This window comes from Hippocampus bargibanti, linkage group LG14 (assembly GCF_051943395.1).
Source record: "Hippocampus bargibanti isolate YZ-2025 linkage group LG14, ASM5194339v1, whole genome shotgun sequence".
Lineage (NCBI taxonomy): Eukaryota > Metazoa > Chordata > Actinopteri > Syngnathiformes > Syngnathidae > Hippocampus > Hippocampus bargibanti.
Genome location: NC_142747.1, coordinates 10,643,523 through 10,714,560, shown reverse-complemented (window position 1 = coordinate 10,714,560; position 71,038 = coordinate 10,643,523). Strand labels below are relative to the sequence as shown.

General features: G+C 41.0%; 5 protein-coding genes across 10 annotated transcripts in view; 3 read left to right on the top strand and 2 right to left on the bottom strand.

Annotated features, from left to right (window-relative positions):
• The window catches only part of LOC148888267 (HHIP-like protein 1), a 23,066-nt gene extending 812 nt beyond the window's left edge, over positions 1-22,254 (top strand). Inside the window, exons 2-15 of the mRNA XM_089013848.1 lie at positions 1-109; positions 7,036-7,300; positions 9,078-9,357; positions 10,202-10,327; positions 10,423-10,566; positions 12,332-12,444; positions 13,013-13,153; positions 13,379-13,453; positions 14,339-14,465; positions 14,574-14,719; positions 14,840-14,921; positions 16,113-16,195; positions 16,921-17,157; positions 18,467-22,254. The exon at positions 1-109 is cut by the window's left edge and continues 167 nt beyond it. Of these exons, the coding sequence (XP_088869974.1) occupies positions 1-109; positions 7,036-7,300; positions 9,078-9,357; positions 10,202-10,327; positions 10,423-10,566; positions 12,332-12,444; positions 13,013-13,153; positions 13,379-13,453; positions 14,339-14,465; positions 14,574-14,719; positions 14,840-14,921; positions 16,113-16,195; positions 16,921-17,157; positions 18,467-19,242 (2,704 nt within the window). The 3' untranslated portion in view covers positions 19,243-22,254. The remainder of the gene's footprint in view (positions 110-7,035; positions 7,301-9,077; positions 9,358-10,201; positions 10,328-10,422; positions 10,567-12,331; positions 12,445-13,012; positions 13,154-13,378; positions 13,454-14,338; positions 14,466-14,573; positions 14,720-14,839; positions 14,922-16,112; positions 16,196-16,920; positions 17,158-18,466) is intronic.
• A 5,245-nt stretch (positions 22,255-27,499) lies between these two features.
• On the top strand, positions 27,500-36,899 carry LOC148888266 (protein TUNAR-like). 4 transcript variants are annotated; one of them, XM_089014512.1, is made up of 3 exons: positions 27,500-27,819; positions 28,289-28,920; positions 35,940-36,899. In XM_089014512.1, exon 3 carries the CDS (start codon positions 35,971-35,973, stop codon positions 36,136-36,138), a length of 168 nt encoding a protein of 55 aa, XP_088870638.1. In that variant the 5' UTR covers positions 27,500-27,819; positions 28,289-28,920; positions 35,940-35,970; the 3' UTR covers positions 36,139-36,899. The 4 variants fall into 4 exon arrangements, with proteins under 4 accessions (XP_088870638.1, XP_088870636.1, XP_088870637.1 ...); XM_089014511.1 differs by having other exon boundaries at positions 27,536-27,819; positions 28,289-30,143; XM_089014510.1 differs by lacking the exon at positions 28,289-28,920 and having other exon boundaries at positions 27,506-27,819.
• A 7,068-nt stretch (positions 36,900-43,967) lies between these two features.
• bloc1s3 (biogenesis of lysosomal organelles complex 1 subunit 3) lies at positions 43,968-45,899 on the bottom strand. Its single transcript, XM_089013827.1, has 5 exons — positions 45,859-45,899; positions 45,594-45,716; positions 45,327-45,513; positions 45,057-45,157; positions 43,968-44,529 (listed from the first exon to the last, which is right to left on the bottom strand). Exons 2-5 carry the CDS (start codon positions 45,705-45,707, stop codon positions 44,344-44,346), a joined length of 588 nt encoding a protein of 195 aa, XP_088869953.1. The 5' UTR covers positions 45,708-45,716; positions 45,859-45,899; the 3' UTR covers positions 43,968-44,343.
• Positions 45,900-45,985: 86 nt separating this feature from the next.
• On the top strand, positions 45,986-47,772 carry trappc6bl (trafficking protein particle complex subunit 6B, like). Of its 2 annotated transcripts, none has more exons than XM_089014280.1 (7): positions 45,986-46,101; positions 46,520-46,624; positions 46,719-46,786; positions 46,867-46,984; positions 47,064-47,147; positions 47,252-47,345; positions 47,472-47,772. In XM_089014280.1, exons 2-7 carry the CDS (start codon positions 46,529-46,531, stop codon positions 47,501-47,503), a joined length of 492 nt encoding a protein of 163 aa, XP_088870406.1. In that variant the 5' UTR covers positions 45,986-46,101; positions 46,520-46,528; the 3' UTR covers positions 47,504-47,772. The 2 variants fall into 2 exon arrangements, with proteins under 2 accessions (XP_088870406.1, XP_088870405.1); XM_089014279.1 differs by lacking the exon at positions 45,986-46,101 and adding an exon at positions 46,226-46,258.
• Positions 47,773-54,718: 6,946 nt separating this feature from the next.
• On the bottom strand, positions 54,719-58,154 carry LOC148888263 (mRNA decay activator protein ZFP36L2-A). 2 transcript variants are annotated; one of them, XM_089013624.1, is made up of 2 exons: positions 57,780-58,154; positions 54,719-56,920 (listed from the first exon to the last, which is right to left on the bottom strand). In XM_089013624.1, the coding sequence occupies exons 1-2, from the start codon at positions 57,858-57,860 to the stop codon at positions 55,748-55,750; spliced, it is 1,254 nt and encodes a 417-aa protein (XP_088869750.1). In that variant the 5' UTR covers positions 57,861-58,154; the 3' UTR covers positions 54,719-55,747. The 2 variants fall into 2 exon arrangements, with proteins under 2 accessions (XP_088869750.1, XP_088869749.1); XM_089013623.1 differs by having other exon boundaries at positions 54,719-56,923; positions 57,780-58,152.
• Between the last annotated feature and the right edge of the window lie 12,884 nt (positions 58,155-71,038).

Below are 71,038 nucleotides of genomic sequence, written 5' to 3'. Positions count from 1 at the left end.
TGACGAAAAGGATCATCAGCTGTCAGTGAAGTTTTACGCCATCATGGAACATTTTGATCATTCTGGTTACGTCACGTGTGGAAAGTACATACGCAGCATTCTCTGCCAGGTGAGCGTTTGGGTTATATTGTGATCGCTGATTATCAAATAGATGATAGTGATTTGATCAATTAGCCTTATTATATAAGAAAATAAGACACAATGAGCATGTAATAGTACCGTATTTTCTGGTGTATGAGGTGCGCCCAAAAACCTTCATTTTCTTCAAAAGATGTCCCTGTGCCGTACATGTGAAGTAATATTGAGCCACAACAGTTCTTGCAACTACTGTCAGCAGTCACCAACTCCATTTCCCCCTTGTAGAAGTAGTGGGTAACCCCAGCCTAGATTGTAGTGCATAATAATGTGGGTGTGCGAGACCTCAACTTACGAACTTAATTGGTTCCCAGACAGAGTGTGTAAGGCGAATTGTGTGTATCTCAAAAAATAATTCCCATAGGAAACCATTAAAATGGGAATAATCCGATCCCGGGTTTCCATAAAATATACTTTTCAACTAAAACTTAAAACTACACACAACATACCTTATTCTATGTATAATAAATGTGCTATTCTATTGTAATGAAATAAATACACTGCATTGTATCATAAAGTCACTTTATTTACATTTGTGATGGTCATTTATGGCTTGATGGAATGGCGTTGGAGGTCGAAGGTCAAAGAGAATTGCTGTTTGGAAAGAGAGGCGCATTACATGACGACTGTAATTAAAGAAATAAACTGTGCTGTAAAATAAAGTTTTATTTACCTTTTTGATGGTCGTTGATGGCTTATGGAAGGAGAGTCACCTTCTATAAGGACTGTTGGTAACTTAACCTCTGGTGCTGTTCGGTCGTGTGCTTCCGCCGACGATCACTCCGCCAGCCGTGGTGGGTGTGTATTATGAAAATAGTTCTTATTATAAGGTTTAATTTTCATAAATTTGACGTTTGTAAGACAAAAAGTTTGTAAGTTGAGGTGTTTGTAAGTTGAGGTCTCACTATATTTCGAAAACTGTTATATATTTATATATTATATTTGGAATTTTTGTTTCATTCATTGAATATGCGTCTTATACTCTGGTATGCCTTATACATGGAAAAAGTTTGCCTTATACTCCGGTGCGCCTTATACACCGGAAAATACAGTAGTGAAAAAAAGCTTACTCTTCCGTCCTTTTGCTATGTTGTACTCATTATGGTCGTTTGTGAGATGGTGCCATCACAGAGAATTTTGAGCCAAAATTGGGGTACAGCCTGAACTGCTCAGCAGTCAACCATTGATGACAACCAAAAAACATTCATACCCATTAGCAATTTAGTGTTTATTGTGTTTTACGGAAACTAATTTACTGTGTGATGAATTTAAATATTTTGACCAAATTGATATCGCTCTTCATGCTCCTAAATAATGTTGGATGATTGACAAAAAAAAGTATGACACCAAGGCCTTATTAACTCATTCACTGACAGACGATATGCAAAAATGTGTCCACTGCAGTGCTAGGGTTTTTGTCATTTTCACCCAAATTGCAGAACCTACAGAACATTGAGTTTTAGGACTAAATAAACATTCAATGCACATAAGAAACCTTCAGGTATTTCAGGTATTAAGTTTGACCCCTTCCCGGATACAATTCTTTTGATGAGGGGACTCCACTGAGAGTCCTTGATCCAAGGGATGCTGTGGTAGCATCCTGGCACTGATATCAGTACACAATAAGAGATTAATCCCCCCCACCCCCCTGGGGCACCCAACTCCTCTTCACAAACTTCATAGATCAAACAAACACCTACACTGTCTGCAGTGACGTGCAGTCAGTGGAGGCAGGTGAGGCAGTGCCTCACCTGTCATCATGGAAAGCTGTCATGGAAATATCAAATGAAAGAATAAATTAAACAGTTAGATGTATTTAGTGATTTGTACTTTAAAGTTCTTGTCCATTTAACTTCACCGTTTTAAGATTTTTTTCAAAATCGCTGAATTTACCGTTCAAATACTAAGTAGAGACGAGCGGTGACATCATTGATGACATCAGTGCCTCACCAGCCATGAACCTCACCGCACGTCACTGACTGTCGGTAAGTAAAGCATCTCCTTTAAATAACAAACCTTAGATTCTCTTTTTTCATCAGGAAAAAAGAGTCAATTCCTAAATTATATGGGTCTGGAATAATATGAGGTGTAAGTGGGGGCGGCTGTATAAAAGGCAAATCCTGCCCCCTCGTGGATGGGAAAAACATTGCCAGAGGTCTGACCAGCGCTTTACCAGTCCCAGTAAGAAAAAAAAATCGGGAATGGAGATCTATGTCATACTTTAAATTCCCGAATACATTTGGGAATTGCAGTGAATGAGTTAAACTGCTAGAAATATAAATATCAAACAGACGCAAAGCAAAACTAACCTATGTGCCATCTTTCAAAGGAGCTAAAGAGTGTTGCATGTAACTTTTTACTGTCGCATGAAAGAAACCGTGACATACACGCTCAGCGCTGCATCAAATATTTGTCAGAATTACGCTGGTCTAAAACTTTGGAGTGTGTTCATTTTCATTAGAGGACTGAATGGCCACATCAACGTACACATTACTTTAACTTGAGAGGCAGCAGACGTGGTTTGAATGAGTAGCAATTAAAGCTATTTTCAAAACAATGACTCACACTGCAGCAGTCTGCTGTGCAATTTCCTCGCCATCCTAATAAACAGCTGTCCATTCCGCCCGGGCGATATTTTGGGCTCTTTTCTGGGCCGAATGGCCCATCAAAGTGTTTGCGCTCAAACTCCCACGACTCTCTTCCTGGCACAGCGAGACAAAACTCGTCCCGCCTGCCGATTGCATAATTGAATCCTGGTTGTGCAACTCCGAACTGTAACTATGTAAGTGTGAAATAAAAGCCATCGAGATCACGTTAAGACTGGCCCGTAAACCTTCTCCAGAACTTGACGTACAAAACAAAAAGTCCAGTGTCAAGACAATGACGAATTAAGTACCGTATTTTCCGGTGTATAAGCCGCACCCAAAAGCCTCGATTTTCTTCAAAAGATGACCCAGCGCCTTATATGTCGGTGTGCCTTATATGTGAAGTAATATTGAGCCACAACAGGTCTCACAACTACTGTGAGCAACCACCGACTCCATTTTCTCCTGTAGAAGAAGTAGTGCGTTACCTCAGCCTCTAATTTAGCGCCTTATAATGCGGAGTGCCTTATATTTAGAAAACCTGTATATACATATATATAATATATATGTATTTATATATTATTATTGGAAAACTTGAGTCATTTATTGAAGGTACACCTTATTATCTGGTGTACCATATACAGTACATGGAAAAAGTTTGAAAATACACCATTCATTGGGGGGGGGGGGGGGTGCCTTATATATGGAAAAAGTTTGAAAATACACCACATAATGGGAGTGCGCCTTATACTCTGGTGCTCGTTATACACCGGAAAATATGGTACAGGTTTTGAACATGATGGTAATTACATGTCCACTATGCTTTTGGAGTGACTTCCCAGTTGTTTGTTTTTCTTTCCGCATTTGTTACTTATTGAAAGAGACCCCCACTGAGTTCAAGTTTGACCCCTTCCCGGATACAATTCTTTTGATGAGGGGACTCCACTGAGAGTCCTTGATCCAAGGGACGCTGTGGGAGCATCCTGGCACTGATATCAGTACACAGTAAGAGATTAATCCCCCCCATCTCCCTGGGGCACCCAACTCCTCTTCACAAACTTCATAGATCAAACAAACATCCACATCCTCTTCAGACCAGGGCACAGGATATTTGAATTTCCTCCATGAGGGATAAAGAAATCAAAGAAAATATTTTTAATTGGGAAAAACAGAACTAGAAGCTTTTGGTTGTCGCGGGATCTCTGTGGGTGTGTGTTTGTATGTTTAAAAGCACCAAACCTGCAATCTGAATGATGGTTTCATTCACTTAGCATAGAAGAGTGGCTGCATGTACTCTCATTTTTAATTTGGAATCTTCGACCATGAGTCAACGGTACACATTGACATGTCATCACGTCGCGGTCAAGCTGCCGCTTCACACACGCCTGACCAACATCTGACAACAGTTCCGGAGTGACTCAAGCACACAGACTTTTTCTTTAACACACAAAAATATGAGAACAGTTATGTTGATATAGCTTCCATAGAAATAAGAATTTTAACTCATTCACTGCCATTTATGAATTTATGTGCTAATTGAAAATATGACAGAGTGCTATTCCCGAATTAGTTTGGGTTTAGTTTTTTCTTGCTGGGGTGCCAATTAAGCGCTGGCTAGACCTCCGCCAATGTTTTTTCTATTCCACAAGGGTGCAGTGTTTCCTTTTTCCATGTTAGCGCTTCAGCTGTTGTTAAAGCGCTATATAAACCCATATTGAATTGTATTTTGGACCCACATTTGTTTGGTTTTAGGTTTTTCTTGAGGGCCGATAAATCGCTAGTCAGACCTCTGGCAATGTCACGGTTTGCAAGGTGGTGATGGCGGTTGTGGATCCCAAAAAGCAGGCAGGAGACAGCAGCAGGTTGTATTTTAGAAATTTTATTCAAGTACAGTCAACAGGAACCAAATCTCAAACATCAAAATCAAAATCAAAATGGAACTGTATAGTGCCACTTAGCAGTTTTTTTGACGACGATACTAGTGCAGCGTGTTCTACCGGAAACAAATTCATTGTGTGTTCTACATACTTGACAATAAAGATGATTCTGATTCTGATTCTGATTCATCTGAACAGAAAAATACAAAGTATCAAAGAAAACCCAAGAGTAAAAGTCTGCCAAGATGAAGCAAACTTGACAAGCAAACACTTTCAATGCATACAATGCAATGACCCGGCAGCGAATGGTCGAGCCGGGAGTCCTTTTAACTGACACTGATTGGAACGACCAACACCTGTGCAGCTGTAGGCAGAGCCGACAGCGCTATCGGTTGGTCGCCAACCAGAACGGTGGCAGTTTTTCCCTCCCACGAGGGCAGCATTTGCCTTTTGTACAGCCGCATTGGTCTTTTGTACAGACACCACCATTTCAAGCTCATATAACTCCCAACATATAGAATTTAGGAAATAATACGTTTTTTATAAAAGAAGAGAGTTTAAAGTTTCTTACACTGCATTGAATGTTTATGTAGTCCGAAAACTTAATATTCTGTGGGTCCTGGAATTCGAGTGACAATGACAAAAACCCTAGCACTGGAGTGGACACATTTTTGCACGTCTGGCAGTGAATGAGTTAAAGTTTCATTCCCCCTTCCATGGGGTTGCTTCACCTCACAGTGGTTTGAGGTTTGTAATCAAAGTACCTGTATATGTATTTATTTGGAGTATGATGGTTGTGTCGCTTGTCTATTTCTTGCTTCTGTGTTTTATTCAGCATTGCTTATAGGTTGACGCAGTTTCAGTGAACGTGACTGAGTCTCAAACAGTCCTCCTCTTATTCCATTTTTTGTCTCCTGTGAGATCAAAAAGTTCCCTTCAAATCTCCAAATATAAACAATATTTATAAATATGGCCCAAACAAATCTTTGATGTGTCATGCTCAAAATGCCCAAAACACACCCCAGAAAAATGGGGTGGATGGGTGGATTGGGTGGGCAGGCGGACGGACAGACTGACGGACATTTCAACCTACTCATTAATGATTTCATTTCTTCACACAAAAGTATAACCGAGGAAGGAAATACACCCAGATGACATAGTCTTGATTTCCCATGATCTAATAAATATGATGATGCACTTTATTTTGTCATCAATCAAAAATAACAACCGTGAAATATGTTCCTTTTCTTGTCAGAGAGGCAAGTCCAGTTTTATAGCCACAAATAAACACACTACGGTTTGGATTTTGTGTCTTTGCGTGCATTTAGTTCAACATTTTGGGTGTGGTTGAGAGAGTGGTTTTGACTTAATAACCGGCTGAACCTTGTCTCGGATCCATTTATATAACATGCTACACGTACACAAACGCGCGCACACACACACACACACACACACACACACACACACACACACACACACACACACACACACACACACACACACACACGCACACGCACACGCACACGCACACACACGCACACGCACGCACACGCACGCACACACACACACACACACGCACACAAACACGAGCTGTTTAACCCAAGACTTGGCTGGACGTTGGTGAGGCAGCTGCAGGGAAATAAACACACACATCGTCTATTTATGGATATTACGTTACTAACCTTCACCTCGAAGATCAACTACGGTATATTGTTGGATGCACTCATGACTGGAGCGCTTATTTGTGAATTCTGAACAATAGCATCCAGATTGCCAAATCAGCGCAATGATCTATTTTTCTTCCCTTGAGATGACGAAGGAAATTATCTCTGACCACACAAAGGCACAAAAATGTTACTGATGCTTTGTTTTTCAACACATTTTTTTGTCCTCGCTCAGAAAAATATCCCAAAATCAACATTTAGGTATTTCTCGTAGCCGTAGCTGTTTGCGGTGTACTGTTTGCATGATTTAATATAAATAGCATAATAAAGTAGGTCATTCATCCATTGTTTTGGCATGAGGCCAAATTCTCTGATGCAAGATGATGACATCATGGCGTGAGCTGAAAAGTGGGCTGCTGAAAATACGTTATCCCCATTGGTGAATTTCTCACAGAATGATGTGTTTTGAAATCTAGTTGATTCATCGAAGTAAATTGAAAGCACTGAAACATGCTCAATACCAGAACTTTTACTTTTACTCCTGTGAGTGCAAAACATCTACAAGCAAGATTTCCAAATTTCAGGATTCCCAGGTTCTTTTGTCTCGTGCAATAATTTTATCATCCGAAAAGATTTTTTCACGTATTGGTAAATGTATTTTGTAATTGTTAGGGGATGAGGGGACTCCACTGAGAGTCCTTGATCCAAGGGACGCTGTGGTAGCATCCTGGCACTGACAGTATAGCTGATACAAATATGTCTAACCCCATACAGGAATGTTCCCCCTATGCCGCCCACCTGTATGATGCAGAGGATGCAAACACACCCATGCGCATTTTGCCCGGACTGTGCGGCAACTATTGCAGCGACTACTGGAACCAGTGCAGATACACATTGAGTCTCCTCCTGGAGGACCAGGGGAGCCCGGGACAGTATGCAAATCTGACCGCCAAACTAGAGGAAAATCAAAGGCTCTTCTGTGAATTTCTAGAACTAAAGGACAAACAGTACTGCTATCCTAATGTTTTGACAAATGCAGGTATGTCCACACAAACACAAGCGCCGTTCCAATCCGACACGTATGAAATGTGGAAACTCAATGACATTTTGGCAGAATAACAATCTTGTCACATCCCTGTAAAGCAATGTGTCCAAAGGCCGGCGCAAAAGGCCGCCAAATGCGGCCTGTGGTCAATTTTCATCCGGCCCGCAGCCTCTGTCATAAAATCAATAACGTCTGGCCTGCAGGTAGATTCAATACATTAGGCAGTAGCGCTGTTAGCGGCGTGTGCAAAGTGCTGCCATCTTGAGGCTCTATTAGGAAGAGCAAATTAGTACATGAGTACTAAATAAGCCCCCCAATTTTCCAAAATGGCGATTTTCTCATTAAAAAAAATAAAAAATCAACAAAATAACAATTACTTCTGTTCAACTTTTACAAAAAAAGTTTGTGTTAAAAAAATGTAACTTATTCACTGCCAGACGATGGGCAAAAATGTGTCCACTTGCAGGTTTTATCATTGTCACTTGAATTCCAAGACTCACAGAATACTGTATTCAGTTTTGGGACTACATAAACATTCAATACAGCGTTAGAAACCTTAGACTCTCTCCTTTCATCAGTAAAAAAGAGTTAATTCCTAAATGATATGGGTCTGGATCTAATTTCTGTTGTATGGAAAATATGTCCGCCAAGGATGGGCCACCTACATTTTTAACTCACCAAATAAGGACCCCTTTGCAAAACATTTGGACACCCTTGCTGTAATATCATTTTAAAAAACAGTCATATTGTCAAAATGCCTCATCATACGTGGCAACAATCACCCTCCAAAGCAAAAGTGTTTGGATAATATACCTACAAATATGTTTGTTCCAGTGACGTGCGGTGAGGTTCATGGCTGGTGAGGCACTGACGTCATCACAGTCAGATTTACAAACATGAACTCTACAAAGTAGCTTATTCACCATTTGATTGGCAACAGTTACCGTGTTTTGTTTAAAATATCATGTCAGCATTCTTTATATAAACTGTAGCATAGAAAAAAGAATTACCTTTACTTATAAATGAAGTCCATGTGCCGCTCCTTCTGAAGAAAGGCATCAATAACTGAAAGTTATTGATGCAACAGTTTTAAAAGTCTCTCTATTTCTTTCAATTTAGATATGTAATCCTCCATTTTGAAAATAAGGCCAAGCAACAGGAAAAAATGACTGGATGGTTGCACTTGCTAACTGTTTACTGTAGCTTGCTCTCACTAATTCTATTATTCTGCAGCCAAGGAGGCGCAAGAAAAATCTGTAATCACCAGCGCCTCCTGTCATGAGGCAGGAGAACTGTGTGCCTCACAAATGCACACAGTTTTTATTAAAATAATAATAATAAACACTGTAGGACAGTGTTTACAATGTAAAGTGACTCGACGTTATATACACCAGCTAAACTGTAGAAATTTAGTTAATATACTAAAAGTGTGTGAACACTTTAATAGTGATATGCAGAGGGAGAGCAATGCGGTCTCACTGCAGAGCAAGCCAGCACAGTTAGCATAGTGATTGCGCAATCCATGGTGAGGCTCAGCCGGCTGGTGCCTCCCCACTCGTCTCTACTCAGTATTTGAATGGTAAATGTAAAAATTCAGCGATTTTGAAAAAAAAAAAATCAACAACGGTGAAGTTAAATGGAAAAGAACTTTAAAGTAGAAATCACTAAATAAATATAACTGTTTAATGTATTTTTTTCATTTGCCTCGCCTGACTGCACATCACTGATTTGTTCACAATGTTAGCTTGATGCTTCTCTTGCCCATCTGCAGAACTAAATGCTAATCTAGGTTCTGTTCGAGAGGACGCCGAGGGCTGTCTGGAGATATGCTTGGAGGAAGTTGCAAACGGGCTCCGCAACCCCGTGGCTATGATCCACGCAGATGACGGAACACATCGTTTCTTCGTGGCTGAGCAGCTGGGCTACGTGTGGGTCTATCTGCCTAACGGCTCCAGGATCGATCGACCGTTCCTCAACCTCACTCGGGCTGTCTTGACATCACCTTGGGCAGGAGATGAGAGAGGATTCTTGTGCATAGCCCTGCATCCAAAGTTAGTTCACAAATGCACTTCTCTATCTAAGGAGGTGTTCACACGGAAACAAATTCCTGACAGATTTTCAACTTTCTGCCAAAAATTATGTGCCTGTTTTTGTGTCCATTCATCAAAAAGGCCTTTTGTATGAAGTCAACAGGCTTTGACTTTGGTCATTGGGGCCCGAATGGCCAAATCACTAGTCCCAAGTTGTTCAATATCTTTGACATTGCTGTCTTCTACGTCATATGAATCCTGCTAAAATGAGTTCTCGCATAGAATTGTCCCAAAATGTGTAGATAAAATCCAAGCTGTTATGGGGTAGGTTTCGTTAACTCATTCACTGCCAAATAATGTGCAAAAATGTGTCCATTCCAGTGACAGGGTTTTTCTCATTTTCACTCAAATTGCAAGACCTACAGAATATTGAGTTTTAGGACTACACAAACATTCAATACAGCGTAAGAAGCCTTAGACTCTCTTCTTTGATCGTAAAAAAAATTGTTAATTCCTAAATTTGATGGGTCTGGAATCATATGAGCTTCAAATTGGGGCGGCTGTACAAAAGGCAAATGTGGCTGTACAAAAGGTAAATGCTGCCCTTATGAGAGGAAAAATATTGTAAGAGGTCTGACCAGCGCTTTATCAGCATCCCCCTGCAAGAAAAACCAAACCCCGAAAAAATTCGGGAATGGCGTTTGACATCATGCTTTTCAATGCCCGAATAAATTCAGGAATGGCAGTGATTGAGTTAATTTTGTCAATTATGCAGTTACGCACAAATCAATTTTCAACTGAAAAATGTCTCCATTCGAAAAACAAAATCCTCCAGTGTTTAATTCCGTATCCTTCTTACCTATAGGTTCACCACCGTTAGAAAAGCTTATGTTTACTACTCGGTGTCCGTCAAGAAGCAGGAGAAGATACGAATCAGCGAGTTCACACTGTCATCACATGATGACAACCAACTTGACCATAACTCAGAGAGGTGACGGGGAAGGTCTTACATCATTTCGGGCAAGATTTCTATCTGTACAATTAGGAATCAACCTCATGTTCTTGTTTTTGTGCCCAAAAATGTAGAACCATCCTGGAACTGGTAGAACCAGCATCCAATCATAATGGGGGGCAGCTTTTGTTTGGCCATGACGGATATTTATACATCTTCATTGGAGATGGCGGTCGAGCCGGGGACCCCTTTGGAAAATTTGGCAACTCGCAGAACAAGTCAGTATTACACGTGTATAAAATTGTATCTGAATTAGTAATTACATACTATCGATGAGAAGGTTTCTTCAGCCATCATCTGTACTTTTTAAAGGTGTCGGACGTTTCGCCTCCTATCCAAGAGGCTTCGTCAGCGAACTAAAGTCTGACTGGTCGTATCGGCCCTATTTATATATCCCTAATGGAAGGGGACAGAGCGCTAAAAACAGAAGTCACTGACCAATACTTACTTTTTGACTCTAACCACCCTTTACAACACAAACTAGGAGTTATCAGAACCCTCCAGCATAGGGCTAAACTAATACCAACTAGCGTTGAAGGTAGAGAAAAGGAGTCAAAACATATCAGGAGAGCACTCACTAACTGTGGTTACCCTCAGTGGTCATTCAACAAATGTCAGAAATAAAGAATAGGGAATGAAACCAAAAATTCTCAAGATACAAAAAGGAGAGGAATAGCAGTACCTTACATTGCAGGAGTTTCTGAAAAATTACAGAGTCCTTTGGCAACACAAAATTCCTACTTATTTCAAACCGATAAACACGTTAAGGAAAAAATTAGTGCATCCAAAAGATAGGCTCCCAAATGAAAAACAAAGTAATGTAGTTTATTCAATACATTGTAAGAATGAAAATTGTAAAGAGCAGTACATTGGGGAGACTCAACAAATTATCAAAAAAAGACTTTATCAACATCGCAGGGATAATACGAGTGGGCCTCAATCGGCAGTACATTTGCACCTAAAAGCTAGCAATCACTCATTTGATGACAATGGGGAAAAGAACATAGATGGTTTGAAAGGGGGGTAAAAGAAGCGATTCTCATAAAACAACTAAATCCTTCATTAAACCGGTCTGGTGGGGTGAGGTTCAATTTGGATTGTTCATACAATAGGCAACACAGGTTAGGCAACATTCGTAATGCTGATGAGGTGATACTGGTTGGAGTGGGGCAAATAGGCCAGTCGTTAGTCAGGAATGTAGGAACAATCAGTGGGGCCACAGGGAGTGGTCCTCTGCTCCCCCCAACCTGAGCCGCCATGTCTGGACATTAGGGATATATAAATAGGGCCAATACGACCAGTTAGACTTTAGTTAGCTGACGAAGCCTCTTGGATAGGAGGCGAAATGTCCGACACCTTTAAAAAGTACAGATGACGGCTGAAGAAACCTTCTCAGCGATGGACCACTCCTGTACGACTGAGAGCTTACACAGACGTAATTACATACTATATATCAAATCACCTGTGCTACAAATCTCTGTCTGATGAAGCCCTTTTTGTGGTTCAGTGATTGCAACCTGAAGCCACCTCTCCAGAGAGCTACAGTTTAGCTGACTGAGTGGTTGTGTTGACATGTAGTTTAACTCTGTGGGGAATGAAAGAGGGTACACTTTGCCAAATCTAATATTGACACTACACATTGCGGGCTGCCACACTTTGGAATTTGGAAGGTTGTGAGGATGGGGAGTTGAGAGAGAGAGAGAGAGAGAGAGAGAGAGAGAGAGAGAGAGAGAGAGAGAGAGAGAGAGAGAGAGAGAGAGAGAGAGAGAGAGAGAGAGAGAGAGAAAAGGCTTTTAGAAGTGGTTGCTGGAGTGCATAGTAATTTGAAATTTGAGAATTCAATATGAGAGATGTTTCCAGTTTTACTGGGTCGTTTGTTGCCCGGTGGTTCGATCCAGGAATATGCTTTGTTCAGTATAAAAATGTCGTGAAGACTGCATCTTCTATGTTCTTTTAGCTCTTAGTCACACTCTGCTTTCATAGGTCGACCCTCCTTGGCAAGGTGCTACGTATTGATGTTAACAACAATGACGATGGCGCACCATATAGCATCCCTTCGGACAACCCGTTCCTGGGAGAGAAGGGGAGCCTCCCAGGTACATACGTGGCACTTCTGTCGTCATGCCATTTTGTGAATTAACTCATTCACTGCCAGTCACAAATTTATTCGAGAATTGAAAATATGACATCGAGTACCATTCTCGAATTTGTTCAGGTTTAGTTTTTTCATACCTGGGTGCCGATAAAGCGCTGGTCATGGCCTTTGGCAATGTTTTCTGTTTTCCACAAGGGTAGCATTTCCCTTTTTCTATGTTAGCGCTTTGTTCCAGCTTTAGCTGTTGTTAAAGTACTATATAAACCAATATTGCATTGTATTTTGGACAGCTGCCCTCATTTCAAGCTCATATAACTCCAGATCAATGTAATTTAGGAATTACCTCTTTTTTTCTGATGAAAGAAGAGAGTCTAAGGTTTCTAACCCTGTATTAATGTTTATGTAGTCCTAAAACTAAATATTTTGTGGGTCCTGGAATTCAAGTGACAATGACCAAATGCCTGGCACTGGAGTGGACACATTTTTGCACATCTGGCAGTGAATGGGTTAATTGATTTGACAATGTCTAGGTTTTCATTTATACTGTAAATGTAAATATCCCCATGCAGAGATTTATGCATATGGTGTGCGCAACATGTGGCGTTGCTCTACTGACCGCGGAGACCCGAAGACGGGCTTTGGCCGAGGCAGGTTGTTTTGTGGCGATGTTGGCCAAAACAAATATGAAGAAATCGACCTCATTCTCAAAGGTACATTGAAGTGATTATTCCCATTATGATCCAAAGTACTGCTCTTTGTTAGAAAGCTGTTCTCAATCAAGAACAATGGGCTTTTTTTCAATCTAGCAATACTGATCCGCTTTTATGAGGGATTCTTTTCGTGCTCCCCAAGTTATCTTCTTCACACTCCTTCACCACAGGGGTGTCAAACCTAACAAATGTTATTTGCTAACAATGCCATCCATGTGTTTTAAGGAGGCAATTACGGATGGAGAGCAAAAGAAGGTTTCAACTGCTACGATCGCAAACTCTGTCGTAACTCATCGCTGGGTGAGGAAATTGTATTTCACTTTTTTATGCAATGCAAAAATGCACCACAAACCGCTGGGAAGTTTTCCATTGCACGGTGTAAAAGATCTTCATGTTACCATGCTTGCTGCATGTGCCAGTTACATGCAAGGTTATTCCATTCTATACCTTTACAATGCAAGAAAAGAAAATCAATAAATACAGTAAAGTCTTGTTATATCGATATCGGATATATCGATAGTCCCGGTTATATCGATACTATTTCTATGCACGCACAGAGAAAATTACATGCAAACAGGGTCGGATATATCGATAGTCCCGGTTATATCGATATTTTTTCGGACTCCCTTGAATATCGATATAACGAGACTTTACTGTACTTACGAATGATCTTCCCGAATGTTTTCACATTGCAGTATCTCAACCGAATCTGTAGGATTCTGTTTATTTAAAATTCCAAACTGTGTTCCTGCCCTTGTGTGGGTTTCGTCTTCCATTTCAAAAATACCCGTTTTAGATTAAATAAATAATCTAAATTGTCCTTGGGTGACAATCTGAGTATGCTTGGTTTATCTAATTGTCCTTGGGTGACAATCTAAGTATGCTAGGTTTATGTGCCGTGCTAATAAATAGCGACCAATCCTGAGTGTACTCTGCTTCTCACTCAAAATCAGCCACTGAAGTTATATACTGTACATACAAAAACAATAACAGCAACCGGTATAGAAAATAGCTATCTAGCTAAACTATATTTAATAATCAAACAATCTAAAATGTTAACAAGGTCCAAAATTAAATATGACTATCAATCACAAGCAATTATTTCTCTCTTTTTGTGTCAATAAAACAATCTGGTAGCTATTCAAAGACTATTGTCTAAAGACACTTGTGTTTTATGTTACACAGATGACATCTTGCCTATTTTTGCCTACCCTCATAAATTGGGCAAATCAGTGACGGGTGGTTACATCTACAGAGGTTGCCAGATGCCCAACCTGAATGGACTTTACATCTTTGGAGACTTCATGAGTGGGTGCGCACTTCTTCCATGCTTTCATCTCAATATTTCTCTGCAGGCTTTGGATTAAAGCCATTTGAATACGTGTGCATTACTGAACAAAATATGTCAATTGCTTGCCAGGCGCCTGATGTCCTTGAAGGAGGACGTAATAACAGGTGAATGGCAGTACAATGAAATTTGTATGGGAAGAGACCAAACCTGCAGATTTCCGAAACTCATCAACAGCTACTATAAATACATCATTTCATTTGCAGAAGATGAGGCGGGTAAGGAATGAAAAAATGATTTCATAACGCGTTGGACACAAAGAGTAAATACATTTTAGTGCTGACTGTATTTTTGTATTTATGATTTTTTTTTCTTTTCACCCTTTTCTGTCCGTAAAGGTGAATTGTACTTTCTTGCCACCGGTGCCCCAAGTGCAACAGCCAGAGCAGGAATTATCTATAAAATAGTGGATCCCTCCAAGTGAGCACTTTCACACACCTTTCATTGCACTTTCAGGCATTGCGGAATGTATTTGTTGCTGTTGTGTGTCTCAGTAAAACATCATCTGTGAGTCTGTTCGGACCACATTTGGTGCATATTACGACAACTCCTTGTTTGGGGTATCATAATAAAACGCCTGCTGTTTATCGGTATCAGTATGTACTTATAACGAGAAATTAATCTCAACAAAACAATAAAATATGCGCTTTTGTGAGCTCAAGTGACAGTTTCAATCACTTCTTCTTCTTTTCCTTTCGGCTTTTCCCTTCAGGGGTCGCCACAGCGAATCAATGTCCTCCATCTATCCCGGTTTTGTGCATCCTCTTCTCTCACACCAGCTACCTTCATGTCCTGTTTGACCACATCCATAAACCTCCTCTTCGGTCTTCCTCTTGGTCTCCTGCCTGGCAGTTCAAGGCTCAGCATCCTTCTCCCAATATAGTCACTCTCTCTCCTCTGGACATGTCCAAACCATCTCAGTCTGGCCTCTCTGACTTTCTCTGCAAAGCCTCTAACATGAGTTGTCCCTCTAACGTACTCATTCCTGATCCTATCCAACCTGGTCACTCCCAAAGAAAACCTCAACATATTCAACTCTGCTACCTCTAGCTCTGCTTCCTGTCTTTTCTTCAGTGGCACTGTCTCCAGTCCAATCATCATGGCTGGTCTAACCACGGTTTTATACACTTTTCCTTTCATCCTAGCTGAAACCCTTCTATCACACATCACACCTGACATTTTTCTCCAGCCGCTCCAGCCTGCCTGGACATGCTTCTTCACCTCTTTTCCACACTCTCCATTGCTCTGGACAGTTGACCCCAAGTACTTAAAATCCTCCACCTTCTTTATCTATTCTCCCTGTAGCATCACTCTTGCACTTGGATCCCTCTCATTCACACACATATATTCCGTCTTGCTGCGACTGATCTTCATTCCTCTCCTTTCCAGGGCATATCTCCACATCTCTAGTTTCTCCGCCACATGTTCCGCGTTCTCACTACAGATCACAATGTTATCTGCAAACATCATGGTCCAAGGAGATTCTTGTCTAACATCATCTGTCAGGCTGTCCATCAGTGACAGTTTCAATCACACTGATTCTAATAAAATCAAAAAACACACTGGATGTTCGAAATAATATAAATAATAATTTTCTTTATCTTATATTAGGCGAGCAGCTCCGGGTAGATGTGCCATCAAGCCCTCCCCAATCAAGATCAAGGGAAAACTTTTTCACTTCAATCCTAAAGAAGGTAAACTAAATTTGGATTGGATTGGATTTGCCTTTATCAGTCTCACAGTGGAGAAATTTACAACATTCACATATGCCCTGCGTATCAGCTCCTTCGTTGCATTTTTGTGTTTTAACTGACCTGTTTTGTCTATAATTCATGGTTTTCACAGAGCGGTACCCTTTGATTTAATTGAGTTCTGTACCAATAGGGGACCAGTATTAGATTCAGGTTTAATAAGAAACATCCTGTTTTTTAAATAACCATTGAGTTTGGTGTCGGTTTCTGTGGAAGGCAAAATTCAGCACTTTGTCATCCATTGATTAGTTAATTGATACTGGAATTGTCTAGCCTTTTAAATGTTCACATATCATTAATTTAACATGCATAGTCAATGCTGTAAGGTCATGTCAGCACTTTTGCTGCATATCTTTTCTTTATTTCAAAATAAAATGATACTATATGGCCTTTTGCTGATATGGTATGACGTTACATCTTTAGAACTTGATTCAGCTAGCGCTATATAGCGTCACCTTTTCACAAACCAAACAGGTTTTTTCTGGCATTAACGCATTTGCATTGCGACTTGCTCAACGGAAATCTACTGCACATCAAAGTGGAAACTCATCGAAAGAACTTTATCAGCAAAGTTGCGCACGCATCAGTCCATCAAAGTACAAAAGTGTCTTGTATTTCCCAGTTGATAACTGTGTCATTTACCCTTTTATTGCTTTTCTTTTCGGCAGAATTTGTCATCGATAAGAAATCGACAACCACACCTGCGCCCACGACAACCACAAGGAAAATGCCGCCTACTGGCAAAACGATAAGAAAAACAACAATACTGTCAGCGAGGACAAGAAAAGCCTCACCCCCACCCCCAACAGCTGGACCTACGAGAAAAAAACAGACACCTTCACCAAGAATAAGAACAACGCCATCGACGATGGCCCGCACCAGCTTGATCAAAGCTACACCCACCGGTAGGCGTGCTGGTACATCAGCCAACCAAAATGAGTCCTTTGTTAGGACCAACGTTCAATCCATCAGTCGATCCGTGCACATCAGGGTCACACTGGGAATTTTCTTCTGCACCACTCTAAGTTTACTTTACATTTTGAGATAGGATTAGCTTTGCAATTTCAACCCGCGATCTGTTTTGCTGACAAGTTATTGAAAGAAAAAAAGAAATCTGAGAAGCCCATTATAGAAAATTATTCAAAATGCAAATGATGAATTCATATGAAGCGTTTGGGATTTTTTTTCTCACAAGTAATTTTCTTTTGATGATATATTTAGGGGAATTTATAATTGTATTTATTGGATGATTTAAAATACACAAGACTCAAATCTGAGACTATCATACGCATAGTTCATGGTTCATATTTTACAGAATCTGACAGAAGCTGCAGCAAAGAGTGTACTTTACAAGCCTGCTTGATTTCATCTTACCCTGACAAGGGTTGTGGTGATGCAATAAGCCCATCCCAACAACCACAGTCAATCACAGGCAACCAATAGACAGACAAAAACTGTACACTCACAATCACACAACGATGGACGATTTAGAACGTTCAGTCAACCTGCCATGTATGATTTTGGAATTCGAGAGGAAACTCAAACACCCGGAAGATAAAACAAGGCAAGCACAGGAAAATCATGCAAACTCCACACAGAAAGGCCAGTTAAAATCTTTAAAATAAAGTTAATCACTTTTAATTGTCCAAAACTTACCACCCCAATCACAGACATGTAATTGCAAGACCAATAAAGGCTAATCCAATCCAATTCTGTTAAAGAGCCGATATTAATTATATTTTTATCGGTCAATATTCTCAGCAGGAATGAGTCAGTTATGAGTATTCAGGTAAACAATTGCTATTCTACTGCATTGTTTTCCAGTGTTGTCATTTTCAAGTCAGGTGATCTTGTGGATGTACTGCAGAGGTACTGTCGGTTTTCTTGTCTTCCAATTCAGTTGCAATTGTAAAAGCGTCTTAATAGTGTGCTGGTACACAAGTCTCAAGTACGCTGTATACATTGTGCTTTTTTTTGTTCATGTTGAAATTTGCACTATTTTAAATTAAACCAGTTTGACCGGCATTATTTATTTGGAATAAATATTTCTGCATCAGCTTCCGTTTGGACAATGATCCTTGTGTGTCTCTGTGTTGACGTATTTTCTTGGGCTATGCTACTTTGTGTTGCCTCGCTGAGGTGCAACAGTAATCACGTGTGTCTTTCTAAACTACCAAGATTAAAATAAAGAGGGTGACTCTGTCTCTCCCTCAGGTTATCGCTTGGCTGTCGACACTGCAGCCTCCTTTCGGACTCAAACCCCTACCGCCAGTTTGACAAGGAGACACATGAGACCCCCACCACTCCGCCCTACTCCCGCTTCCCGACTATTAACCTTCCCACCTCCACCACCTCCACCACCTCCACCTACTCCTCCTCAGTCGAAAAAGCAAACCTACAAGGCTGTGACAACCGCACGTTATCCTCATCATCCAAGGAGGTGGACAACCCCGCGGCCATCATATCGGATCCCTAAGCCCACATTTAATAAGCCTCAGAGACCCGTGTTCAATCCCGCTCCAACAAAAACGCAGCAGGGGAAGCTTGGGTTAGGAGACAGGACGGACAACACAGAGGGCGATGAAGGTAACCAGGTGAATAAGAGGCCCAGGGAAGGTGGCAGAGGGTACAGTTACAAAAGAGTTAGAGGTGGCAGAAGGACGCGTGTTGGCTCTGTTCGTCTGGTAAGTGTAGATGGTCTATCGGACAGAGGCCGAGTTGAGATCTTTATCCGTGGCGAGTGGGGGACAGTGTGCGATGACCTTTTCAGCAGTAAGGCAGGTACGGTCGTGTGTCGACAACTCGGCTTCAGGACAGCACTGACAATTTTGAAAAGGGGCGTCCTGGGCCAGGCGGATCGCAGCGTCAGGATCTACTTGGATGACGTGGAATGTGAGGGCGATGAGAGGACGCTGCTGGAGTGCAAGCGATCCAGAGTTGGGAAGCACAACTGTTCACACGCAGAGGATGTGGGGGTGATCTGTGGTTAGCCTGAATACAGAGATTGTTGAGCGGGGAAAGAAAAGCACTGTAGACATACTGTACCACGGCGATTCAAAACTACTTCGGAGCAACCAGATGAATAGTATTATATTTGTTGTCAAAACCAATCCACATTCTTGAAAGAGTCTTTAAAAATAGTCTTTAGAAATAGTTGCATACTCAATAGCACATTTTGAAAAATGGCCAGACATATCCCAGGAGGACTTATTTGACTCAATCCACCTCTGAATACCACCACTAATAGATCACAAGTAGAGACACAGTCCTAGTCTGCTTATACTCACAAGAGTCACAGGTCAGGTTGGAGCTTATCTAGTAGTAGCCGAGGGACACCCTGAACTGTTGCTAGCCAAATACATGGCACACACAGAAAAACAACAATTTAGTCATCATTTACACTCACAATCACGCATGGGGACAATTTAGAGTAAGTAAGTAACTCATTTTTTGCCGTGGGCCACATTGGAGTGACGGTTTCCTCTCGGGGCCGTTATGAAGTTGGGGAAGCCCTTAGAATGTTTCATCCCCTCCACATATAGAGCGCACAAATAATCAATTCATTCACTGCCAGATGATGTGCAAAAATGTGTCCACTCTAGTGCCAGGGTTTTAGTCATTTTTACTTAAATTGCAGGACCCACAGAATATTGAGTTTCAGGACTACATAAACATTCAATACAGCGTTAGAAACCTTGGACTCTCTTCTTTCATCAGAAACAAAAGTTAATTCCTAAATTATATGGGTCTGGAGGTATCTGAGCTTCAAATGGGATCAGCTGTACAAAATACAATACAATACAGTCATACGTACAGTATGTATTGATTTATATAGCGCTTTAGCAACAGCTGAAGCTGTAACAAAGCGCTAACATGGACAAAAGCCAAATGCTGTCCCAAGAGGTCTGACCAGCACTTTATCATCACCCCCCCAAGAAAAACCAAAACCCAAGCATATTTGGGAATGGCAGCGGATGAATTAACAAATAAATACTGTAAATGTTATTGTGGTCTAATTGGGATAATTAGTCATTTTGCTTCGGAAGCAAGCATCATGGAATTTTGCAAGTTTGATTTGCTTTCGTGGGCCAAATAAAATGATGTGGTGGTCCAGATTGGCCCTCAGGCCTTGACTTTTACACCTATGATTTCGGCATTCAACCGATTTAACATGTTTTTGGAATGTGGAGAAAATCCACACAAGCACATTGAGAACATGCAAACAACTACAACAAAAAAAAAATGCCGGGGCTGGATTTGAACCCACGACCTCTGCACTCTGAGGGACGGATGCCTATTCAGCATTTCTTTTTCTTTTTTCTTTGATCGGGTGTTTGTTATGTTAATGAATGTGATACACAAACTTTAATGAAAAAGAAAATGCTGGACATTCTGTAACTTGAATGTAATTTCTACTCTGAAGAAAGATTGTATTTGATGTTAATTAAAATTACTGACAAATTAATCCGCCCCAGTTAATTTATTTATTATTTTTTCTCAGGTTGTTGTCCTGGGTATTTTTTAAAAATCCTTTATAAGCGAGCTTCAAACACACTTCAATAAAATCACAACCACTTGCACATTATAATGAGATGATTCAATATCAGAGCTGCTTATAAAGTTGAGCCAATTGCTTCCACTTGGATTCATAAAATATATTGATCACATCGAGTATCCACTTCCCACAAGCCAATATGACTTGGAGAAAAATGCTGCAATCCCAGACAGCAACGCACGGTAGAGCCACAAAACCGAACAGTCATTTGTGACTGCATGAGCTTGAAGTGGCCCAGATTCCGACTTGGCAATTAGTTCTGTGAGTAAATATGCACAGCGGCACATGCATTTGATTGCATAATGATGATGTGAAATGTAAATTTCTCCACTGCGAGACTAATAAAGTCAAATCCAATCCAATCCAATCCAATACTTAATTTTCCAGTTGCTGTCCCCCCATATATATGCAATTCGTGCATGCAAGTGTCACATTGAATAATTCCAGCAGGCCTTTCATAGTTAATAGAGTATGAAGAGTCATTACGGACATTATTATTATTCACATCACTTTCTGATCTGAAGATATGAGCGTTTTTATAAACTAAATGCATCATGTATGACAACGTGTCATCTGTATAGGTTTTTACCCACTTATGGAAAAACTGTAACGAGAAAATTAGAGCCCACGTGCGAGGATGAAGTACAGTTTTATTACCTCCAGTATATTAGCTTGGTTGCTCGTTACAATGTTAAAAAAAACAGAACAACAAAATAAAATAAAAACAAATAAAATGTATGATAAAATTTGTTGTTACAGCAAGCATCAATATTATTTATACAATATTATTTATAGGTCCCCTGTTGAATATTATTTTGCTAAATTTGCATATCATGTCACAGTCATGTGGAAAGAGGTTTTGACTCGTTAATTTTGTTCTCATAAAATCTTTCATTTGAACATTGATATGTACTGTACATTTTTTATACATCCACGACACTTTAAAGAGAGCCACCTGATAGTGAGAAGGTGATGGAGAATAATAATTTATCATGTTTAAAAGTGCCGTGCTTTGCTGACCAACTAAACAATGGGCCTACAGTCAAAGCGCAGATGGCCACAGTAAATCTGAGTGAAACAGACACGGCAAGGTGAACTGTCGTCTCCATCAAGATTCTAGAAGGTCCGGCCTTGCACAGAATTTAGGGCTTGAGATACTCCTTTTCCACCAAAGTTATTTACGGCTTAAACATCCTGCACAAGCGCCAGATTACAAATTTATCAGTTCTTGGAAAAGACAACCAATTAAAATGTCTTATGTTTTACTGCTTGCAGCTGTTGGTGCTCAGAACGCCCAGAGGCGTGGCATTATAATCAAGAAAACTGTGTTTTACTAATATATCACTGTAATTTGCATATACTCTCAATAAATAGCTTGGCAGAGGGGCGCACAATTCAGACGTATGTCATCTGATGACTGCGTCTCCTGCCGGCAGTGGGGACAATCTTTCTGGTTCTGAGTCTCTGTCCACGGTGTCTGTCTGTCATATCTCTGACAGAAGGTGATCAATCATTCGATCAATCATTCTTTGCTCATACAATTAACTGTACAACCTCCCATCTATCAACACACACACACACACACACACACACACACACACACACACACACACACACACACACACACACACACACACACACACACACAAACATACACACCGGTTGACTGGCTGCACAGATGGTAGTATTGGGTGATGCTTGAGGCTAGTGGGACCGCTCGAAAAAACACATGGAAATACACAATTGCAACACAAATATACAAAAGCACTCGTGTGCATGCACACATCCACATACAGTAAACATGGGAACACAGACTTTATGGTTATGGGACCCAAATGGGGCTCATTTAATTCATGTGTTCAATGGTCTCGTCAATTTTTCCAAACATTATTTCCGTTTTAAGTGAGGAAATCTTTACCGAACTGTAGTATGTATTTGTGCACGTGTGTGCTCTTCATTGGCAATCTACATGGGAGTTCAGTGTATTCTTTCAGTGATTTACAGCTGTGGTCTCACGCCGCAGAGAAGCTTCTTTCATTCATTATGGATGTGCGTTGCCTAGGTATACATACGGCATCTTACAAACGTTTCACTTGCTACGTTTCCATTTATAGGCAACGTTTTTGTTTTTCGAACGCTAGATGGAGCAGAGGGAGTCAGCTTGTGTTCACTCTGCATGGTCATGCATAAACTACAATGTGAATGTATTGGGAGTGGATGGATTAAAGTTGACGGAGGACGGCTGGATGGACAGGGGGAGAAAATAAAGGCGGAGCAGGGCAAATATGAAATGTGTGGGGTTGAAAGTGAGAGAGGGAGAGATGTTGAGAGAAGGGTGGGCAGCGGAGGCAGGAAAGGGATGCTGCATTTCAGAGATAGCAGAGACTGGCGCTGCAGGAGCAGACAGCAGGATGAAGACAAAAGATGAGGAAAGAGAGCATGACAGGACCCATCTTCAGGTAAAATATTCATATACATTGATAAAAAAAACAGATGACTACTTTTTACTAATAAAAGCTTGTGTCTGTATTTTATGGATTTGCTTAGATGTAATATAAGCAGTGAACTTATCCAGACTCGTCGCCATTCATCCATATCTCTTTGCATATGTCTTCACCCCCCCCTTTCATCTAACCTTATAGATCTATCCATCACTCTCTTTCTGCTGGCAGGGAAGCCCCTCCCCACTCCCTCTCTCTTCTCTTCATATCCATTTTACAATCTCCTCAACATTCCACCCACCCAACATTGCCTCCTGTGCCCTTGATTTTTCCCTCCTCTCTAAGTCACTTCCGCAGATCCCTGGGGCATCGCTCTCTTTTCTTTTATTTATCTCCACATCCTTCAACTCTAATATATTGAGTCTCTCTACTGCACCGTTCATACAACACCGCTCACTGCTCTATCTTTTTCTCTGTTTTCGCTAAGAGTGAAGCAGCACTGAAGGAAACCTAGTACTACCGAACACATACTCAAAGATTGGACTACAGAGGAGGAGACCAATTATCATGAATCTGACAGGCTTGAAAACACCATCACGAAGACAGAGAGAAATATATAAATATATATATATATATATATCTCTGCATAAAACTCAAGCCGTCCGGATGCAAAGACATCATTGTGGCTCATGGGATGAATAAAAGAAATCCTGACAATTGCGGGCAAGTTCTTGGGGGGAGATCTTAAAAACGGGCAGCTATTCGCTCCTGGAAAGAAAGGGAGGGGAGAGCAGTATGACTCACAGCGGCTCAAATACTGTGCGTTTTTGTATGCAGGAGGGGGCTTAAGTGAGATAGAGGCAGCATGAGCGAGACACAGTGAAAGAAAGAGAGCAGACCTTGAAAGACCTGAACAGTCTTCAGGGGGGTGAAGAAGGAGGATGCGAGCAAGAGCTGGTGACTTTTAGACAGTGGGCCAAGTGAATTACCTTGCTGGAGGGTGAGGGAGGTCAGAGTGGACCAGAGTTGTGAAAGTGACGGGTATGGCATGAGGGTCACAGAAGATGTGCTGCCTGATGGACGCTGGAAAGTGGACTGCAAAGGACAGAACGGAATAAAAGGTATTTGAAACTGTCTGTTTTCCTCTAAGGAGAGACTAGATGATTATATGTGCTCTCCTGCGCACCAAAACGTGACAGAAATCATGCCACAGAGTACAAGTCCCAGCAGGAAACTGACGTTAAAGACAATGAAAAGCCACAGGTGAGAAAACATGTCAGTCTGCGCACAATGCCGAGGACAGCGCGGAAGCTTGAACTGTGACAACGACAGAGCAAGAGGTTCCTGGTAAATATTCATGCTGACAGGCCACTCTGGAAACAACTTGCGGGGAAAAGAAAACTGCTTTCATCATGTAGGATTTTTACACGAGACAACTTGGCAAGTCTGTCAGGTTATGCTGACATCTGGCAGCAAATTGAGTCAGGACCACGTCGTGCTTGTGGGACGTGGCTACCTGGAGGGGTTCGACCAGGCATGATGAAAGGGGAAAAGACCTGAAGATGTGACTATCGAGAGGGAGGAAATACACATTTGGGAGATCATTAAAATTTCATGGAGACTGCAGACATATCTATGTTGAGTTAAATCTGTTCTTGTCTTGCAAAGACAACAACATTATGCGTATTGTTTTTTTACAAATTAACTTGGCGTTACCAATTGCTGACAGCTATGACATTTTTTATTTCTTCTTGAACTGAATAGAACCTTTCTGATTTGCTCTGAAATATGGCTTGACTTTCAAAATCCAGAGTTGGACCAGAGAATTTACAATGTCACATTTTTTTTCCTCCATGGCTGAATAATCACTCACAATGGATCTTCCCGTCATCACAGCATTAACCCAATGCTTTGACCATGTCAAAATCTTCAAACCAAGAAAGCAGAACAGCAAACCATCACTCATCCTGAAGCTGGGAAAAAAACAATTTAGTGTTTGTGAATGTCGGTGCAAGGACTATCAAAGAGCTCTACTGAAACAAGCTTTGAACGATGGTGTAGACCTGTGTGTGCAAGCCAAGTTTTGAAGCCAACTGTGTCTGAACACCACCCACCCCCTTTCTACCCCAAAGTCACGAATCACTCAGATCCGCATGTGTTTCCTGGATTCTGCCTACAAGCACCAAAACTAGACCTGAACAGCTGTGGTGAGCGGGGGGCACTGAGGGGAAAAGAAAAGCAAGGAGAGAGGAACCAACAGTTGCAAAAAGATGGGAAAAATTAACATCATGCTTGGGTAAACAGAAGAAAGAAAACTGTTTGTTTGCCCCAGGTGCAATGTGTGGTAAGTACACGTGTGTGTGATTATGTGTGTGGCACATGAATGACAATCATATTTCCTCGGGATGTTGTAGAAAGTCAAAGGTGAGAGACCCGGTGCTTTGTCTCCTATAATTGTTCACATGATGCAGGTCTGCTACACACAACACACATGTGTGTGGCAGACTTGTTGAAAGCACTTCTCAGTATGAGGTAAATTGGAAATTACTAAATTCGGACATGTACATTCATAGCATGTGATTAACTCATTTACTGTCATGCCTGAATTTATCCGGGATTTGAAAATATGACATGTATTCCCGGACATTACCGAATTTTTGGGGGTTTTGGTTTTCCTTGCGGGGGTTGCTGATAAACCTCTGGTGAGACCTCTAGCAAAGTTTTTTTCTGTTCCACGAGGGGGCAGCATTTGCCTTTTGTACAGCCGCCCCCACTTGCACCTCATATTACTCCAGTCCCCAAAACCTAGGAATTAACTCTTTTTTTACTTGATTAAAGAAGAATGTCGAAGGTTTCTTATGCTGCATTGAATGCTTATGTAGTGCTAAAACTCAATATTCTGTCGGTCATGCAATTTGAGTGACAATGACAAAAAGCTTGGCACTGGGGTGGAAAAATGTTTGCACGTCTGGCAGTGAATGAGTTAATTTAGACATGTACATCCATGGCAGATGATTAAAACATGTTTTTAAAATAATTGAATAATTTCTCATTGTGAGTGCTCCTGTGGATATAAATTGAGGTGTATTTATTTATTGACATTTTCTGATATATCATATTGTAAGACGGGCCAAAACAAAGGTCAGCATATCGTTGGTTTCAATTTCCCAACAACACCATAACTGAAAGATGGCCACAGTGGCTTTTAGCAGTACAGTCGTTCAAGGCGACATGTTTCAGTTCATTGTCCCATTAATGTGATTGCACTTTGACTTTGTGTCTATTCGGTCAATTTTGGCTCATCAAAGATGTTTATGTTACAAGTTTGTCATTCTTCAGCTGGAAGAACTGGTAACAATGTTGAAAATAATACAATGCGGGATCTCTTTCCTATGCTGAAACCATAAAGCTCATATATGTATATTGACTCTCTCATTCTTGTTCATCCTCTTGTGAACTCTTGCATACTGACACTGTAACAGAGGGGCGCACAATTCAGACGTATGTCATCTGATGACTGCGTCTCCTGCCGGCAGTGGGGACAATCTTTCTGGTTCTGAGTCTCTGTCCACGGTGTCTGTCTGTCATATCTCTGACAGAAGGTGATCAATCATTCGATCAATCATTCTTTGCTCATACAAATTACATTAAAACTGTACAACCTCCCATCTATCAACACACACACACACACACACACACACACACACACACACACACACACACACACACACACACACACACACACACACACACACACACAAACATACACACCGGTTGACTGGCTGCACAGATGGTAGTATTGGGTGATGCTTGAGGCTAGTGGGACCGCTCGAAAAAACACATGGAAATACACAATTGCAACACAAATATACAAAAGCACTCGTGTGCATGCACACATCCACATACAGTAAACATGGGAACACAGACTTTATGGTTATGGGACCCAAATGGGGCTCATTTAATTCATGTGTTCAATGGTCTCGTCAATTTTTCCAAACATTATTTCCGTTTTAAGTGAGGAAATCTTTACCGAACTGTAGTCTGTATTTGTGCACGTGTGTGCTCTTCATTGGCAATCTACATGGGAGCTCAGTGTATTCTTTCAGTGATTTACAGCTGTGGTCTCACGCCGCAGAGAAGCTTCTTTCATTCATTATGGATGTGCGTTGCCTCGGTATACATACGGCATCTTACAAACGTTTCACTTGCTACGTTTCCATTTATAGGCAACGTTTTTGTTTTTCGAACGCTAGATGGAGCAGAGGGAGTCAGCTTGTGTTCACTCTGCATGGTCATGCATAAACTACAATGTGAATGTATTGGGAGTGGATGGATTAAAGTTGACGGAGGACGGCTGGATGGACAGGGGGAGAAAATAAAGGCGGAGCAGGGCAAATATGAAATGTGTGGGGTTGAAAGTGAGAGAGGGAGAGATGTTGAGAGAAGGGTGGGCAGCGGAGGCAGGAAAGGGATGCTGCATTTCAGAGATAGCAGAGACTGGCGCTGCAGGAGCAGACAGCAGGATGAAGACAAAAGATGAGGAAAGAGAGCATGACAGGACCCATCTTCAGGTAAAATATTCATATACATTGATAAAAAAAACAGATGACTACTTTTTACTAATAAAAGCTTGTGTCTGTATTTTATGGATTTGCTTAGATGTAATATAAGCAGTGAACTTATCCAGACTCGTCGCCATTCATCCATATCTCTTTGCATATGTCTTCACCCCCCCCTTTCATCTAACCTTATAGATCTATCCATCACTCTCTTTCTGCTGGCAGGGAAGCCCCTCCCCACTCCCTCTCTCTTCTCTTCATATCCATTTTACAATCTCCTCAACATTCCACCCACCCAACATTGCCTCCTGTGCCCTTGATTTTTCCCTCCTCTCTAAGTCACTTCCGCAGATCCCTGGGGCATCGCTCTCTTTTCTTTTATTTATCTCCACATCCTTCAACTCTAATATATTGAGTCTCTCTACTGCACCGTTCATACAACACCGCTCACTGCTCTATCTTTTTCTCTGTTTTCGCTAAGAGTGAAGCAGCACTGAAGGAAACCTAGTACTACCGAACACATACTCAAAGATTGGACTACAGAGGAGGAGACCAATTATCATGAATCTGACAGGCTTGAAAACACCATCACGAAGACAGAGAGAAATATATAAATATATATATATATATATATCTGCATAAAACTCAAGCCGTCCGGATGCAAAGACATCATTGTGGCTCATGGGATGAATAAAAGAAATCCTGACAATTGCGGGCAAGTTCTTGGGGGGAGATCTTAAAAACGGGCAGCTATTCGCTCCTGGAAAGAAAGGGAGGGGAGAGCAGTATGACTCACAGCGGCTCAAATACTGTGCGTTTTTGTATGCAGGAGGGGGCTTAAGTGAGATAGAGGCAGCATGAGCGAGACACAGTGAAAGAAAGAGAGCAGACCTTGAAAGACCTGAACAGTCTTCAGGGGGGTGAAGAAGGAGGATGCGAGCAAGAGCTGGTGACTTTTAGACAGTGGGCCAAGTGAATTACCTTGCTGGAGGGTGAGGGAGGTCAGAGTGGACCAGAGTTGTGAAAGTGACGGGTATGGCATGAGGGTCACAGAAGATGTGCTGCCTGATGGACGCTGGAAAGTGGACTGCAAAGGACAGAACGGAATAAAAGGTATTTGAAACTGTCTGTTTTCCTCTAAGGAGAGACTAGATGATTATATGTGCTCTCCTGCGCACCAAAACGTGACAGAAATCATGCCACAGAGTACAAGTCCCAGCAGGAAACTGACGTTAAAGACAATGAAAAGCCACAGGTGAGAAAACATGTCAGTCTGCGCACAATGCCGAGGACAGCGCGGAAGCTTGAACTGTGACAACGACAGAGCAAGAGGTTCCTGGTAAATATTCATGCTGACAGGCCACTCTGGAAACAACTTGCGGGGAAAAGAAAACTGCTTTCATCATGTAGGATTTTTACACGAGACAACTTGGCAAGTCTGTCAGGTTATGCTGACATCTGGCAGCAAATTGAGTCAGGACCACGTCGTGCTTGTGGGACGTGGCTACCTGGAGGGGTTCGACCAGGCATGATGAAAGGGGAAAAGACCTGAAGATGTGACTATCGAGAGGGAGGAAATACACATTTGGGAGATCATTAAAATTTCATGGAGACTGCAGACATATCTATGTTGAGTTAAATCTGTTCTTGTCTTGCAAAGACAACAACATTATGCGTATTGTTTTTTTACAAATTAACTTGGCGTTACCAATTGCTGACAGCTATGACATTTTTTATTTCTTCTTGAACTGAATAGAACCTTTCTGATTTGCTCTGAAATATGGCTTGACTTTCAAAATCCAGAGTTGGACCAGAGAATTTACAATGTCACATTTTTTTTCCTCCATGGCTGAATAATCACTCACGATGGATCTTCCCGTCATCACAGCATTAACCCAATGCTTTGACCATGTCAAAATCTTCAAACCAAGAAAGCAGAACAGCAAACCATCACTCATCCTGAAGCTGGGAAAAAAACAATTTAGTGTTTGTGAATGTCGGTGCAAGGACTATCAAAGAGCTCTACTGAAACAAGCTTTGAACGATGGTGTAGACCTGTGTGTGCAAGCCAAGTTTTGAAGCCAACTGTGTCTGAACACCACCCACCCCCTTTCTACCCCAAAGTCACGAATCACTCAGATCCGCATGTGTTTCCTGGATTCTGCCTACAAGCACCAAAACTAGACCTGAACAGCTGTGGTGAGCGGGGGGCACTGGGGGGAAAAGAAAAGCAAGGAGAGAGGAACCAACAGTTGCAAAAAGATGGGAAAAATTAACATCATGCTTGGGTAAACAGAAGAAAGAAAACTGTTTGTTTGCCCCAGGTGCAATGTGTGGTAAGTACACGTGTGTGTGATTATGTGTGTGGCACATGAATGACAATCATATTTCCTCGGGATGTTGTAGAAAGTCAAAGGTGAGAGACCCGGTGCTTTGTCTCCTATAATTGTTCACATGATGCAGGTCTGCTACACACAACACACATGTGTGTGGCAGACCTGTTGAAAGCACTTCTCAGTATGAGGTAAATTGGAAATTACTAAATTCGGACATGTACATTCATAGCATGTGATTAACTCATTTACTGTCATGCCTGAATTTATCCGGGATTTGAAAATATGACATGTATTCCCGGACATTACCGAATTTTTGGGGGTTTTGGTTTTCCTTGCGGGGGTTGCTGATAAAGCTCTGGTGAGACCTCTAGCAAAGTTTTTTTCTGTTCCACGAGGGGGCAGCATTTGCCTTTTGTACAGCCGCCCCCACTTGCACCTCATATTACTCCAGTCCCCAAAACCTAGGAATTAACTCTTTTTTTACTTGATTAAAGAAGAATGTCGAAGGTTTCTTATGCTGCATTGAATGCTTATGTAGTGCTAAAACTCAATATTCTGTCGGTCATGCAATTTGAGTGACAATGACAAAAAGCTTGGCACTGGGGTGGAAAAATGTTTGCACGTCTGGCAGTGAATGAGTTAATTTAGACATGTACATCCATGGCAGATGATTAAAACATGTTTTTAAAATAATTGAATAATTTCTCATTGTGAGTGCTCCTGTGGATATAAATTGAGGTGTATTTATTTATTGACATTTTCTGATATATCATATTGTAAGACGGGCCAAAACAAAGGTCAGCATATCGTTGGTTTCAATTTCCCAACAACACCATAACTGAAAGATGGCAACAGTGGCTTTTAGCAGTACAGTCGTTCAAGGCGACATGTTTCAGTTCATTGTCCCATTAATGTAATTGCACTTTGACTTTGTGTCTATTCGGTCAATTTTGGCTCATCAAAGATGTTTATGTTACAAGTTTGTCATTCTTCAGCTGGAAGAACTGGTAACAATGTTGAAAATAATACAATGCGGGATCTCTTTCCTATGCTGAAACCATAAAGCTCATATATGTATATTGACTCTCTCATTCTTGTTCATCCTCTTGTGAACTCTTGCATACTGACACTGTAACAACACACGCATATGCAAACACACACACACACACACACACATGGGGGGCGGCGAGGGGAGCTGAGCTGTGGTTGAGAAGAAGTGACAGTCTCTTCATGGCCGCTGGCTTCGTACTCTAGCAGCGTTGGCTTGTCGTGCTCATAATGAGGCTGTGGAACGTTCAAAGTGTCATATGGAGACAGTCCTCCCCACACCATCACTCTTTGCGTCATTCTAGCTGCCCAACCAGAAGAGAAGACACTCTGTGCATATACAGTATACATACTGTGTATATATATACTTTGTATATAAACTGTGCATATATACGGTGTGTGTATATATACGGTGTGTGTGTATATATACGGTGTGTGCATATATACGGTGTATATATATATGGTGTGTGTGTGTGTGTGTGTGTGTATATATATATATATATATATATATATATATATATATATATATATATATATATATATATATATATATATATATATATATATATATATATATATATACACAGTAAAGTCTCGTTATATCGATATCGGATATATCGATAGTCCCGGTTATATCGATACTATTTCTATGCACGCACGGAGAAAATTACATGCAAACAGGGTCGGATATATCGATAGTCCCGGTTATATCGATATTTTTTCGGACTCTCTTGAATATCGATATAACGAGACTTTACTGTGTGTATATATATATATATATATACGCACTGGAGTATAAGGTGCACCCCCAATCATCGGCTGATTAAGGTGCATGATTTATGCGGATGCTGGAATAAGATATTGTCGCGTTCTTTAATCAGGATGAGAGCCTTGTTTGTATGCTCATTATCACTTCTAACATATTGTGTTAGGACTATTAACACACAAGGTCACACGATCACAATAGTTTGGTGTTCCTCAACAACACATCTTAACTGGAGATGAAAAGGAGCATGTGTGGTTTTCCTCATCACATTGTAATGTGATTGGTGTCAGCAACTCCCAAAAACAGGTCAATGCTCTCTGGGGACGGCTGGCTATCCCGGAGAGGGAACGAGTTCCCACCTCACGTGGGAGATTTCTGGTTTCCTTCACACAAAGTAGATGTGCTCACAAGACCGTTTTTTTCTTGCATGGCTAGTCTGAGTTTATCTTGAAAGTGATTCTGACTTTGACTCTGATGCATGCTTCATTGCGGATGCGCCATCTGTGGGGAATTCATATCATACCCGATATGAATTAATCTGACAGTGAATTTAGCGGAGCAGCAATCTTCCGCTGAACTGATGAACGTTCAGCGTGAGTTGAATCGGACTTTGTTTTGCTCATTTTGTGTGAAAAACTACTTTAAATTTTCAACTTTGCACACTATTGATTTAGTCGAACACTGTAAATATATTATTTTATATTAAGTGTTTAATATTTAATATGGTGCAATATACTGTACACAGGCATCAACAAATTCTGTTCGCATAAGTATTTCCAACAGTTTGCGATTTAAAATAAGTATGCCAATGTTTCCGATAATAGCAATTTGAAGCACAACCAATTCACAAAACATGAATAAAACTCACATTATAGTTGTCTTTTGTCTGTTGTGTTTGCTGTTATTTGATGACACGGTGATGTATTCCAATTGTGAAATGGAAAGCTTGCAATCAAATATTAACTTGGATTGACTTCATGCTTGAGCAGCTTCAGCTCATTAAGATGTGTGATCTTGAAGAGGGAGGGTGGTGGAGCAGGCTGGGGGAGTGTACAACATGACTGAGAGCTTGTTCTTGGAAAATAATTTATTGAGAATTATTTATCTGGAGTAGCGGGCTCAACATCTATGCAATTAATCATTCGGAAGCAAGCGCATTGACTCACTCCATTTTATTTAATAAACACACACACACACATACACTTTATATCATTCCTCACAATTTTCTGTGATCTTTTGTGTGCATTTTTGAATCAATAACCTCCTTCTTCTGATGATTTTTAAGGCGCGAGCTGCACATTTTGGAATTGGGTTGGAAATAATGAAATTACACATTTGAGTGAGTGAACTGCATCAAAAGACAATGCTTTCCCCCCTTGTGGTTACTCCACACCTTTGCTTCGTTTTAACCCTTTCACGCCTTCTTTAATTTTACGGTGTGAAGAAACTGGAGAAAAACCAGTTGGCATTGTATCAAAGTTACAAGCCTACCAAAGTAGTCAACCTCCAGCGAAGGGATCAAATTGTCAAAACACCCTTGAAAGACGAACAACAACAAGAGAAATGTTCAGCTGTTGGATATTAAATTTTTTATAGTCCTTGAGCAATCTCACAAAATCAGTTAACGTGGACCGAACATAATTTAGCCATACATGCAAGTTAGTACTCACATTCTAAATAATTATCCGTGCAATAGCTATGCAGCAAGGTTACCACAAGGCAGTCTAATGTTTTGCAATGTTAATCAAAAGCGTTGAAAAAAAATGAAAAGCCACAAATTAACTTGGTGGTGTTTTTCATGAAAGTATAATTAATGCGCATGCATGATGTAATCATCAAAATGAATGCATGGCGGCTAGTTATTTTTATTTAAAATATATAAAAGTATGGACATGTGACCACGATGAACCAGGAAGGTGCTGGTATGTCTTGCCTCTGAGCCAGATAGAGAAAACTGGATCAGTTCTTGAACCTGACACTGGTGGCAAGCTATTAAAAGCCTAAAGTAAGAACGCAAAGGACAACTGAGTAAACAACTTACTACTTGTGTCAAAGTAAATGGAGGCGATCAGAGAAGGCAGTCAATAAATGAAAGTCTTCATGCACACATTGCAAACGAAGGTGGGTAGCTGTAATTTCTCATTTAAATATCATTTGTGTATGTATATGTCTGTGTGTGTGTCTTTGGCAGTATTATTCCATGTAACAAGTTGAGCTTTGTATTTGCATAACTGTAGGAACCCGGCTTGCTTTGTAATTTTACACACAGTCCAAAAAATTTTATGCGTCAATAAGCTTAACGGTTGAAGCGGAATGATTGACTGAACTGGGCGAGGCGATTTGAAAAGCCCACCATTCTCTCGTCACAATCCAGCGCTGTGAATTTCTTGAACAGGTGCAAAACTGATCTTCTATCACTCCAACAGCTTAGTGACAGAAGGAAAAGCAGAGAAAGAAAAAAGAGCAATGCAATATATGACCGTTTCCAAGACTGGCGGTTTTGATTGACATCTATCCACCCTTCCGTCCATCATGCCTTCATAGCGCTTATCCTGCGCAGGAGATTGGGGCACGACAGCCTATCCTAGTTGAAGGCTTGAGGCATGTGACACCCAAGCCAGATTAGCGGTCAATCACGTAGACAGACGCCCAATTTACATTCACAGCCAAGGGCAATTTAAAGTCACTCAGAAACTCATAAAAAGGAAATGCATTGACCTATCAACACATTGTGGGTGGCACAGAGGTCAAGTGGTTCACACGAATGCTTCCAAGTTGAGGTTCCTGTCTTTCAATGTAGAATTTGAACTCTTCCTCAAAGAAATCTACAGTATGATATGCACCAGCTCAACTGTGACCTGAGTACAAGTGCAATGCTTAATCGATGACTAATCAATGCTCAAGTTGATCAATATTTATATTGAAAAGTGATTCCTTGTTTGCAGAACTTTAATTTACAGTTCCAATCCCATAAATGTTTGCCTCTCAAGAATAAATATTTTTTACATTCCTATTTTCCTCCATGAATAATACTGGTCATCTATAACATGTTTTTTTTTTTTTTTTACAAAATAATACAAATAACAAATAATTTGCAAGCATCAGCACTTATATTGGAATAAAAAGATCAAAATTAGCCAATTTTTCTGTCCTGTTATGGACCAAACCAATAACTACCAAACCATCAAATATGAGAGTGCCGATGCATATGTGGAACTGTCACAGCTTGGAATTGAAGCGGGTTTAGGTGGGACAGGAGTTGTGAGGAAATCTCGTTCGTCAATGGATGCTTCAGCTTCGTGTTTGCTTTCAACTTTTAGCAGACGTTCACATTTTACCACGACGTCCCTTATCCACTGGTGAAAAGGATGCTCTCCTCGTTCATCGAGAACTGCTTCATTCAACAAAGAGGGTGCAGAAAGTCCTGAAGATTGAATGTGTCTTTGTGTTGTTAGATTATTTTGTTTAGTTTTTTTGTTCTTTTGACCTCATGATGGTGCCGCCAGAGTGGCTGCCTTTCCAGCAGATCTTATATTTTTCTACTTCTTCATTTCCTTTCCTCTTCCTTCCATAACTTTGCTGCTGTGAAATGTAAATTTCCCAACTGTAATACTAATTAAGGCTAATCCAATCCAATTCATCCAAGTATAAGGTGTGCACATTTTCTCCAATGTCAACATAAAATAACAGTCTGTGTTTATTTATTTTGTTTTCTATTGGCTAGTGCGAATATGCACTCATGTGCACTTTTGGACATGTCACTTGGGCGATTTTAAACACTTAAAAGGTCCACATGTGACAATGCCTGTGAATAAAACAGATTGACGCTGTCTAGAGAACAAAATGTCCTGAGACAGCAAAAATTATGCTTGTTTGCATGAATGAAAGTTTGCACCATAGGACTGTCTGCAACTTTTAGACATTAACTATATAATTTGATCCGAATACATTTCACAGCTATATGTTTGTTATGTCTTTTACAGGCGTGGAATTGTTTGGCGGTGGCGTTCTGTGATGGTAACCATGATCACCGGCAACCGCTATGTTTGCAGCACTCACGCAAGAGAGGACGACTCAACAAACGATCGAGAGGAGCGCATTTTAGCTGTGCTTGGCATCATCGGAACTATTCTCAATCTTTTAGTGGTCATATTTGTCTACATCTACACGTCTGTCACTTAAGACCCTTACACGGTTTTCAAGCTAGGATGACTGGTGTCCACCCAACGTCCTTTCGTTTTTGATGTGCTCAGAGGATTGGATCATTGTGTTACGACAGAAGGATCCATGGGAGTGTGTACAGTTGAATTGTAGCCAACTGTGAGTCTATCAATTCATTGCTGGAAGAAAAATCCTTCTCCAGTTGCTGAAGACGACTACCAAATGTCATGACGAGGTGTTCCACGAGGCACTTTTCTCAGACCATCGAATTTGTCATATTGAAACAGCCACATCGCTGACTGCCCGTAATCACGACTCGGCATTGTGCTGAACATCGGATATTTATCCAACGGTGGGTTTTACTGTGCAGTTTTTCACACAAGACTATAAACTAAGCTGACGTGAGGGTTTGAGTTCATCAGGTGAGCTTTGTTTCACTGCAAGACGAAACAAACAGATGTAGCAGACTAACTAAACAGCCACTGGGAACTATTGACTGACAGACCTTTGTGCTTCTTCCAAGTTGTAAATGGACGCATAATATCATTTGCTGTCATCAGCAGCATTTGAAAAAAAAAATCCATGGATCTAATGTGTCCACACCTGAACACACCAGAGGAGAGATTCCTGGCATTGCTCGGGGTCATCGGCATCATGCTCAATCTCTTGCTGCTTGCTTTTGTCTACATATACACTTCCATTTGAGAAACTCCTGATTCAAACACACTTGTGTGCAAGGCGTATTTCTTCTAAACACGCATCTACAATATACTTCATCAAATACTGGATTTTATATATATATATATATATATATATATATATATATATATATATACAGTATATGTATTGGAAATTTTGACTGACATTTTGCACCCTTCAGGTTGAATTGCAAACACAGAGAGGAATATCATAACACATTTACTTGCATTTGCTTTGCCGTGATCCTCGCGATGCTTGAAACAAGTTGGCGGGTATAACCAAGTAAATGTTTTTGTTCTTGCATTGTATGACTGTTGATGTTCAAACTATAAAACAAAGCTAAATGGAACAAGAGGCTGTTGAAAAAAATCAGCGTTGCGCAACGTCTCACCGTAAGAGCAAAGATCCCACAACGGACGCTTGATGTAAGGTAATAACAGTTTGATTTCCTGCTGCCATGCCTCTTTGTTTGGATCTGTCAGGCAATCCCCAGGGGACTGTCAGAGGTGAGAGCGTTTGATAATGAAACAATGTTGCACAAAACAAGACCATGTGATTGGCAACATGGCTTAAAGTTGCTGAATGGTTGCAAAGAAAAATGAGCAGAGCCAGTGGGGATTCTCTTTCTTCAGTGAAGCATCCGCTCAATGGTTTGTCACCACAAGTAGCTCAGAGTGAGGAGCAGCTTTTCCACTGAAGGTGAATGTCAGTGTGGTTATTATTTGGGCAACTGTGCCATTCAGGAGGAGAATGTGCACATGCAGGAGGGAAGGGTCTGAATCTTCATCTGATCTTCATCATTCCCTTTTCTACCAACAAGCTCAAAATACAGAAGACATAACACCAACTGGTGTATCTCATTCATTGTTTCCAGGTCTGCAATTTAAGTATATTACAAATATATTACTATTTTTTTTCTGCATGGATTTCAGGTCAAATGTATTTGGTCAAATTTGGTTGAGAACATTTTTAACATGCCAGAGTCAAAGTTGATAAAAGCAGAAAGCCCAGAAGACATCCAGGTCCAGGCCATCTGCTGTGCACACAGACACCCAGTCACCCCATCACCATAGAAAGACAAGAACACACACACACACATACACACACACACGCGCACACACACACACACACACACACACACACACACACACACACACACACACACACATACTTACAATGTAAAATACTGTTTTTCGTTGTTCATATTGGTGCCTATTTTTAAAGCGCGTTTGTTCTCACAGGAAAAACAATATGCGCATATGTTGGACAGCATGCACAAGACTGAAACATTCGCATTATACTGTTTCTACATTCTTCATCTGTATTCATAAATGTTGATTTGGGTCTGAGCTTGTCAGCAACGATTAAATTAAATTTTCACATTTTTTTGATGATGCATTCCATGAATTGATTCTGAGCCTGAAAGGACATCTTGGACTAAGAGTGTCTGAGACTGGAAAAAAAAAATTCTGCATGAAAGTGCTGCAAGTATGTAATTGCTGATGAATATTGAGGAGTAAGTCATTGCAGGATAAAAATAAATGCCAGTATGTGTGGCAAGGCTTTTGTTGTAATAAAACATAAGGAAAATGAGAAAGATGTTGAATATAAAAAAATAACATTCTTACCATCTTATTAAAAAAACAGCCAGACATTCAGTGTGATCCTTTTGAATTTCTCAGCAACTAACAGATTGAAGATGTGGCAATGATTTTCCTCAGTCATAAATAAAAGTTATATTGTGTATGAAAAAAAGTGTCATCTATATTTTTTCCCCAAAAAGCATCTGATAGATTTAATGGTACAGCAATTACAAACTTACGTTTCAAATTCATTGTTCTGATGCATATTTTGAGAGTTTATTTGATATGACGATGTGTTAAGTTTTATTTAACAATAAAGCAAAAAAGCCTTGAGCACAACCGGGTTCTCATATTCTTTTTTTCTGGTTACTTGGCATATTTGCGTAGCCGCTTGTTTTGAGCCAGCATTTGTAGAAGGGATACTTGTGATGCTGTTTACTTGGCAAACTGCCATACAGAATAAAATAGAGAGGACAAACGTGATGCTTCTTAATTCTGTGCTTTCATGAATACGCTAACAGTAGGAGTGACAAACCCGCCTCCTCGTACACCCCCACCCTCTAGTACCATTGCTTTGGGAAGACCTGTGCTGTTGTGTGAACCCATGCTCAGTCAGCCAGATAAACTAAGAGTGTATCCTTAGGTACTCCACGAGACAGCCAATGACCTGGCTAATGTGGGTGAATACCCTTCTCCCACACACCCACTATCTCGCAAGCAAACAACACGCACACACACACCGCCTTTTCGAAGCATACATCTAATAAAATTTGCACTGTTATATTCGGGGTATCATCACACTTTCATGTCTTTCCTCTATGCAACACTGACATTATGCTGTTAATGTTTTCTCGTCAGGGTTTTCTTTCAGTTTGCTTTTTTTTGTCTTTGGTTAGATGGTCAGCTCAAGCATGAGGCTCGTTTATAGCTTTGAGCCGCAAGCCACTGTCACTGAAATCGGGAAATCTGTTTTTATAGAAACTGATTTATAATGTCCCATTTTGCACATAAGCGTGAAGAGGTGATGCCCTCATAAACAAAGCCTCGAAAGAAAGTCTGCAGTGATTCACATTTTTTTCTCTGCATGTTTTCTCGATTTACAGATTCATAAAATTGGAGGCACAATTATTTAGAGCAAAATGTCTTCTCGGGCGAATAGTAATAAGAGAAACACATATTAAATTCTTCCTTAAATACCTTTTGCCATTCAAATTCGCATTTTTAAAGGACAACCGACATCTCCGGACAAGTTGTGTCCATAATTTGTAAAATGGCTTCAAATGACTTCTACTGAGCGTATTTTACAAAGATTCAACGGCATATAGCTATATTTTACGTTTTAAGACTGGCACTGAATATTCCGGAAGTCTTGTTTTTGAGTTGGTGACGAGTCCTCACGTTACGTCACTGAGGGAAGGCCCCTGACCGAAAAAAGGACACATTGTAGCAGTCCTTCCATCACGTCAATGCATTTTGCTGTACTTGTTTTGTCTGAAAACTTCATGTTGCACCAAAAAGAGGCAGAAGAGGGAGACAAAGGAATTAATCAGCCTGTGGAAACGGGCTGATTAATTCGTTACACGGAGCTTTTTGCCATTTTCTGGCTCTTTTTGGTGCAACATTCCCCCACCCCCTCCTATTGCCTCAAAATGGCACGGAATAAATTATTTAATCGATTGCAAACATGTATGCTTTCCTCTTCAAAACTATTTGAATCATATTCATAACTGAATGAGTAACAAGAAAGCATATTCTCGGAATCTAAATCCGTTTTGATTCGCCAGCAAGGCAAGACATCTTGGGGTGACACCACGAACAAGGGGGCGGGACCTTCTGAAACTGACCACTTCCGGGTTCATTTTTTTTGCAGATTTTGGACACTTTGTCATTTTTATTGGTGTTTTGCATTTGACTAAAAATATCATACTGCGTGTTTTGGGTATTTTAGATGCTATAAAACGTTTTACTGATGTCAGTTAGGAAACAAAAAAGTGATGTCGGTTGTCCTTTAAATGCATTGATTACGGTTCTCTATAAAAGCTCACACGAGCTCATTTCCCAATATATGTGCCACATGGTGCAAGACCGTCATTGATTATTGAATAATGTTTTTGGAAGAGTTGGAAGAAACCCACACAGGCACGGAAAGAACACACAAACCCCACACAGGGAAGCCGGAACTGGAATCGAACCCGATACCTCTGCACTTTGAGGTCGAGGCGCTAATCGCTGACCTACAGGGCCGCCCAGGGGGATTAACCATGAGAGGTAAGTAAGGGTAGACTCGGTCGAGTAGAGTTCATGGCCAAAGAAAACGACAGCTGTCAAAGGAAATTTCCAGTGACCGTAGTTGATCATGACATCGGCGTCACATCATGTCATCATCAACATCTTCATGCCATCAATGTCCATTCTCAATGCATGTATAAAAGATTCAGCCTTCAACAGGGTTTGAATTGTCAAAAAATAATCACATCCATATTTTATTTTTTCATAATACAAGGGGCACTCCTTGTAGTGTTCTCTCATGCCCTTTTGTTTTGAAGAACCGATTCATGTGAGTGCATGTTTTATGCTTGCCACATTTGTTATTCACATTTACAGTACTCTCCAGCCTTTTTTCTCAAAACCAAAGCTAATGCTGAGAACGACAATACTATTATTTACTAGTGAGATGACTTTTGGGGCATGTCAAACAAAATAAATACTGGTACATTCAGTAAAACACTAAAACCATCACATAGATAAACAACATGGATAACTGTTACTTTTTATGTACAGTTCTGCTGTCAAGTCGTGTATTTATATAGCCCCTCTCAAATGGCCTCACGGGACCACAGTTGACAAATATGAACAACTTCCCGAAACCGTACTACAGCCAGGAAAACGACAAAATAAAAACAGATGCGAGTGCCACTATTTACCAGTGGCGGGCCGACAGGGCCTGCAAGGCCTTCTCTGCTGGTCTAAAAATATCTGAATCACAGACTAATTAATTATATTTTGTCCATAAATTCTTTTTAAATAATTCCACATTGTCTTTTGGCTTCTTTTAACTACTTTTCTACTGTTGCACTGCTTCCAGGCGTGTGTTTTCGTATTTAAGCATTTAACCAATCAAATTTTGTTACCAGGGTCAAAAATCTACCTGGACACCTTCACAATCAGTTCTGCAGGCCCTGATCATAAACATCAATGGTGATGAAACAGTTGCTTGAACCAATCACAGTTAGAGTTGGCAACCCAAGGCCTGGCTAGTCACGAGCCAATCATAGTACATATCACTAGCCGCAAGTGATAAGCGCATACTGGCCAGAGCTAGCACACTGTATTGGTCGCGTGCTGCATAAGCAAATGCATTGAGTTGATTCATTTGTAGTTTTGTCAACCTAAAACGGCTGAAAGAGGAGAAGAAATGGATTTGGTTGGATGTTTACTGTAAAAGCCATTTTCAAGATGGACTTTTCAAGAAAAACTGGACATCATTAAGAAAGGTTGGTCAGTTACTTCCTGGCTAATGGTACCCTCCAGTGGACTTGTAGTAAATCACACAACACTTTTTTCAATCTGAATTGGTCGAGACGGGGCACTACTGAAGACCTAGCGATACAATCCATGGTCGGCCACTGCTATTTACTGATACAGTAACATTTATAGGCAGATATAAACATTCATATAGTCTGAGATGAATAAAGCGTACCTAATAATGAGTCTTTTACCTGATGGGATAATATATTTTCCATTCCAAAAGGTGATTTGCTTGGCAAACACAACATAGAGGTTGACATAAATGTAAATGTAAATTTCTCCACTGTGAGACTAATAAAGGCAAATCCAATCCAATCCAATCCAATCCAATATGTTTCTAACCAGTTCATTTACAGTATATGGGAGTTTTTCTCGGCCGGCCCGGTAGTCAAGTGGTTAGCACATCGACTTCGCACTGCAGAGGTCGCCGGTTTGCGTCCCGGTCCGGCCTCCTTGTGTGGAGTTTGCATGTTCTCCCCGGGCCCGCGTGGATCCTCTCTGGGTCCTCCGGTTTCCCCCCCACACTCCAAAAACATGCATGGCAGGCAGATTGACCACTTCAAATTGTCCCTCGGTGTGAGTGTGAGAGTGACTGTTGTACGTCTTTGTGTGCCCTGCGATTGGCTGGCAACCAATTCAGGGTGTCCCCTGCCTCGTGCCCGGAGACAGCTGAGATAGGCTCCAGCATCCCCCGCGACCCTAATGAGGAATAACCGGTACGGAAGATGGATGGATGGATGGATGGATGGATGGATGGATGGATGGATGGATGGATGGATGGATGGATGGATGGATGTTTTTCTCTAATCCAAATCCGACGTGTGGAGATCAAATCTGGCAGATGTTCAGCACTACCAGGGTGATATTCACACACTGGCTGGTGGTCGATTCTCATTAAAAGCAGGATAATAGCTACCATGGGGTATGAGAAATGCTTCTTCAGCTGAAATGCTGATCTCTCCAATTAAGCTCCCAGAAATCTGCGTCCCCGAGGTCTCATTAAACTCATGTGAGCTGCATCACATTGAAACTAATCAATGCATTAATGGAGTCTTTTACTTACCCTCTCTTGTGCTTCTGTCCCCTGAACACACAGCGTAGGAATTTAAACCAACGGATGAGAGATGTGTAATCAAGTCTGCAAATGCAAATATGGAAAGACAATGTTGACAAGAGTGAAATATTACATGATGAATGACTTTTAAAACATTTAACGCTCATTTACATATCATATGAAGCGTCGTATATCAGACATTTTGTTCTCCTGAGATTCTGAATTTCGACGGTCTATGAATATGTAAGTTTATTCAAATGGCTTTGAAATGGACATGAATTGACAAATTAGTTGGAGAAACGTCTCTGGGGAAAAAAAGAAAAAATATCTCTGCCTAATTATGTTTATATTCATTGATTGTTTTTTTTTTCATGTATCCCAAGATGATACCTTTGTTCATGACTGTGATGACCACTTTACAAAATAAAATTGAGTAAATTCAACACTCCATTTCTTTCAGTGCACTTGGGAAAATGAAATTGAGTAAATTTAATCAATCTTATTTTCAGCGTAGACCCGTAGAGCATCCAGCAATGGAGTACAGTACTGTAGTTCATTTTTTGTCTCTGTAATGCCATCATGTGGGCAAAATAGTCATTACACCATAATAAGAATGTCTTACAGGTTGATGATGATTGTGTGGTTCAGAGGTCATTAATCTTTTGGAAACAGAAACTTACTGCTTGCAAACTAATTACTGCAAAGGGCGACGGCATATCCATCCATTCATCCATTGTCAACACCGCTTATCCTGAATAGGGATGTGGGAATGGGTGGAACCTATCCAAGCAGACCTTGGTAGAAAGGCTAAATAACATCATGAACTGGTCACCAGTCAGTCATCAGGTCCATTTTGGAATTGTTCTGCTTAACTTGTATTTTAAATTTTAAATGAGTAGCACACACCTTTTTTTCAAACCCTGAAATAACATATGTCTTAATGTCTATTGTTACATTTATTTTTACTTAAGTGTAATCAGCGTTTCAAAAAAATGCCCAATTTATTTATTTTTGGTAGGTGTGGATGCATACAACAGTACAGTGATTATCAGCATTGCATTTGTTATGTCTTTATATGAATTAAAGGTTACATTGTATATCGGCAATATTATAGCAGGATGCATAAAACATAACTAAATGTACACAGACAAACATTTGCAGTTTAAGCCGGACTACTGTTGTTTATTAAATGTATGAGTTGCTGTAGAGTATTCAATAAATATTCTAATCAGCATGAAAAATATCTGATAACAATAATAATAATAATAATAGATGTCGTTCACAAACAAGATAAGCAAACCAATCAAGCTGCTAAACCATTTCATTTCCTCAAATGCATAACATGTGTAGTGATCCTTTTCATCAGGATGCAGGAATGCTCTTGTCCTCTGAATGGCTCATCTTAATATCAGGTAATATCTGACAGCTGGTGATAATGTCAATCTTCTCAGACACGGCCTTCAGGTCATCCAAAATCAGACGGATGCTGTGAGAAGCGTTGATGATGGCGCTCTGTGATGTGTTAAGCTGTGCTGTTGCACTGCGCACCTTTGACAAGAAAATGTCATCACAAGGGAACAATTTTTATGTTTATTTTTCATTGACTGAAACTTTGTGTGCACATGGTAAATGAACATTCTACAGTTATTACTTAAATTTTTGTATTGTTTTTAGAATAAATAAGTACACTTGACATATATTGTAAATTGGCCCTACACAGACAATGCCAATCACAATAGAATATTATGATCTCTCAAGGTAGATTTTGATCAAGCTCTTGTATTAGACCTCATTATGTTGTGCAACAGGTGATATATATATATATATATATATATATATATATATATATATATATATATATATATATATATACACAGTAAAGTCTCGTTATATCGATATCGGATATATCGATAGTCCCGGTTATATCGATACTTTTTCTATGCACGCACGGAGAAAATTACATGCAAACAGGGTCGGATATATCGATAGTCCCGGTTATATCGATATTTTTTCGGAGTCCCTTGAATATCGATATAACGAGACTTTACTGTATATAGCTGTGCGCACTGCAGTACCTCTTTGGTCGCACTACCATAAACGTGTCGCAACATCTGCCCCACATCGTAATAGAGCCGGCTATTCGACTCCTGCAACTTCTGCTGCAATAATGTATCACCTGGAAAGTGAAGACAATAAACCTGTGAGACACTATTAAAAGAGGACACATTTCGTCAAACTTGTTCAGACATATACAATAAACTTTTCCAGTTATCGTTTTGGTTTATGTAAAGACAACAACTATTGAATAGTGCTGCTGAATGAATGAATGAATTTGTGCTGCTCACCAAATGGCTTGTGTGTCGGGCTTGGTCTGTCTTCCACAATTGATTGTATATCAGGGTGATCTCTCACAACAATAAGTGGAGGTAGATCTCTTTTGAGTATCTGAGCACTTTCATGACTCAATGCAGAACATCGGCTCACCGTCTTCCCTTCGTCCTCACTTTCCGTTTCAGAAGCCTCTCCTTGAACCTTGGATGATCAACATGATTTCAAAATGATGAACTGAAGTGACTATTTTTATTTTCAACATCATTTGACCACAAAACTACCTTGGCTCCCGCAACGGCCGTCTGAGGGGCTGGCAGGGAGGTGATGTAAACCTCATCGTCGGAGTCTGTTTCTGATGCTTCGCCCTGCACCACTATCTGGTACCCGCTGGACATGCCCACTTTCTGCACACGAATATACAACCATTCACATTATAATGCAATATCTGGTTTAATTACATTAAAGTATCACAGACGACGTTCACAGGTTCGACCACTTATCCCAATGAAACGCAATGCGTATACAAGTAGAGAAAGTAAAGCTAACCCGTGGTTGTCAACACGATAGGCTGGATCACATGAGCATCCAGGAAATAAGTTGTACCTAATTTCCAATGAAAAAGATGTATGCATGTCACGTGGAAAACAGTGGTTGGAGACTGTCACCTGATCGTGGAAAGGGTAGGCTTCATATATTTACAGCGTGCACCGTTGTCTTACTGGGGATATTTCTCACCCCCTTGCATCCTGAAATGCCTTCCGTTCACATGACAGAAATGAGATTCTAAGTGTATGTATTCATTTCTGTATAATACATGCATTTTGTCGTCCAATTGATGTAGATTGTGTCTGTTTCATTCGGAGTTAATAATTTCGAGTGCTCTTGTGTTTATTACCAATCATTCCCCGGAAGTGTTTCTGTTTACCTTCGTAGCCGCTGTTATACTGTAGGTTTCACGATTTATTCTTGCTGTTTAATCTGCCGTGGTTGAATTTAAGACAACATCACTAAATAAATGTACTATATTTCCCAATGTAATCTGCGTCGCGTTTAAGTTAAAGTAAATGCCATCGAATAATTCGACTACCTTAATCAAGGGTCTCCGCTTGCTGTCCAAGCTTCCGTCTATGATTTTAGTTGGAAAATGCTAACAAATGCCACTTTCATCAAGTATGTAATCATCTCAATTCCATTTCTCATTTCATAGTTGTCAGCAATGGCAGACGACGCTCTCTTTGAGTTTCTCCATATGGAGATTGTGGCACACGTTTACAAGGATCTGCAATTCATTAAAGGAGAGACTGACAACAAGGTTTGTACCCATTAAACGCTTTAATGAAAGAATTGCCTTTTTCAACAATTCTAGTCCATGAATATAACACTGTGAATAATGCTTTTCAATACAGGACAGGGCCTCCCGTGTATCTATTTTGGAGGGGATGGGCTACAGAGTCGGACAAGGGCTCATTGAGAGGTACATAATTATCCTTAATATGTAAACGTTTACAATCCGTGTTCATATGCTTTACGTTTTACTTGTATGGCATTGTCAAGGTTAACAAGGGACTCTCCTTGCTTCAAGGATGAGTTGGATGTAATGAAATTTATTTGCAAAGACTTCTGGACTAAAGTCTTCAGGAGGCAGGTGGACAATCTAAGAACTAACCACCAGGTGAAAATAAAATGGGATTGTTTAATTAACGTTAGTTTTGGGGGTATCACATTTAATATGTCCTGTTATCTTTCATTAGGGAACCTATGTATTGCAGGACAATAAATTTAATTTGCTAACACAGCTCTCTAATGGTAAGCAGTACTTGGATCAAGCGCCAAAGGTCAGTGCAAATCAATACATATTTTATATTATTGTGTGTGTCGGGGCCTCAGCCATTCGCCATGAATTAATGACAAAACTCCGAATGTAATTTCTGTCCCCCAGTACTTGGCTTTTTCATGTGGTGTGGTGAGGGGAGCTTTGTCAAATCTAGGTCTTGAAAGTGTGGTTACAGCTGAAGTCTCTATCATGCCGTCGTGTAAGTATCAACTGATTTATTTATTTTTTGTCCATCATGGGGAATGCACTGACATCAGTGACAAATGCAAGGAGCGCATAGTTCATCAAATAAAACAGTGTTTTCTTTGTTCTGTTCTCTTTGCAGGTAAATTTCAAGTGGTCATTCAGAAATTATGACAAGGTTCCATATGGTGCTCATCATGTCACATTCTCCTGTTTATTTTTTCCCCAAAATAAGCTGCCATTCTCTCCTTCTATTCATCACAGAAACAGACTTTTACTTGTCGAATTTAAGTGAAGCTCCGTCATTTCTCATTGCTGAGTTGTTCTTGTTTAAGCAATTTGTTTTTTAGGTATTTTATGGAAATAAGTGGTTGACATAGCCCTGTTCAGTGTTTGTTCCACATCAAAATATTTGCAAGTAAATTAAAAAATGCAACCTGTAATTTATGCGTTATATGTTTCCGTGATACGTCTGTACCTACTCAAACTGTGTTCATGTTAACCTTTTTTTACGGAAAACTAGATACACAGCCTAATGAATTATTGGGGGGGGGGCGTCTCATGGTTAAATGATATTGCTGATTAATTTTTGACTTGTGAGACAACCACTCACTCACACGCTTTTAAATGAAATGTATTATTATTGTTATAATAATAATAATACATTTTATTTCAAGCGCCTTTCAAAACACCCAAGGACACTTCACAATAAAAACAATAGAACACAGCACATAACAATAAAACCATAAGTAAAATGATAAATAATAAAATAGAGAGAATTAGACATTGAAAGCAATTTTAAACAAATGGGTTTTGAGATGAGCCTTGAAAATAGGGAGGGAGTCAATATTACGGATGTTGGGTGGGAGTGAATTCCAGAGTTTGGGAGCAGAGCGGCTGAAAGCTCTGCATCCCATCGTGGTGAGACGGGCAGAGGGCACATAGAGGTGAAGGGAGGATGAGGATCTGAGGGACCGAGAGGGAACAGAGATTTGAAGCAGGTCAGAAAGATAGGGAGGAGCAAGGTTATGGATGGCTTTGAAAGTAAACAGAAGTATTTTGAATTCGATACGATGTTTAACCGGTAGCCAGTGGAGTTGCTGGAGTACAGGGGTGATGTGGTGAAAGGAGGGTGTTTTGGTGATGATCCGGGCTGAAGAATTTTGGACGAGTTGGAGTTTATGGATAAATTTCTGATTGACACCGAAGAGGAGTGCGTTGCAATAATCGATGCGGGAGGTGACAAGACTGTGGATAAGGATAGCAGCGGAGTGAGGGGTGAGCGAGGGACGGAGACGGTTAATATTACGGAGGTGGAAATAAGCAGACCGAGTAATGTTATTAATATGGGAGTGAAAGGAAAGTGAGCTATCGAGGATGACACCCAGACTCTTGACCTGAGGGGAGGGGGACACGGTAGAACTGTCAATGGTGAGGGAGAAACTGTTAGTTTTGTGGAGGGTGGATTTGGTACCGACAAGAAGAAGTTCAGTTTTTTCACTGTTGAGCTTGAGAAAGTTATGGGAAAGCCAGGATTTAATTTCTGAGAGGCAACATGAGAGGGATGAAGGTGGAAGAGAAGCGTCGGGTTTGCTGGAGAGGTAGAGTTGGGTGTCATCCGCGAAGCAGTGAAAGTGAATGCCAAACTTACGGAAAATATTGCCAAGAGGAAGTAGGTAGATAATAAAGAGAAGTGGCCCCAGGACAGACCCTTGAGGCACACCAGAGGACACCGGAGAGGACCGTGAGGTGAACGAGTTGATTTGGATGAATTGTGCGCGATCAGAGAGATAGGAGTGAAACCAGCGGAGTGGGGTGTGGCTGATGCCTAGGGTGGAAAGTCTGTCGAGAAGGATAGGGTGGGAAATGGTGTCAAAAGCTGAGGTCAGGTCGAGAAGAATGAGGATGGAGAGTGAACCGGCATCGGCTGCCATAAAAAGATCATTCGTGATTTTTATGAGAGCCGATTCAGTACTGTGGCGGGGGCGGAAACCAGACTGGAATTGTTCGTAGAGGTTATTGTGAGTGAGGTGTGAGTGAAGCTGGGAAACAACTGTCTTTTCAAGAATTTTGGCGATGAATGGAAGGTGGGAAATTGGACGTAGGTTATTGAAATCGTTTGGGTCTGAGCCAGGTTTTTTCAAGATTGGAGTGACAGCTGCGGTTTTGAGTGGGATAGGAACAATTCCAGTTGATAATGAGGAGTGAATAATAGTAGAAATAAATGGGAGAAGAGAGGGTAGGCAGGACTTGATAAGGATAGTGGGGAGGGGATCGAGTTGACAGGAGGAGTTCTTGGATTTAGTGATAATGTCTGAGATTATAGAGGGATGTGGGAGTGCAAAAGCGGAAAAAAGTTTGGAAGGAGTAGAAAGGCTGGGAGAAGGGGGACGGACAGAGGACCCGAGGTGCTGATGGATTTTGTTGATCTTTTCGCTAAAAAACATCAGCAGAGTGTTGCATGTCTCAGAGGAATAAAAGTGTGAGGGGAGAGAGATAGGAGATTGTGTGATTTTGTGATAGAGGGAAAAGAGGGCCCGAGAGTTACCAGAATTTGAATCAATGAGTCCAGAGTAATAAAGCGATTTTGCGCGTGAGATAGAGTCCTTATAAAGGGTAAGGTGAGTTGCATACATGTCCTTGTGGATAGTGAGCCCGGACTTTCTGTAAAGTCTTTCAAGTTGGCGAGTCTTTGTCTTGATGGAGCGGAGATGGGGGGTGAACCAGGGTGCAGGTCGGGTAAATTGAACAGACCGGGACTTTAGAGGAGCAAGGGCGTTGAGGGTGTTCGTGAGGTCCGCGTTGTACCGGGAGACAAGTTCATCAGGAGAAGAGTTGTGGTCCAGAGTCAGGGTGGCAATCATCTCAGCAAGGGTGGCAACGTTGATGTCCTTGATGTTGCGATATGTGATGACACGGGGTGGTTTGGGGAGAGAGAGAGTGATGGAAACATTGAATGAAACCAGGAAATGGTCTGTTATAGGGATTTCATCAGCTGTGCAATTCTTAGGGGTAAGGCCAGACATGCAGATGAGGTCCAGGGTGTGGCCTTTTATGTGGGTGGGAAAATCCGAGAATTGGTGCAGACCAAGGCTGTCGAGTGAGGAGGTGAAGTCTTTAGTGAGGGGAAGAGTGGAATTGTCCATGTGGATGTTGAAGTCTCCGAGAATAATTATATTCGGTGACAGGGTGGAGAGCTGTGTGAGGACCTCAGAGAATTCTTTTAGAAAGTCACAATGTGGTTTTGGTGCACGGTATACAGTGGCTATGATGGTGGGTGAGGGTCCAGAAATTTTACACGCAAGACATTCAAAGGATTGGGTTTCCTGGATAGAAACTTGAAGGATTCTCCAGTTCTTGCGGTAAAGTATCGCAAGTCCACCTCCGCGGCCTGAGAGGCGGGGCTTAGCAATGTAAACAAAGCCTGGTGGAGTTGCGCCATTGAGCTCGGAGAAGTCTCCCGCCGTTTGCCAAGTCTCAGTTATACAAAAAAAGTCAAGCTTACGGTCAATTAGGATGTCTTGGATAAGACACCCCTTTCCCGTAAGCGAGCGGACGTTGAGGAGGCCGAAGTTGACGCTGGTGGCGTCCCCACGACGAGGCGCATTAGCCGACCTAGCCAGGCCGGCTAACATACGGTGGTCGATCTTGCGGCTACTCCCTCTGCGCGGCTGGCGGACGGATGACCACAGGGAGGTGATATCCTTGGAGCCATCGAGGTGAAAGCCTCGACGTGATCCGCGGTGGATATACCTCCGTGAAGGGCGACGAGCGATTTCCGGAAACCGGAGAATCGCCGGTGGCACGCTCGTCCATCGGGAGCGGAACTTCAGCAGCTCCGCCGCCGAGTACTGTAGCCGCCCAACAGGTCGATGGAGAAGCGCCATGATATTCACCAGCAACACACAGAGGGAGGCAGCGGCCAGGTAGCCCTCGACAGCGGGAACAGGTGGGTGGAGATGATAACGCGGCTTCGTCAGTGATCCGGATAAGCGACCGGAATCATGCGATGGATCGATAGCCAACGTTCGTTTGGTGACTGTCTGGTAATTCCAGAGGTTCGTGAACCATAAAAAAGCTAAAAAGAGGTTTAAAAGGCTAAAAGAAGGTAAAAAACAGGTAAAAAACATTACGCGGGAAAGCAGCGGCAGCCAAAGCGCGCCAGCGTCCGCTCGTCCCGGAAGTGAGTACTAATTGTTATAGCTACGGTTATTTTGTGCAGTTGGTAATATAGGTGAATGATGTCATTGCAGCCACCAGAGGGATGCACAGCGCTGTTATTTTTGCTGTAAAATGCCTGAACTGCAATGTCCACCCACCTCAATTCATTTCAGATCTCTCTTGCATTCAAAAATGTCAACCTCTGTTGACCATCATTACATTCATCCAGTCTGTTTTCATATTTTTGTAAACTAACAAAATAGTTTAGTGCTATTCAGTTTGACACCCCCAGTTTATAATGTGCTATATAGGCCTCCCAAGAGCTTTAAAACAACACAGTCAACTTGTAATAACGTTCATACTTTTTGGGTGCTGTTAAATGTATCCTCGGGACACTTTTTTTCCTGTCCACATCATGCTTGTAATTTTGCAAAAAAGAGGGATGAAGCATTTGAAACAAGAACATTCGGCGAGCTGCGTTAAGTCATTTAAAAACACGTGCATCATAATAACATAATAGCAATTCTCCGCCGGTTGGCTGAAATAAATCCGAATATTCATGTGCAGCAACCGTTGTGAAACCTTGAAAACACAAATCCTCTCTGAAAATCACACACGTCTGCAAGCAGGATTAGCAAGGGTGAAAGCCAAAATGGAAGCATGGGCGGGAGTTTAAGAAACTGAGTGGAGAAAAGGAAACTTGAGTGCCGGGAAGCCGAGATGGAGACAATTAGAAAACTACGGGAGGCTTGAAGGAAATTAAATGTAAGTTCACAAGAGCTAGGAAGAGTTGCGGGTCGGCAGGAAGCATGGCTTGAAGAAACCAAAGTAGAGTATGAGTGGATTAAAAGAGGGTGGCCTTAAAACGAAAAGTACAATGAACAGTGCCTTCTCAACTGCATTTACGTGCGGTCAATAACCCTTTCAAACTCTGATCATGATTAATAAAAAGTGATACAACCAATCAAGCAAACCACTTTCCATTTTCTCGTCACTTTCTCAACAGCTGAGCTTCTGGATTTGTCGGGTTAATCTACATGAAAGAACAGGATTCTATTTCCATTTTCGATGACAAAGAAAATGTATAAGAAGGGAAAGTCTCAAAAAATGTTTAGAAAATTTTGGCTCGCCTCATTGAGAGAATAGTTAACCCATTTACACCAAGCATGTTAAAAAAACATCAAAATCAAATCAGAGTATCAAATAGGTTCAAATGGAGTATATAATTAACAATAATATAATTATATATAATTAACAATGTGTCAAGAAACAACATTAATGCATTTGGAAATGAATTTATCTGTGTTCATATGAACACGCTCGGTCTAAATGGGTTAATAGTTAAAATACTTTCAGTTTATATGATCAAATTCAATAAATGCTCACATATGTTTGTGATCTATCTTGCAAGAGTTGATGTATTTACTCCCGAACATCTTGGTTGATTATTTTTTTCTGAAAATGGTGACATTGTGTTATTTTACTGTCTTTTCCATAAGTGATCTCATGGGATGCCATTCATGTTTATCCCTTCAGATGAGCCCTTGGGTTCATTTTTTCAAACCCTTACTTCTGAGAATACCCTTTTCCGCATTAGCCTTGTCATTCAACCTCCTTCGCTCATGCATACTGAGAATGAGTCTTTCAGTCTCACACACAAGCACAAACTTTGTCTCTCTGGGCCATATGTTGACCCGTGGTGGACCTGAATGCGGCCATCTGCCTGCCTTTTCCTATGCCCCACAGGGCAAGAGTGTGGGAGAATGTCTGTCAGATACAATACTACACACACACATGCACACACTCAACCCATTTACAGCCACTAATCACTCCCAGACACCCCTCATGTTAAAAGTGACAAGATAATAGTGCTTGAATGAGTGTGGATGAAAGTAATTTATAGCTACCTGCTATCAATAAATTGCTTTAGGCACAACTGCATTTTTTTTTGGGGGGGGGAGGTTAATTTGATGAGTAAATTAACAAAGTAGAGGTAGGATTGCCCAAGTGTTTTGAGAAAGGCACCTGCACCCCCAACATTTCCAGCTTTCTTGCCCGCATGCCCCGTCATGCATGTGTGTGTGGATTGGCCCTGTGTGTGTACTGTATGTATTGCATCAAAGGAGAAGAATGAAAGAAAAAAAAACACAACCTTGTGAAAAGAGAATTGCCTACGGGGATGAAGTCCAACGTTGCAGCAGTGTTGTGCTAATGAAGCCAATAGATCCCAATAGCCCTATAAACTACCGAGGCTACAATGTGAGGGGAAAGGGGGCGGGGGGCATCACTGAAGGGAGAGAAATAAAGAAAGGGAAGACGAAGAGGGTGGTGGGGCTGGACTGTCTTGGTGGTGAGTTCAGAGAGAAAGGAAATGGGTGGGGGACCAGACTCTGTAAGATTAAACTCTCAAACAAAAGACTTCTTATCTCCGCATGAGATCTCCATGGTAGCATGCTGATGTCACACAGGCTCCAGCAAGCCTCTTGGGAAGTGTTTGTTTCTTCTCTTCATTTTGGTAAAATTCTCCGCGTGTGCGCAGAGCTGTCATATACACTTATATAAATACAGTAGAACAAGAGCTTTATCAAAATGAATGACCATAAACGTCTCACTATGGATATTTTAGTGTGATACTATACGTGTACCACGCACAATCATTTCTACTCGTCAGCTTTAACTTGCTATTGAACTTTCATTTCTGTCACATTGAATCTGAATATTTTTTTCAACTTTATTTCATCTTCATCAGCATGCTTAATATCTACATTGTGACGACAAACCCATATCTATGCAGCCTTTTATAATTTTCACTTGAATATATTACTTCAGCTTATTTTTCAGAACTGGTGAGCAGACTATCCCAGCTGCCTTTTTTTTTTTATTTTATTTAGACTCTCCCCAACTTACAAACAAGATACGTTCCAAACAGTCGTTCGTAAAGTGAATTAGTTTGGCAGTTGCTTCAGTGCTATATTTTGCATGAAATGCATGTTTAAGACTTGGATGAGTATGTTTAAGGCTTGTATAAGTAACCTGTATTAGTTTGTACTGAAAAATAAACATTTAATAGAATATATGCTCTATAAAGATATGTATGTATACAACTGGAGAGAATACTACACTACACGTGACTACAAAAACATTCATACGTACCGTTGTCTGTAACTCGAATGTTCGTAAGTCGGGGCGTGTCTGTATTTATTGTAGATAGGGTGAGTCAGATTTTTTAGAAACGACTTTATTTCAACAAACAAAAAAATGAAAACCCTCAAATATATTAAACTTGATACAAGCATTACCAACTCAAAGTCCTCTATAAATAGGTTAAAATAAATTAAATTAATTTACTAAAGAGCTATGACACTAAACAAGTCTCCAAAAAACAAGTTGATGAAAAGACCCTTTTAAATAGCAAGATGTGATCACCTAACTACATTTAACACACACAAAGAAGCTAGTAACAGCTCTAAAAGGGTTAACTTTAGTTTGCTGCTTTAAGTGATGAAAACAAACAATGCACTGCGCTATCATTGCAAACACACGAAACATGAACATTGAGAATCAATACTGGTTGAGAGAAAACAAGAAAGATGATTGCGTGCATCATAACATCAGTGTGCAGGGAAGGGGGGATTGAGGAATAACATCCATCATCCAATCTTTTGTCCAAACTGAAACAAAACGTTACGATAAGCACCAGGTAAATAATAGACAAAATCAGTTAGTTATCCAACTAAGGAGTGTCAAATAGTTGAAAAGTTAATTTTTGACATCCGAGTTTCTTTGCAACACTTGACTCACAAAGAAGAAGAGAAAAATCTTAAACCTCCCTCAACACATCTCTCTGGAATCAATGTGACCCGGGACACTACAGGTACTTTCAAGTTGTTTAAAAACACAACAATGAGCTTTAATGCCTCTGATCTGAGGCCAGTGACCGCCCCATGGCCTCAGACTGCACGGTTAGGCGGAAAGAACGAGCAGCTTATAAAACAATACGGTACAGTGCCTCTTAAACATCAGGCCACACGGTGGTCCTGATTCCGCCATATTCAATATTCGACTACAAAACGTAAGGTCTTTGGTTTTGACACAGGTATGATAATCTGAGTGGAAATCTGGGCACAATTCTGATCAATCTATCTTTGCCAAGTTTTTTTGTACTCCTTCTCAAGTACTTTTTGTAATATGGCACTTATTGTAACATTTGAAGTTGAGGGGAGGAGGGTATTCTGTGTGCGTGTATTGTGGTACAGCCTAAAGGCAGGGCCCTGCAGCGTCCTCAGGAACTGAGAGCTGACTGAATACGGCGAGGCGTTTTCCATCATTGATGCCGCCACATGACTCCAATCCATTAAGCGAGCCGGACGGGCTGCTACCATCCTGGTCCTGGTCTGAAAGCGACGTATAGGACAGGGATCTTGTGCCAAGCGACCGTGAAAAGAAAGCAGACACAACAGGGCTTTGCCTCCGGGATGGAGACACAGGAGATAAACCTGAAGGGGAGCAGCCAGAGTCTGGGGAGGGCAGGAAGGCAGAGAACGTCTCTGGAGCAGTGGGCCGCTGGTACTGTGGGGTAGGGGGGACCTCAAAGGGAGTAGAGTCCATCTCTAAGAAGACATTAGAGAGGAGGTTGGTGATATCGGCGCAAGGAGGAGAGACAGATGGCGCTCGTGAGAAAGAAGCTGGGGGAGGATGAGGAGGAAGGCTTTGGTGGGGAGCCGAAGGAAATCCTGCAAAGCTGACGCTGTGTCTGATGAGCGGGATCCTGTGAGAGCGTGTGGAGGGAAGACGTAGGGGTGCAAAGCTCGAGGGGGAAAAGGAGCCGGGCAAGTGATTTTTTTCCTCCTCATTGTTGTGGACAAAGTGACAGCGGATGCCGTAGGGACAGAAGCCAATGGTGTGGAAGGTGCGGCACTGTTCAGTTTTGTACTTTGGATGTCTGCTGAGGTCCCGCAGCTCCTCGGGCCCATGGGCAAACTGGCACTTCCCGCCGTACTTGCACGTGCCGTTCTCTGTGAAGGAACGACACAGTTCTGTCTTGTAGCGGGTCGAGGCGGAGGAAGTGGCGGAGGTGGACATGCTCTGGTTCAGCATGGTGGGGCTGATGCCTTCCTGAGGGTCCTTCATATCTGAATCAGGCCAGCCTAGACTTGCCCCCGTGGCACTGGAGGTCTCCACCATGCTGACTGAGCGCTGAGACAGGAAGTGTTGCTTTCGCCACTGGGTGGAATTAACAGGAAGGGAAGCCCTGTGGCTCTCTGGTCGCTGCCCCCAAATACTGGAGGACACATGGACATTGTCTGTTGGACTGGTGCTAAGAGACAAGGAAGTGTCACAACTACGTTCCCGTCCAATAAAGCCTGGTGTCTTCATTGCTAAGCTGAGGGATGACGGCCGACTGTCATTCCCTCTCAGCTCTATACTGAACTGCTGCACCAACCCAACAAACAAACAAACAAAAAAAAAGAAAAAAACAAAATTACACAATTGTTATTCAGAACAAAATCCTTAAAAATGCATTGCCTGACCTAATCTCATATACAGTACCGCTGGAGGTTTATTTAATTGAAAGTGCACTTTGAGCCATTGCATCAATTCACTTATTTTCCCGTGACGGTATTTGCACATAATCAACTTTAAAAAGTAGACAAATTGTTTAACTATTACCTCATACGCTTGGTCACGATCACTTTTTGTTAAAACAAGCAACAGGAGAATGAGTGATTAATTCATAGTCACCAATTAATTTTCAAAAGTCCTACAAAGCCATGGTTTCCAATCTTAGTTGCACAAAGTCCCATATTTGACATGATGATAAAATAAAACAATTCACAATACAACATCGAACGAGGTAGAAAAAAATGAATAGTAAATAAGTAAATTGTGTACATATAATTATGGTTGTAAAGTAGTGGCACCAAACCACGTGAACAGTTTAACACCTTCCATTTGGATATACGTTTTCAAACGAATAGTATTGACATTGACGTGAATTTTCATCAGTTCGTCGGCACATCGGCCTAAACTATTTTAAGTGGAATTCAGCATTAGAGGAACACTTAATTGGCAACCAAATCTACCATGTTAGATTGTTTGGCTAACTTTGACGCCATTAATTTGTCACACGCATGTACAAATTGATCATAAAGTTATTCCGACCAAGACAACAAACATATTTTTTAAGCATTGCAAAGTTGCGGCGTGCGTCCAAAATAACCGCTTTGTGTAAAGGTTTCCTGTTGTAGTTGGCGAAGGGTGTGTATGTGTGTGTTTGTTGTTGTTTTACCTTGCACATCATCTCGTCCAGGACATCGAACTGGTCGAGATGGTAAGACGGCATTCTGCTTGCCGAAAGCTCAGTCTGCATCTGCCCGCTCACGCAGCGATAGATGCGGCCCGGTGTGTAGCATGAGTCGATCGGAAGTTTCTGATAAGTGAGTGCAGTGCAGCAGTACTAGCTCAAATCGGCGACCACGTGTGGGTTTAAAACCGGACACTGTTGCTGTAAGCCACGCCCACGCCGCCCATTCGCGACTCAGGCAGCCCAAAAGTTGATTTAACATCCTCCGGCAAGCCCCAATCCTACTTTTGAAATCAACGTAAATAAAATAAACACGCAATTACGAAACTAAGTCAAAGTGACAGGGAAGCAACCAGCATGTATCGATCTCGCGTGAACGTGTTTCAGTTGAGTTCAAAAAGTTTGTTCTGTGGTGCGTTCGATGACAGTGGGACATCGGATCAATCTTCCAAACCACTTCCAAATTCCGACCACAAAGGTTCGAGGCGAATGTAAACAACACACATTTGTTTGTTGTGGTTCATCAAACACACGTAGACACCTAGCAAACAGTATTCAACATTTCATTGTCCAAATAAAGGAATATCTTCAGAGCATGTCATTCATTGTATCAAATAACTTCATGTACAGACGTAACCGGATTCTCCTCACACATTCAGTAGAAACACGCCCTGTGATGTGAAATTAATTAGACAAACCAATGTTTTCTCATTCACGGTTTGTGTCGCCATTATCGAGTGGCCTCACGTAGGGTAATCGGTCGAGCCGGGATTCCTGTCTACTGCGCATTTACAGTCGAAGGTTAGAAATGGCCGAGTTTCCAATATCTGCAAACGCGTCAGTGGAGGGATCTCACAATCAATGTTGTCCGACATAATTATACTTTTCTATCCTATACTACAGTGACGTGCAGTCAGGGGAGGCAGGTGAGGCTGTGCGTCACCTGTAATCATGGAAATATCAAATGACAAAATACATTAAACAGTTATATTTATTTTGTGATTTGTACTTTAACGTTCTATTCCATTTAACGTAACCATTTTTGGATTTTTTTTCAAAATCGCTGAATTTTCACATTTACCGTTCAAATACTAAGTAGAGACGAGCGGCGAGGAAGCAGCCGGCTGAGTCTCACCATGGATTGCGCAATCACTATGCTAACTGCTGGCTTGCTCTGCAGTGAGACCGCATTGCTTATCGTGATTAAAGTGTTCAAAAGCTTTTAGTATATGAACTAAATTTCTACAGTTTAGCTGGTGTATATAATGTACAGTCACTGTACATTGTAAACGCTGTACTACAGTGTTGATTTTATTTTATTTTTTATCAAAACTGTGTACATAGGTGAGGCACACAGTTCTCCTGCCTCATGGCTGGTGATTAGAGATTCTTCTTGCGACTCCTTGGCTGCAGAATAATAGAATTCGTGACAGCAATCTACAGTAAACAGTTAGCAAGTTAAGTGCAACCATCCAGTCATTTTTTTTGTGTATAGCTGGACTGTATAGCTCACAAATGGTGAGGGGTGGATGTAAATCTCCTGGACAGATTCTCAGATTTTTAGCCCAGAAGGATCTCATTGAAACTATTCCTGAGGCGACAAAGTTGCTTCAGCTCGTGCTCACTGTTCCAGCTGCTACAGCATCAGTGGAGCGGTCATTCTCAGCACAAAAGACTGAAAACATACAGTCGGAACAGGACTGATCAAGGACGACTTTCTTCATTGGCAGTGATCTCTATTGAGACAGAGAGACTTAACACTCAAGAAAGATAAGGAAAGCTTCTACAAAGAAGTTATTGATGACTTTCTTCAGAAGGAGCGGCGTATGGACTTCATTTATAAGTAAAGGTAACATGATAATAACGTTTTTTAATTCTTTTTTCGATGCTACAGTTTGTGTACAGTATATAAAGAATGCTGACATGACAATTTAAACAAAACACGTTAACTGTTGCCAATCAAATGGTGAATAGGCTACTCTGTGGAGTTCATATGTTTGTAAATCTGACTGTGATGACATCAGTGCCTCACCAGCCATGAACCTCACCGCATGTCACTGCTATAGTAGATTTAGCAGATTAGTAGATTTTACATACATCTGTGCTTTTAGTTGGGTTTCATTTCTCAGACTTATCACGTTTACTACCAATATTTGCAACCAGTTATGTGTATTTTATTTTCTTTGAGAAAATATTTATTCCAAAAATATTTATTTATTGAGTTACAAAGATGTTATGAAATACAGCGTTTTCTACTAATGCGCAGTTACAGATGTTTCTACTTTCTCAGGACAATGCATGGAGACATGCATTTCAACTGCTTGACAATGCAAATGTCGATCCTATAAAGCACAAAGAGATAATGGAGAGACAAACATATGGGTTGAAGAAACAACTTGGAGACAGTCTATCCCTATGACATGGACTGGGAGGAGTGAGGACTTTGATTTCTAAGTTAAATGTGTGAAACATTCCACTGCCGAGAAGGGCTATGATAATGCAGTACCTAATTTGACAAGTTCTGCAAGACTGCGTGTCTCTTATCACATACTCACCAGCATGCATCATGGTTGTCAAAACAAAAATAAACAAAGCCAAAGGGTATCCCAAACACATGGTTTACACTGACCTGAAAAATCCCCTTGGTACCAAAAACTGGAGCATCATTGACAAAACTGTCTTTTGATTCAGCATAAGGCTATGCGCATGATTATTATTTTTTTAATTAGCATATCTCAATCACAAAACTGTCATAACAGACTTGAATCTGGATCAGTGCTCAAACTCTGCAGTAAAAAATAATTCAATGAAAGCAAGAAGCTTATTTTGATTGAAAGTCGTAGTTTGTTAGTGTGCATCTGCAAGGTTGTGTTTACCATATTTTCCTGTGTATAAGGCACACCCAAAAGCATTGATTTTCTTCAAAAGATGACCCTGTGCCTTAAACTCAGTTGCGCCTTATATGTGAAGTAGCATTGAGCCACAACAGGCCTCGCAACTCCCGTCAGAAGCCATTGCCTCCATTTCCCCCTGTAGAAGAAGTAGCGCGTAACCCCAGCCTCTACTGTAGTGCCTTATAATGTGGTGTGCATTATATTTGGAAAGACACACACACACACAAACACACATGCACGCACGCACACGCGCGCACACACACACACACACACACACACACACACACACACACACACACACACACACACACACACACACACACACACACACACACACACACAACAGTAATGATATACAGTAATTGTACACTGTTCACTCGAGGAGAGAGGTGCAAAATACTTCTGTTTACATTCAAAGCCATCCATAACCTTGCCCCTCCCTATCTTTCTGACCTGCTTCAAATCTCCGTTCCCTCGCGGTCCCTCAGATCTTCATCCTCCCTTCACCTCTATGTGCCCTCTGCCTGTTTCACCACGATGGGTTGCAGAGCTTTCAGCCGCTCTGCTCCCAAACTCCGGAATTCTCTTCCACCCAACATCCGCAATATTGACTTCCTCCCTATTTTCAAGGCTCACCTCAAAACCCACTTGTTTAAAATTGCTTTCAATGTATAGTTCTATCTGCTATTTTATTATGTATCATTTTACTTATGGTTTTATTGTTATGTGCTTTGTTTTATTGTTTTTATTGTAAAGTGTCCTTGGGTGTTTTGAAAGGCGCTTGAAATAAAATGTATTATTATTATTATTAAAACTCAATTTATGTTCCAGGCTGCTTCAGCGTTACGGCTTCTCTTAGAGGGCCGATGCAAAATCTCAATGCCATTTATTACCCATGACAAGTTGACATTTCGGTACAGATTTCAGCAAGGATCATGAAAATTGACACACATGACTTGCTCCTGCGGGCCATATATAATTATGTGGCGGGCCAGATCTGGCCCCCGGGCCTTGACTTTTACACGTGTGCCAAAGAGCAGTTTTACTGGCCTTTCCACCAGCTCCTGTATTTGTTTTTGTACTTCTTTCTTTCTTTCCTTTCCTCTTCCTTTCATCACTTTGCTGCTGTGTTACTTTCGGGCAGAGTGAACGCTGGCGCGAATGGCTGCCGCTGCTCACCCACACAAAAAAAAATCCCATGACTGTAAACTGTCCTTGAGATTTTTGAAAGGCGCTTAGAAATTAAATGTATTATATTATTATAACTTGGATCTGTAAGTATGCTTACTCTAATCTACAGTTACTTTTCCAAAAATGAAATGTGAGTAGTCTATATTAGCTTTGTGCAAAAAACCTTTTTTGCTTAAAATGTTGAAGAATTGATAAAGGCCCATGATATCAATGTATATGATTGTATTTTCATCCATATAAGGTGAAAGCCACTTGACCACAAAATTCATTCGAGTTGTAGTTTGTAGTGGTGTTGAATTTCACTGCCTAAAGCAGTAAATTAGCATAAGTACCGAAAATAATTGTGAGCTGTCAATAGGATGCAGATCTTCACAACAATCAATGACAAATTAATAAAAAAAACCCACAGTTGAATTAATGACGGCACAGTAGTCGATTGGCTAACACGTTCGCCTCACAGTGGACTTCCGTGTATAGTTTGCCTGTTCTCCTGCTACTTTGATATTCTCCCATCTTCTAAAACATGCGTGGCAAGTTAATGAAATACTCCAAATTGTCCTTCGGTGAGATTGTGGGCATGAATAGCTGTTGGTCAATGTGTCCTATGATTGGCTGGTGTACTCCGCCTTCTGCCAGAAGACAGCTGGAATAGGCTCTAACACATCATCCGACTCTAGTGAGGAAAAGCAGATTAGAAAATGGAGGCTGAATGAGTATTTTTGTCACAATGTCATTCAGAGCTGATTATTGGCTGTATGGAGACAGACTTTCCATCCATCCATCCATCCATCCATCCATCCATCCATCCATCCATCCATCCATCCATCCATCCATCCATCCATCCATCCATCCATCCATCCATACATCCATCCATCTTCTGCCGCTTATCCAAGGTCGGGACATCCATCTTCAGGAGGGCAGCCCAGATTTCCTTCTCCCCAGCCACTTCTTCCAGCTCTTCCTGCCGTATCCCGAGGCGTTCCCAGGCCAGCTGGGTGCCATAGTCTCTCCGGCGTGTCCTGGGTCGTCCCCGGGAACTTCTGCCAGTGGCGGAAGTTCGGAACACCTCACGAGGGAGGCGTTCAAGCCACCTCATGTGGACAGAATTTTTTATGACATACCTTGTTGTTGTCTAGGTTGTGTATGAATTGTGGGACTCTTAAAGGCTCTCTGAATCTGATTCTGAACCTGCACACATTGAGCATTTTTCATTTCGATGTATTCACAGCTTCAGAGTTCCTACCACAGAGGCACGTATGGGCGCCAAGTGAGAACAGCTAATTATGTTAGGCAACAACATGCTGCTGTCATTAGTTCAGAGTCCAAAGACATTTTCTCTGCATTTAGTTTCACATTAAGACCACCACTGTGAACAAGTAATTAACAAAAAGTCAACAACATAAAGTGCCTTGAGGCAAGTGGCCCCTCTGCTGACGTGTTTCGGTAAACACACATTATCTGCAAACAAGCTACAGGTATTTGGTTGGCAAATTGTGTTTAATTCTATAAACACATTTCTTCGGGTTATTTTGGGATTACTGAGCAGTATAGAATGGAGCAGAAAGCAGAGGGGGTGGGGGAACAAAGAAAAAGAAATCCTGAAAGAGAGTTTTGCTTCTTGCTGAGTCCAGCTGGGCGAGAGTACCTTTGCTGCACAATGAGCTCAATGAGATGCCGAACCAAATAACAAACTAATGGCCCGCCTTTCCACCACTCTACACCCCCCTCAACTCTCACACAGACTCATTTTGTGGACCTAAATACAGATGAGGGAATAGGAGGGAAGAGGGGCTTGTTTGTATGAATGGGTTGTGGGAAGAGTTGAGGAATGGAAGGTTTATCGAGAAATAATGAAGGAGAGGATGGAGAGCATCATTAAGAATGTTGCCATATATTGATATATGAGGCAGATGCACAGAAACTTGTCTCGCTAATTTTCCCACCGTAAAATTATTCACCGGGTTGTTTGACAGGCACTTTGTGCCTATTCAACATCTGCTTGGTATGGGGAAGGAATAAGAGGAGACGATTCGACCATGATGCAAACCAAACCATGGAGAAATGATTAAGTAATATTCAGAACCTTTTTTTTCAGTAACCACTGTAGCATTCCTGGGTGGGGGGGTGAAAAGCTTCTTTAATGTACAACACAAATTGAAGACAAGAAAATGATGCAAAACCAAAAGAAAAGTTTCTTGGATTGCACACACAGCAACAAAATTCTATTGTGTGAAGTCATTCCTTTACAAGCCCACAATGAGATAAGAGGCTGGTGTAACCAATGACATAATATGGTGGGTGAGGTGGGGGAGTCTGCTGGACATGTGCTGGGAGGGGGCGGGGTGGGGTCAGTAGACCTGATGAACATCTGCTCTCTTTTTCCTTTCCCTTCGCCAACCCCCACGCTCCACCCCCTGCTCTTTTCAATGATGACCCGGCAATGTGTGAGTGTTCTTACTTTTCAGGAGTCTTTAGGTTAAAGCGGCAATTATGTGAACTGAAGACACATTATAAAAATGACATATTTTGCTCCCCAACTAGCCAAACATTTTGTATTTGCTAACTCTGTGCTTTGACTATTCTTTTAATCACATAAAGCAACAGCTGTCTACTATATCAGGATAATGTCCAATGTAAGTTTGGTTTTGGTGTACAGTGAGATGAGATCTCATTATCATTATTTTTTTGTTTCTTTGAGCTTTCAAGGAGTTTAATGCTCAGATGACAGCAGTGTAGACCACTATGTTCTCATTTGACTAATGCACAGTGCATCATTAACAGTATGGCGGTTGTATTAACAAACCGTATATGATTCCCTCTTGTTGTTGTTCAGACAAGCACAAAATGCTAAGGTGCATACCCACAAACACCACACAGTAGGGTTCTACCCATAGGGCAAAGTTCACAACCTAACTTCTAACCTCTGACATCATTCCGTCCTTCCCTTTTGCTGTTCTTCACTGGAATCCTCTCTTGTTGATTCAGTTAGAAGGTGAAGCTCCTTGTAACCTTTCTCTCGCTCTCATCCATTGGGAAGAGACGAGCAAACTCCACACAGATGCTTGGAACTGCAATTAATAATAATAATACTGTTTATTGATAAGCGCCTTTCAAAACTCTTAAGGACTCTTTACAGTCACAGGATAAAGTTTTCTGCAGGTAAATTGAGCCCAGTACCTCTGCAATGTGAGGCTGACGCAATAACCACTGGTCCACCGAGCTGCCCACAATTAAAAAATATAATATATCTTTATTTATTTCGTGCGTTGACAACAGCAGCCGCTGTAACAAAGCGCTTTACAGAACATTGAATATAAAACAACAATAATACAACAGAACACAAACATAAACATAAAACATCGATTACAATGCAACTGTCACAAGTATTCTTCAATCAATTTACTTTGTTAAGCTTTTGGAATGTGACAAGAAATGAAGATGTTTATTCATATTTGCCAGTAATGGCTGTCGAACCAACCCTGAACGTTGATAAAATTACTCGAGAGTGGGATAGTGCCCTCTGCTGGAACATTATATTTTGGTTTTATTGAACATTGCTTTAACCTGCCATGATCTGGTCATCAAGGACCAGTGTAACTAAGTTTATTCAATGAGACTGAACATCACTTATTCTTGTTGTTTTTTTAGTCTCATCTTTAACAGTAACTAAAAGTCAGAAAAAATATAAAGGAGATAAAAGAAATGAGCAATTACAGAGAATTAATGAGATGAGATTCATTTAAATTACAAAGGAACGACTTAATGAGACTTCTGTGCCTCAACAAGATTTTTTTTTTCTTTGCGTTTTAAACGAATGACAGGGGGAGCTGTTTCCCCATTTCTAGACGCCTTTTCATTTGATGAGATGAAAAACGTGGACTTAAATGTATTTAAATTATAAATGAATTTAAATGTACTACTACAGTCTTCGTGATACCATTCCTGCCTTTTCCTATGAATGCAAAACACAGTGACAAAAATGGAAAGGAAGGAAGGAACTTGACCTTGAAAGTGAGCCACACAGCTCGTGTTTGTTGAGCAACCAGTCCTTGAGATTCTCATGAACCAAAAACAAAATGGACAAATCTTTGTTTTCGATAACAGGCAGCAACAGCCAACAATTGTAGTTTTTTTGTCTACTTAATGAATGGCCGGGTTATGCAACCAGGCATATAATCAGCCCAGGAACTAATGAATAATATGAACATAACACAGAAGTGCAATCTTTATCCAACAATCCTGTATTACCTTTTACCTGTAATCAGCTTTGGGCAAAACTATTTATTTAATTTTGCATTTAAATAGAACATTTACATTGAATGTAGAGGGTTGGATATAGAGGGTTTGTGGCTTCCTCCACCATCAAACTGCTAAAAGACGAGGGCATCCATGGACAGGCTCTGCGGCACACAGTTAGGTCACTCTGAAGCGGCAGAAAGAAGCAGCCACCGGATCTGGATGAAGAGGAAGGACCCTTGTTGGGCCCATAGGTCAGCAACCTAAGATCCCCCCCCCCCCACCAGCTTCTGAACATCTGATTGGGCATGGGACACAAGCGCGGGCGTGATCAACCTGTCGCTGGCCACCATCGATGAGGGTGTCTAGTGATGAAAGGCCGAAACACCCAATGATTCTTTGGAGCACTACTGATGATGTGTCCCAAATTCACAACCTTCCCATCCCTGAGGCACAGCTCCCACAGCACTCTCAACATCAAGGCTAAATCTCATGTGCGGACCATCCATTGGCACAAACGGACAGAATAACATCATGTCCAGTGTTTCATGATTCTCAAGAGGAGAATGTAGCCACAAGGGGGCACAAGCCAGTGTCTTATTGTGCCAGTCCCAAGCCCGGACAAATACAGAGGGTTGTGTCAGGAAGGGCATCCAATGTAAAATTGCTTGCCAAAACAAATATGCGAATCAAACCTCTGAATCCCATACCGGATCATGGTTTGGACATGTCTAGAGGAGAGAAATTGACTATATCGGGAGAACACGTCTGTGTAAGCCCTCAGTCGTACAGGAGTGGTCCATCGATAAGAAGGTTTCTTCAGCCGTCATCTGTACTTTTTGAAGGTGTCGGACGTTTTGCCTCCTATCCAAGAGGCTTCGTCAGCGGACTAAAGTCTTACTGGCCGTATCGGCCCTATTTATATATCCATAATGTCCAGACATGGCGACGCCGAACACAGCTATGATAGGTCCCTACTCTCAGGTTGGGGAGAGCAGAGGACCACTCCCTGTGGCCCCACTGATTGTTCCTACATTCCTGACTAACGACTGGCCTGTTTGCCCCACTCCCTCCGGTAACTCCTCATCAGCATTACGAATGTTGCCTAACCTGTGTTGCCTAAGCAGGCTATTGTATGAACGATCCAAATTGAACCTCACCTCACCAGACCGGTTTAATGAAGGTAGTTGTTTTCTGAGAATCGCTTCTTTTATTCCCCTTTCAAACCATCTATGTTCTTTCGTTTTAACCTCATTGTCGTCAAATGAGTGGTTGATAGCTTTTTGGTGCAAATGTACTGCCGATTGAGGCCCACTAGTATTATCCCTGCGATGTTGACAAAGTCATTTTTTGAAAATTTGTTGAGTCTCCACAATGTACTGCTCTTTACAATTTTCATTCTTACAATGTATCGAATAAACTACATTACTTTGTTTTTCATTTGGCAGCCTATCTTTTGGATGCACTATTTTTTTCCTTAACGTGTTTATCGGTTTGAAATAAGTAGGAATTTTGTGTTGCCAAAGGACTCTTTGTAGTTTTTCAGAAACTCCTGCAATGTAAGGTACTGCTACTCCTCTCCTTTTTGTATCTTGAGAATTTTTGGTTTCATTCCCTATTCTTTTTTTCTGACATTTGTTGAATGACCACTGAAGGTACCCACAGTTAATGAGTACTCTCCTGATTATTTTGACTCATTTTCTCTACCTTCAATGCTTGTTGGTATTAGTTTGGCCCTATGCTGGAGGGTTCCGATAACTCCTAGTTTGTGTTGTAAAGTCAACGTTCTGAGTCAAAAAGTAAGTTTTGGTCAGTGTGCGTAGCCTTCCTAAAGACTTCTGTTTTTAGCGCTCTGTCCTCTTTTGTAATTGCTTTACAATCCAAGAAGGCTAGTTGGTTCTCTTTAATGCCCTCACGAGTAAATTTAATGTTGATGTCTACCGAGTTGAGGTGATCTGTGAAGGATTGAATTTCTCGTCTTTTAATTATGACAAACGTATCATCCACCTATCTGAACCAGTGTCAGGTTTTGTCCCCGGGAAGGATGTGAGGGCCTGTTTCTCCATCTGTTCCATGTACAGAATAGCCACTATGGGTGAAACTGGTGAGCCCATATAGCACAACCATGAATTTGTTTGTAAAATTTCTCCCTAAATTGAAAATACGTAGTATTAAGGCAAATTTCCAATAATTGGCAGATGTGATCAGGTTTAAGTTAGGTTCTTTCATACAGAGAAACGTCCGCCAGCAGTCTCGTCCTGACCACTGAGACTGCTGCTGGGGTTGGGACAGATGTAAAGAGAGAAGTCACATCGTAAGATGCCAAAGTTTCCTCAGGTTCCAATATAAGGTCTTTGATCCTCTCTACAAACGCTGTGGCGTTCTCTACGTGATATTCTGTGTTACCAACCAATGGAGCTAAGATAGTTTTTAAATATTTGGCTACATTGTATGTAGAGGAGTCAATGCTACAAACAATGGGTCTGAGGGGGAACCATTCTTTATGTATTTTTGGCAGGCCATAGATACATGGCGTGGCCTCTCCCGGGTATAATCTAAAATACATCTGTTTGTCTATATGTTTTCCTTTCTCTAACTTTTGGAGACAGTCTATCATTTCTTTCTTGTGTCTATTGGAAGGGTCCCTTTTTAGTTGCTCATAAGTGTTAGAATCACTGATTAACCTATTTATTTTGTCTTCATAATCCAATGTGTTGAGAAGCACTGTGCATCTTCCCTTGTCTGCTGGCAAAATAGTAATATTTTTGTCTTTTTGTAGAGTAGTTAACGCCTTTCTCTCTTCTAATGTTATGTTGGACGGAGGTAGTTTGGCACTACTGAGAAGGGCTGATATTTTAATGCGTAGATCATCTGCCTCTGCATATGAAAGTTTGTTATTTTTAATAGCCGATTCATTAGCTGTGATGTAATCTATTGTAGGTATTGTTTTAGGAGTTACTGAGAAATTTAAACCTTTGGTTAGTGCAGCCTTTTCTGTCTCTGAGAGATCTCTGTCTGACAAATTTTTGATCCAATTCTCCCTTGAAATCTGCTCATTCCTAATTTGCCGCGTGTTTACCAGTAGCTGAGATTGTTTCAGTAAAAGTAATTTTTGAAATTTACCCTTTTGTCTCTCTTTGGTTTTGCTGTGGTTTTGTGGGTAAGTTTAGTTTGTAATTGCTGATAATATGTTTCTATTTCTGACTGTTTGTTTTTTATCTCTATGTTAAGTCTCCTATTTCGCAAATTTAGTATTTTCCTAGTATAATTTTGTTGCATTTTATCGGCTAAGTATCCGGGTTCCAGGGGTGCTTGCTTCAAGCATTTAGGATAGGAGGCGAAACGTCCGACACCTTCAAAAAGTACAGATGACGGCTAAAGAAATCTTCTCATCGATATATCGGGAGAAGGATGCTGAGCCTTGAACTGCCAGGCACGAGACCGAGAGGAAGACCGAAAAGGAGGTTTATGGGTGTTGTTAAAGATGACATGAAGGTAGCTTGTGTGAGAGAAGAGGATGCACAAAACCGGGTTAGATGGAGGTCATTGATTCGCTGTGGCGATCCCTGAAGGGAAAAGCCGAAAGGAAAAGATTTACTCAAGAGGAGAACCAGAAGTAATGTAAACAAAAGCAAAGACGTATTTTTTTGTACAAATGTAATTTTCTTTTTTTTTAATTTTTTTATAAAATGAGGGAGTCATAGTCTTCAAGGTATATATGTTACAACGTGTGTAAGGGCAAGAAAGTAATAGGAACTGCTAACTGAGTTGAGGAATTTCCACAGTAGTCTGTTAATGCTGCAAAAATAGGCTGAGTGACTAGCAACATTCAAATAATGAACAGCGGGATTAGCACAGATTAGTATTAATCAGCATTTCCTCTTGATAATAGGTACAAACTCCAACATGAGGCAAAGTTTTCGACTCAGTAGGGAGGATGGAGTGTCATGTCTGGTGATGAGAGCAGCATGAGATCGGTTCAGTGACAGTGTGGATGTTGTACTGAATGGTTGTTTGTCTGTACAGTATACGTGCCCTGCAACTGAGTGGCAACCACTTCAGGTTGTAGTCAGCCTTCCAAGAACAAGAGAGCAGAGGGAACCTTGAAAGACGTGACGTGTTGTTTTCAAAATCTCAACAATTATATCCAGTCTGCATTCCTCATTGTAAACTCCAGTCGATAGTAGAAATGCACCGCCTCCACAAACCACCAATTACCTTGAATATACTATCGCTAACAACAATTTCACATACGTTCTCACACTTGACAGACCATTTGAACCTATTAAGCAAGCAGAAATACACTATACCTGACCGTCTGTGGTCCGCAAGAGATGGTCAGGAGAAAATGCAACGAACATTTTCCTCATGGTGTTGCCATTAAGAAGCAACCATTTTTTATTCTTGAAAGAAGGGTGAGTCGCAGAAGAAGTCAATTTTCAATAGTTTTTTTAAAAGTACACTATGGAGACAATATATTGTACATTTATTAGTGGCGGACCATGAAGGCCTGCAAAGCCTTCTCTGCTTGCCTAAAATATCTGAATCACGGACTGATATTAATTATATTTTGTTCATGAATTCTTATTAAATAATTCCAAATTGTCTTTGTTTGCTTTTATTACTTTTCCCCTGTTGCGCTACTTCCAGACGTGTGTTTTTGTATTTAAAGAACAACCGACACCATTTTTTGTTTGTTTCCTAACTGAGATTAGAAAAACGTTTTATAGCATCTAAAATACCCACCTGATATTTTTAGTCAAATGAAAAACACCAATAAAAATCACTTAAAGTGAGATGTCTTGCCTTACTCGAGAATCAAAAAATGGCTTCAGATTCGGAAAAGATGCTTTCTTGTTACTCATCCAGTTATGAATATGATTCAAATAGTTCTGAAGAGGAAAGCATAAATGTCATTTTAAG

What these genes read in the sequence shown, in the direction of transcription:
- LOC148888263 (XM_089013623.1), bottom strand. Translation starts at nt 57,860, where the DNA reads ATGCAGACTGAGCTTTCGGCAAGCAGAATGCCGTCTTACCATCTCGAC. An exon ending in TGGACGAGATGATGTGCAAG is followed by an intron (nt 56,924 to 57,779) that starts GTAAAACAACAA and finishes GGGTTGGTGCAG; the next exon opens with CAGTTCAGTATAGAGCTGAG.
- bloc1s3 (XM_089013827.1), bottom strand. Translation starts at nt 45,707, where the DNA reads ATGTCCAGCGGGTACCAGATAGTGGTGCAGGGCGAAGCATCAGAAACA. An exon ending in CCCGACACACAAGCCATTTG is followed by an intron (nt 45,158 to 45,326) that starts GTGAGCAGCACA and finishes TTCACTTTCCAG; the next exon opens with GTGATACATTATTGCAGCAG. An exon ending in ATGGTAGTGCGACCAAAGAG is followed by an intron (nt 44,530 to 45,056) that starts GTACTGCAGTGC and finishes TTCTTGTCAAAG; the next exon opens with GTGCGCAGTGCAACAGCACA.
- trappc6bl (XM_089014280.1), top strand. Translation starts at nt 46,529, where the DNA reads ATGGCAGACGACGCTCTCTTTGAGTTTCTCCATATGGAGATTGTGGCA. An exon ending in AAGGAGAGACTGACAACAAG is followed by an intron (nt 46,625 to 46,718) that starts GTTTGTACCCAT and finishes TTTTCAATACAG; the next exon opens with GACAGGGCCTCCCGTGTATC. An exon ending in ACTTGGATCAAGCGCCAAAG is followed by an intron (nt 47,148 to 47,251) that starts GTCAGTGCAAAT and finishes TCTGTCCCCCAG; the next exon opens with TACTTGGCTTTTTCATGTGG.
- LOC148888266 (XM_089014510.1), top strand. Translation starts at nt 27,785, where the DNA reads ATGAGGAAAGAGAGCATGACAGGACCCATCTTCAG. An exon ending in ATGACAGGACCCATCTTCAG is followed by an intron (nt 27,820 to 35,939) that starts GTAAAATATTCA and finishes TGTCTTTTACAG; the next exon opens with GCGTGGAATTGTTTGGCGGT.